The sequence below is a fragment of the Populus euphratica genome, unplaced genomic scaffold (assembly GCF_000495115.2).
Source record: "Populus euphratica unplaced genomic scaffold, PopEup_1.0 scaffold26.1, whole genome shotgun sequence".
Taxonomy (NCBI): Eukaryota; Viridiplantae; Streptophyta; class Magnoliopsida; order Malpighiales; family Salicaceae; genus Populus; species Populus euphratica.
Window position 1 is genome coordinate 1,184,663 of NW_011499896.1, and position 72,089 is coordinate 1,256,751.

At 32.3% G+C, this 72,089-nt stretch overlaps 6 protein-coding genes across 12 annotated transcripts; 3 read left to right on the forward strand and 3 right to left on the reverse strand.

Moving 5' to 3' along the window:
• Window positions 1-828: 828 nt before the first annotated feature.
• GAUT15 (galacturonosyltransferase 15) lies at window positions 829-9,951 on the reverse strand. Its single transcript, XM_011035431.1, has 6 exons — window positions 9,482-9,951; window positions 9,243-9,286; window positions 7,860-8,027; window positions 3,866-4,447; window positions 3,467-3,769; window positions 829-1,482 (listed from the first exon to the last, which is right to left on the reverse strand). The coding sequence occupies exons 1-6, from the start codon at window positions 9,690-9,692 to the stop codon at window positions 1,195-1,197; spliced, it is 1,596 nt and encodes a 531-aa protein (XP_011033733.1). The 5' UTR covers window positions 9,693-9,951; the 3' UTR covers window positions 829-1,194.
• A 5,686-nt stretch (window positions 9,952-15,637) lies between these two features.
• LOC105132121 (ATP synthase protein I-like protein) lies at window positions 15,638-20,665 on the forward strand. Its single transcript, XM_011035433.1, has 10 exons — window positions 15,638-16,125; window positions 16,236-16,285; window positions 16,364-16,442; window positions 16,529-16,624; window positions 17,285-17,365; window positions 17,512-17,603; window positions 18,464-18,556; window positions 19,332-19,400; window positions 20,080-20,274; window positions 20,379-20,665. The coding sequence occupies exons 1-9, from the start codon at window positions 15,787-15,789 to the stop codon at window positions 20,210-20,212; spliced, it is 1,032 nt and encodes a 343-aa protein (XP_011033735.1). The 5' UTR covers window positions 15,638-15,786; the 3' UTR covers window positions 20,213-20,274; window positions 20,379-20,665.
• Window positions 20,666-21,386: 721 nt separating this feature from the next.
• Window positions 21,387-25,187, reverse strand: PPC2 (phosphoenolpyruvate carboxylase 2). Its single transcript, XM_011035470.1, is given in 9 exon segments — window positions 21,387-22,002; window positions 22,004-22,106; window positions 22,513-22,718; window positions 23,028-23,083; window positions 23,086-23,124; window positions 23,127-23,371; window positions 23,373-23,721; window positions 23,724-23,817; window positions 25,116-25,187. Coding segments are annotated over 9 exon segments (1,386 nt in total). The 3' UTR covers window positions 21,387-21,780.
• An 8,043-nt stretch (window positions 25,188-33,230) lies between these two features.
• Window positions 33,231-38,090, forward strand: LSH10 (LIGHT-DEPENDENT SHORT HYPOCOTYLS-like protein (DUF640)). Of its 3 annotated transcripts, none has more exons than XM_011035435.1 (2): window positions 33,231-33,936; window positions 37,879-38,090. In XM_011035435.1, exon 1 carries the CDS (start codon window positions 33,388-33,390, stop codon window positions 33,898-33,900), a length of 513 nt encoding a protein of 170 aa, XP_011033737.1. In that variant the 5' UTR covers window positions 33,231-33,387; the 3' UTR covers window positions 33,901-33,936; window positions 37,879-38,090. The 3 variants fall into 3 exon arrangements, with proteins under 3 accessions (XP_011033737.1, XP_011033738.1, XP_011033736.1); XM_011035436.1 differs by lacking the exon at window positions 37,879-38,090 and adding an exon at window positions 36,932-37,160 and having other exon boundaries at window positions 33,231-33,931; XM_011035434.1 differs by lacking the exon at window positions 37,879-38,090 and adding an exon at window positions 36,946-37,160 and having other exon boundaries at window positions 33,233-33,936.
• Window positions 38,091-51,947: 13,857 nt separating this feature from the next.
• On the forward strand, window positions 51,948-54,419 carry MAX2 (RNI-like superfamily protein). The gene has a single exon (XM_011035437.1). The coding sequence runs from the start codon at window positions 52,240-52,242 to the stop codon at window positions 54,343-54,345; it is 2,106 nt and encodes a 701-aa protein (XP_011033739.1). The 5' UTR covers window positions 51,948-52,239; the 3' UTR covers window positions 54,346-54,419.
• Window positions 54,420-54,816: 397 nt separating this feature from the next.
• LOC105132124 (serine/threonine-protein kinase EDR1-like) lies at window positions 54,817-71,749 on the reverse strand. Of its 5 annotated transcripts, none has more exons than XM_011035439.1 (17): window positions 71,505-71,747; window positions 70,444-70,845; window positions 69,339-69,542; window positions 68,608-68,796; window positions 68,216-68,475; window positions 67,984-68,106; window positions 67,727-67,816; window positions 66,510-66,605; window positions 66,109-66,201; window positions 61,787-61,907; window positions 60,698-60,998; window positions 59,246-59,369; window positions 59,132-59,151; window positions 56,797-56,953; window positions 55,911-56,199; window positions 55,573-55,645; window positions 54,817-55,099 (listed from the first exon to the last, which is right to left on the reverse strand). In XM_011035439.1, exons 2-17 carry the CDS (start codon window positions 70,690-70,692, stop codon window positions 55,017-55,019), a joined length of 2,472 nt encoding a protein of 823 aa, XP_011033741.1. In that variant the 5' UTR covers window positions 70,693-70,845; window positions 71,505-71,747; the 3' UTR covers window positions 54,817-55,016. The 5 variants fall into 5 exon arrangements, with proteins under 5 accessions (XP_011033741.1, XP_011033742.1, XP_011033744.1 ...); XM_011035440.1 differs by having other exon boundaries at window positions 70,444-70,853; XM_011035442.1 differs by having other exon boundaries at window positions 66,109-66,195; window positions 70,444-70,871.
• Between the last annotated feature and the right edge of the window lie 340 nt (window positions 71,750-72,089).

A 72,089-nucleotide genomic window follows, 5' to 3' on the forward strand; every position in this document is an offset into this window, starting at 1 on the left:
ATAATATAAATTTCCATGCCGTCAACTCTTGGAACACTGATGGATGGTTTGGAAGAATCTTGAAAATTGACTTTTAAAACTACTGAAATTGACTCCAAGCTAGCAAACATAGATCCAGACAGAGGAGACCATAAAAGTCGTGTCGGGAACTTTTCTGTGAGCAAATCAAGCATCCCAAGTGGATCATTTTAAATTTTAAATTTATAATTAAGATTTTATTTGCGAATATAAATAGTATCAGTTATGCTCATATATTCTTCGTTCAAAAGGATTGTATATTTTTCGTTCAAAGAGATTGGTATAACCGACGGCGGAGTGGGGACCAGTAGCATTATTTGAGTACATATAAATTAAATATTTAAATAAAAATCAATAATATTTATTAAAAACATTTTTTTTAAAAAAAAAAACAGATATAACCATATTGAAAAGGAGCATATACCCAGCCCATCAAACCCCACAATAAAAATGGCTGCAAGCTAAAGTAAGATGAGTTCATACCTGCCTCTTGATCCGTAGAAAATGTCCCAAGATCAAGATTTTCTTTTTCGGTTGAATCACGTGTTCTAGATCGAGGAAGCAGTCACCCAAATTGCAAAGGCAGCATTTCTTTCACCACCAGGTGCCTCCAGCCACCTTCGTATCCTATTTCTGCTGTTGAGAGAAAAATATTCCTAAGAAAGTGTTCTAAACAATACCCGATTATTTTTCAAAATACTTTTCAAAACATGAGCTCAGCCATTCTACATAACTGCGATGCATGAAATGTCAATAGCAGCTGGTAAGCAAGGACATTAGACATTATTGAAAAGAGAGAAGAAAAGGAAATTCATGGGAACCATACTGGCATTAATAAAATAAAAAGGTGATAGTACAAAAATTATAATAACGACGTGAATACATTATATTAACAATTGAGATTACTAATTGTAATTTGTTGGCTAAAATAAATATACAATATTGATAAAGCTACTCCCACCAACCATTATGTCTCTCGCAGGTAAGAGATAGTACAGGGTACAGCGTGGTATCTTCAGCAAATTCGTGTAATGCGCAAGAAATAACCTGTATCATACTGTAGAGAGGCCAGTGTGAGCAGAGACTGAAGGCAAAACCTTCTTCCCTCTGGTCTCACACCGTGCCATAGGGTGTCTTCAAATGGAATATATGCGAGAACTTGAGCAATTTCCCTCTTCATCCCGGAATTCTGCATTTCCTAATAAACTTGTCTGAAAAATTTATATGTCTATTCCATAAACTTCGCAGCTCAGGGAACCCAATATCAAGCCATGGCTTTGCCGGGCCGCTAAAATGTAAAACCACGGCATCACCTAACATCTTTATATTGTGAGCTTGTGGGGGTCTATAACCTAGTCCACCGACATTCCATAAAGGATCAATTGGATGTACCTGACCCTCGAAAGCAAGCAAGGCTGGCGGATGCACTCCTGGTTGCCATAATTCCATCCCAAAATTGAGGTTCTGTAAACAAGATTGATAATATTAAGATGATAAGCAGAGGAAAGAGATCCTAAATACTTAAGTGAGGATGCAACGTTCTTTTATCGTATTCTGACAGAAAAACAAAATCTGGGAAAAAGCAGCATTGCATTAAAGTAATGGGAAGAAAGACTATGGGAGAGAACAGGTAGTACAATAAAGACATAATGGCAAAATTTGCGCTGTACTCTGATTATTTCTATTCCAAATAATTGTGTTCAAATTTTTCTATTTAGAGTGTCTGTTCTTTCAAAATCAATCAATGGCACAGGCCCTTTATTAAAGGCCTTTTCAATTTTTTCATCAAATTCTTATTTTGATCCTAGAAAGGGAAGATGAAAATTGAAAATTTTAAAAATATTGATGGCTATTGATAAAAATGAAAGTTCATTTTTGTTTATTCATCAGTTGTTTCTCTTAAGTAAGCGTGCGTGTGTTTGGGGGGGGCTTGATTTTAATTTTAATTAGAAGTTGAACCTCAGCCTACACCACCCAACTCCACCACCCACCATCACTACTGTTCTGTATAGCATGACAAAAGCAACCACCAAAACCCATCCACTTATCTCTACATTTAAACCTCCAATCCCTTGACTGGAAAAGTGAGAATGCCAAGTGGCTGGCTTATGGGGAATGAGGAGCTTTCAGTGGGTAGGTGCAGTTATAGGTGATAACTGCTTGGAATGTAAGGTGGCATAGTGGGTTGTGTATTAGATGGACATGGAGTAACAAATGTTGAGAAATAACTAACAAGTCTCTGGGTCAGATAAGCCAAATCTTCACCTAGGAATGAGGCAGTAGACAGTAGTTATCGTAAACAAGAGGTGGGTTCCATCAATTATCCCTACTCATCACCTGCATTGTAATAATAAGCAAAATGTAGGACAATAGTACTCGAGACTAAGACTAACATAATTATTTTACAAGTGTTTAAAAATATTACAGACATACATGTATTCTACAAGACAAACAGTCTACCCTAACACTATCACGTGTTTGAAAGAAATGTCTTGTATTATAAAAGCCTATATGCAACATGTATGAATTCTACGTCATGTATGAATTCTTCTTTTGTGTGATAGTGTTTTTCTCTAGTTAAACATTCAGTGCACCGATCACTCTCTATAATCAATGATAAACCTAGATTCATGTGGCTCATTCTCTAATATATTTCATTGGGAAAACTAGAAAGAAGGCCTTTCAATTTTTTTTACTTGAGTTGTGATACACTAATTTGGTACAATTGATTCTCTTGATCCTTCAATTCTTCTTGATGTTGTTTCACATTGGATGGTTAGAGTCACCAAACTAATGTGTCCAGTAACTAGTGAAATATGGCAATTGATATAGCAGACCACATGGTTAAAAATCAGAAGCTTAGTTCATGCCACTAGCTATTGACTGTTCTCTGTTATAGATCCCTAACACCCATAATTCTTTTCATTTTATCCTGGTTATTATCAAAATTTAAGGAGCCTAGAGGCTCAATTATGACAAATCAAGGTATTGGGATTCAAATAGAAGAGTTCTAAAAGATGGAATCAGTTTGTAGCTACCCCATGTTTCATCTAAAACTAGTTCGATGCAGCTAGAAATAAGATGACAATGGACAGTCTTGCCATATCCATCTTGTGAAGTAACACAATTTGCTATAAAATAAACCACAAAACTGATAAAACATAATTGCATGTTTCTGTTATAAATCCCTAACACAATTTTTTCATGTTTTCCCTATTACTATCAAAATTTAAGGAGCTGAGAAACTCAATCGTGCCATATTAAGGTAATAGGATTCAAACTGAAAAGTTCTAAGAGATGGAATCAATTGTAGCTACGTCATGTTTCATCTAAAACCAGTTTGATGCTGCTATAAATAAAATAACAAGGGACAGTCTTGCCATGTCCATCTTGTGAAATAACACAATTTGCTATATAAAATACACTGAATATGAGAAAGTGCACTTACATGTTTCAACCATTTATGATAATTTGTGGTGATTTTGACCCTCCTCCAAGCTTCAAGATCAAAGACATTCACACCATAGAGCCAAACACAACGATCGTGGTCAAAATTGGATGAAATTATTGGGTAAGAAAAGTTCAAGTAATCCTTGTATTTTTTTCCTGGGCAGCAGTTGTCTCCACACCATGAATCAACAACTGCGCCAACAACTTTCTTGTTGAGATCCAATTCCCATAAAGATGACATGTCATGTTGTACCACAACATCTTCGTCTAAGAATACTATCTTATTGAGATCTGGAAACAGCTGCGTGGTCCATGAAAATCATGGAATAATCATTATTAAATACTTTGTACATTAAAAATGTAGTTCATTCAACCAGAGAAGCATACCGAGTAATACCTCAGGGATATAAATTCTGAGATGATTCAAAAGGGAGAGGCAGCTAGGGGTTAAAGCCTCCAAACTTCTTATGTTTACTCCCTCATGTTGAAAGTTGGCATTTCTCAAATTGTCATTGTAATGGCTCCAAATTAAGCGATGAATCTCTAACATCTCTTTGACATGGACATTCACCTCATGAGACCAATCATATTGGTGCAACCCCTTAACTTCCACAGCTGCTGATTTAATAGGATTGATTGCAAACCATGCATTCATCGGAATGTAAGTTTTTTTGTCAGTGACTATATGGAAAACCAACTTTTCAGGGTTGGCTGAATGTTGGACTGTGGAAGAGATGACAACGGAGGCAGCAAGAACATTATCAGTTAGAAGAACAACATGGTGGAAGGATGGATCAGTGAGGCGAGAAACATATTCAGGGGGAGGCAAATGAGATCGGGCCATGGCATTTACAGCATATTCTTCAGCTAGTTTAAGGCAAAGGCAATGCAGGCTCTTTGGAACACCATGTGAAGCTAAATGCCAGTTTATTGATTCTTGCTCTCTGGCAGACTGAACCTTGAACTCCATCATTGATAGCTGCGTATTGAATAAAAATAAAATGATTTGAATTGTAACATAATTCACACTAGGTGTTACAATAATTGTTTTGATGAAAGCTAGATGGCTTTATAATGCCATGGAATACTACTCACTTAAAATTGTATGTGAGGAAGTGTAGCTTGGTTATAGATGATGTCATTGCTCCTAGTTTATTGGTTCTGATTAACTATCATTATGAAAAAATAGTGAAGCCTAATGGAGAGAGAGTCATAATAACAGCTCAAAATAGGAGTGAGGTGCATAGAAACTTTGATCATTATTTCATCAGAATGACAGTCCAAACAAAAATGACATGTACATCATGCATCACCACCCAATCACACATGCACGCAGGTGTAAAACAAACGATCCATACACAGACATTATGATTCAAGCCCCACAGATGTAATATAATTTCAGTCCCAGCCTTGTGCCATTTAGCTCTTCTACTAAATATTAGAAAATTAGTAAAAGGAAGCATGCCACAGAGAGTATGAACTAAATGTTAGAAAATGAGTAAAAGGATGCATGTCGACGTGGGCATTTCACACCTGCTAGGAGGCAGAAGCGTTTGTGGTCCCATTACATGCCCAGACTTGCCTCCGATAAATAGCAATTTCCTAGTGAAAGATCACTGTCACTCCGATAAATATGGTGTACACAAAAATCCACTGTAAATGAAAGGCCTAATCAAAATGAAAAAAAATAGGTGACTCGACATTGTTAAAGATAAATCTCTCTCTCTCTCTCTCTCTCTCTCTCTCTCTCTCTCTCTCTCTCTCTCTCTCTCTCTCTCTCTCTCTCTCTCTCTCTCTCTCTCTCTCTCTCCAAAGCTATTTGTGCATCAATGGTAGCTCATTGGTATATTGGTCAAGGATGTGAACAAGTTGGTGAAATTGTGCTAGTCTTGCAAAATTTGTAATGGTAACTCACAAATCACAGGACTTTACACTCTTTTATCTATAACAGGGCATCATGGACTCATTAGAGCATGAATTGTCTTGGGACTTTGAAGGGCAGTAAAGGGATAGTATGATTCCATCTTTGTCGTGGTCAATTGATACTCGAAGATGGCACACTCATGTTGCTAATTTTTTTTAAAGAAGTGGCAAGGCTATGTGGTGATCCTTATTCTATGCTTTCTCATAGGGATGTGAAATTTGTAGCACACATTTGGAGGACATCATGAAGGAAAGCAGGAACTCAATTGAAATACTCCAGAACTTGCCATTCATAAAAAAAATGTTATTCAAAGTTTAGGGAGAATGCTGATTTTTTGGAATCACGTGAAGAGTTGACTTGTTTTCACTTAAAACAATTCTGTGAATAGAACCTTTAAGATGATACCTTTTGAGGCTTCATTTAAACTCAAACCACAACAAGTGCTTGATTTTGTTCTTTTTCCACTTAGGACACAGGAGTGTGATGATGGAGAGGCTTTTGCAGATCGTATAAGGTGAGTTCATGAGAAGGTGATGGTGCCTTGAAGGCAAGCAACAAAAGTGATGCTAATGCAAGCAATCAACATCACCAAGTTGAGTTTGAAGAAAGAGACATAATTCGTAAATACTTGAAGCAAGAAAGGTTCCCTAAAGGCACTTACAATCTGAGATCAAACAAGCTTGGGCCATGTAAGGTGCTAAAGAAAATAAACTCTACCGTTCACGTGATTGAGATTGGATTCACAAATAAGCCTAGTCTTCAATAGTTCTGATTTGTATCCAATTGAGGGTTTTGATGGAGAAGTAGTTGAAACTAGAGCAATATACAACACGGTCAAAGGTTATTGAAGATGTGTTTGATGTGAAAGAGGCCGATTCACAAAGGTACTTGGATGGTTGAAGAAGAGCCTGACCCCTATAAATGTACAGTGAAATAGTGAAAATTTTCTCAAGTTTTCATAACTGGGGAGAATGACATAGGAGCTTCATTATACTTTATTTTCAGAAATTTTGTTTTATTGTATTAGTTAGTAATCACAACCTAGCAATATAACTTCTAAAACAACTGGATGGTTATTAAAAGTTTTGTTTAGTAGTTTAATCAAAAGGTGGGATTAAAATTTTAACTCTGACCCTAATATAGATACACTCTAAGTTACAGTATCATAATATTATTTTCATCAAATAGACTTCAAAAGCAAAAGGTTTTCTTAAACCCTATGTAATAACACCTAGTTTGAAGGTCATACTTGTTTCTAGCCTTGATTCCAGACATTGCTGTGTCACTCCCTCAACTATGCCAAAATTGCTTCACAGCCAGGACTGGAGTCCTTAGAAAATCTTGTTGGATCAAGCACTCGCCAGTTTAGAAACTGATAAATTAGAAAATCTTGTTGGATCAAGCACTCGTCAGTTTAGATAAATAAACATGCCTAACACCCCATAAAATGTCTCCCATATTCTCAAACTAGAAAGAATCTTATATTTTTTTCTTTGAACCTTGAGCTACAAACGCGTAGAAATTGCTTTGGTTTTACAAGCAGCTAAAATGTACATTTTAGACAAACATGGGAAAGTCTAAGACCATGAGCAATGATCCCAGCAAGGACCTAAGAAAAGGAGGCGTCAAATTAGGATTGTTAGAAGACATGCAAATTGGTTTACTTGCAACAGAACTGACAAAAGTAGCATACACTGTGATGGTATATGAAACTTCCAGTCATATCACCAAAATAAATCTCAAATGTTCATATAATCCATGAGTAAATAACTCTTTTCTTGAGTTCCAAATGTTAATCAAACAGCCCTGGATGAAGTGGCAACCAATCAAACTTAGATGTAAGAGCTTTTTGCATCACATGATAAGCTTTTTAATGGATGCCATACTTGAAAGTAAATACTCTCTCAAAGCAACAAAAGTCCTTTCACAAACACCACAAAATATTAACGATGACTTAAAAATTCACCACGTGCCACTTAATCACGTTTCTTTTTATCACAGAAATCCCTCTTCCACTCTCCTCCTAAGCAAGAACCAAGATGCATGTGAGTGCATGTGATGTGTGAAAGTGCAAATGTAACATCAGAGGGTCTTAATTCCTGAGTAATGAGCAGCTGATGGTATGAAATGGATGGTAATAGGAACTAAGAAAGAACCTAACTTCAATTTATTTAGTTTTAATATGGCTATACAGAAACAGATGGATTACTACTGTAGCAATATGGGTTGTTTTATTTTCTTGACTTGATAAAATAATGGCAGCAAAACAATGCATCAAACTAGGCTTTTCTAGTTGACTGGAAGACTTTTACCAATTCAAAACACCCATCAATACCAAGAACATGACAGTAAAAAATAGTGGCTGAAAGAAATCACAAGAAAAGTAAATGCCACTTGAAGTAGACAAAACTAAACAGAAAATTAGTTAATTTAATTACTACAGATACATTTTTGTGTGAAAGCATACCATGGCCTTGGTCCTGAAAGCAAAGGTCTTCATGTCTTGCTGGTTTGAAGTCATTTCGTTGACAAGCACATTGAATGATTCTGTTGAGCCCTCTCTTCTATAATCACCATCATTAGTGCCATGGCCCTCCTTTGCCTCCATTAAAGCTCTTGTCAGTTCTTCCCTTAGCTTTTTGAATTAGGTTGGTATACATGCAACACCACAAGAAGAATCATCACAAAAATGGAAATAGAGTAGAATTTGGAATAACATGGAGGAGAATTGCACCACAACTGATAAAGTGCACAAGAAACTAGAAAACAAGCAACTGGTGGAAGTAAAATACCAATAGTTCCTCAAAATGAATTTGTTCATGAACTGCAGTCTCTGCAACTTCCATAATGTTTATGGTTCTAACTCTCAAACACAAAATACTAAATTTATTTATTATAATAGGACCAAAATAGCATCACTGCATTTCTATTTTAACAAGAAAGTCATTCATTACTATATCATCTCAGGTGAATGAAAGGGAATTTCGAACAAAGCTGGGCCCATGGTGGATGATGTGTATTCACGGACTAGAACTAGGGATCCCTAACAAATTGATGATTGAAAAGCTGAAAGACATGAGTGAGGTGCTGTACCAGTTCCTCAGTAAAATGAAACAGCAAGAAGTAAAAATTGCTAGTGCTGAAAAATTCAGTGCACAATAAAAATGAAGAATAATGTTATTTCTTAAGAAAGTTTCACAAGAATAAGTTTCAAGAATACACTGAGTTATTAGATTAATCGGATTGCACTAGATCTCATATTAAGACCATGATTCGGTAACTCACAATCTTCTTGAAACTCATCTTCCTGTTAAATAGCATTTTTCATTTTTATCCACGATAATCATCCATTTTAGAGGGTTGGCTTGGGATGTGTAATGTCTAATTTTGCTTGAATTTCTTGAAGCTGTTTCTTATGTTCTCCCTTAACTGAAATCAGCTCGTCTTCTTTGGAACATGAACTACAACTTTAGTTCAATCATATACTTTAAAAGGAAAGGAAAATGCTATGAACACCCGCTAAACATTAACTTAATATGATTCTTGAAACTTGCTCTTGTGTAATTTTCTCATGAAATAGCATTATTTGATAAACATTGCGCCCGTTAATTCATACAAGAACAAAACAACGACAATCAGCACAGCATATGTTAACGTGTGCCCTATCCTTGTCGCATTTACTCTTTACACGTGTCTATAGTTAGAGGAACAAAATATTCTCGACTTGGATTTGGTTTAAAGAGTAGTTGAAAAGGAAAACTAAATGTTTGCTCCCTTCTTGTCTTGTTTCACCCTAAAAAAAAAAAGTACTGAGAAATTTAAAGAATAGTTTCATGAAAAAATGACATACCAGAGATGCTTCGCTCCCGCCGAGTAGCCCCCATCCTATGCAGTCTGCATAAACAAACAAAAAAATAATGAATAAAAAAAAAAAATCGATGAGCTGTACTGGAAGCTTTCACAGAAGGTAAGAAGATGAAGCATCGGGTACAACCACGAGCAGCACCAAAAATTAACTATGAAATAAATTAAACAGCAAAAGAAAGAGTAATTAATCACTACTAGTTTAATTTATTCTTATGTATTTACCGAGAGCAGAATTGCAGGCAGAGGCAGATTCAAGAACCAAAAACGCAATTCTAACAAAAAGAAAGGGCAAAACAATCGAAAGCAACAGCACCACCGGCAAAAACGTCCGGCGAGTAATCCGACGAGTTGCCACCGTGGATCCCTTGGCAGAAGAGTTGGTGGTGCTGATGGTGACTCTCTTGATCCCGGTGGTGGAAATGTAAAACTTCATCTCATTATTTCTGTCTCGTCTCGTGAAGTCGATCTGTTAACAGTAGCAGAGCGCGTTCTTTTCTGGTGGAGAGAGAGGGGGTACAAAAGGACAATGGGGAAGCCGCGGGAAAATGATAGATTGCAATAATTACACTGTCGAGGGGTGTGTTTCGATGGCTTTTGCCTATGGGTTTTGGGTGTAATTACGGATTTGTCTTTGTTTTTTTAAAGTTGTAGTTTTATCACCGACAGGTGGGAGAATATCCCATAAGCTCGCGCACGCACAATTTGCTAATTTACGGCAGAGGTTCAGGCGAAAGGTTTTGCTTTTCCTGAACTAGTGGGCTGCGAATTGTTTTCCCCCCCTTCAGTGCAGGGTTGTGGAATTAACTTAGCCCGTTTGTATGGCGCGTTATCATGCAGTTATGTTTTTTATAGAAAATGTAAATTTAATTTAATTTTTCCAATTATCATAAATGTTTAAATTGAGAGAACTATAAATCTGGTATCCATTGGTGGTTTAAGGTTTTGCTTTTCCTGAACTAGTGGGCAGCGAATTGGCGCCCCCCCCTCTCAGTGCAGCGTTGTGGAATTAACATGGCCCGTTTGTATGGCGCGTTATCATGCAGTTATGTTTTTTATATAAAATGTAAATTTAATTTAATTTAATTTTTTCAATTATCATAAATGTTTAAATTGAGAGAACTATAAATCTGGTATCCATTGGTGGTTTTTTTATCTGAATAACTGTGGTGAGTTTAGTTATTAAAGTGTTGATGCAATATTATTATTAACAAAAACCAAGAGGGGGTGGTGTTTCCAGCACAATGATAAAAAAAAATAAAATTATGGTGTTCGTATGGTATTTTAATAGTTAATCTTTAAATTTACTTTGAAAAAATAGACAAACACAAAGATAAAAAATAAAAATAATACTCATGACCTGTTAAAAATATAAGAATATCTCTACATATAATTTTTTTTCTAATTATATTTATTTTTTTCTTAAAGTGAGTTTAGTGAATAATTAATAAGATATCATTAGTTACTTTCTAAATACTATAAAATTCATCTAGCACCACGGTAACACCCTATATAAAATATTATAGGTTATGATTGTGATTTGTTTTTTTATTTTTGCTCTTGTATAACCACATTAATGGTCACTTAAAATGAATTTGTTAAGAAATGACAATATTTAAAAAATAGAGAACTTGAGTGAAAAAAACCTCAAACATTTTTATTTTTTTTGTTGCCCTGCATTTATATGTATTATTTCAAAACTTTTTTCATGTATTAAAATTTTAAATATAATTTTTATTTTATTTTATTAAGTTGACCCATGTAATCTAGGATCTGCTTTATGGTTGGACCAACCCTCAAACCAAACCAGATTTAATAAATATGCTTGTAGCAGCTGAAATATAAAAGGGTAAGCAACACATTGCTTTTTTAAAATGAAAGGGGAAATGACTGAATAAGAAAAGAAAAGAAAAAAGCATGCTCAGGGTTGCCCATGCCCATGTGCCCTGTACTTTTTTAAAAAAATATATTTTTTATAATTTTATTTTTTATAATTAAATTTTTATTGGTTTTTTCTTTTAATTTTGTCATTTGATATTTTATTAATTATTAATTAGACAATATAATTTATTTTTATTTGATATTTATAGGTTTATCATGAACTTAAATAAATTCCCAAATATTCTGTAGATTTTTAATTTTACAATAATTTATTTTTTTATTATATAATTAAATAAAAAATTATTGAATCTAGTTATATCAATGTCTTCAATCACGTGTTTTGTTATTTAATTTTAGTTGATTAGAAATTATACTTTATAATTTATTTTATATTAAGCTACTTAAGTCATAAATAAATATTCAAATATTAAGTTGATGCTTAATTTTATATGAAATTATTTTGCTATCACGTGATTAAATAAAAAAATAATTTAGATAATTTTTAAATATAGCTATGTTTATATTCAAGGTCGCAGATTTGATAGATTAGGTCATGAAATATGGATCGATCCAATAAATTACTCTCTTGATATTTTTAAAAAAATTATATCATTTTAAAAATTATATTTAAGCTCAAACTAGATTTTTGCAAGTCATTCAGCTTACTTTAAAAATTGTCAAATTTACTGTATTATATTAAGTAAACTTGTAAATAATTTAATTTTAAATACAAGTTAGGCAGAGAATAAGTTAGGATATTTGATACACTAACTGCTAAAAAAGGTTCCTTGCAGTCCGGATATTATTTTCTGAGTTAGAAAAAATTATTATCGTGTATAATATAATACGAGTCATTTATTTAGTCTTATTTACGATGTAAATTTCAAACAAAGTTTGAAAAGATATATATATGCATTTGAAATTTTTTTGTCATTTGATATTTTATTAATTATTAATTAGATAATATAATTTATTTTTATTTGATATTTATAGATTTATCATGAACTTAAATAAATGTCCAAATATTTTGTAGATTTTTAATTTTACAATAATTTATTTTTTTATCATGTAATTAAATAAAAAATTATTGAACCTAGTTATATCAATGTCTTCAATCGCATGTTTTATTATTTAATTGTAGTTGATTAGGAATCATATTTTATAATTTATTTTATATTAAGCTACTTAAGTCATAAATAAATATTCATTATTGAAATATGGATCGATCCAATAAATTACTCTCTTGATATTTCTAAAAAAATTATATCATTTTAAAAATTATATTTAAGCTCAAATTAGATTTTTGCAAGTCATTCAACTTACTTTAAAATCTGTCAAATTTACTGTATTATATTAAGTAAACTTGTAAATAATTTAATTTTAAATACAAGTTAGGCAGAGAATAAGTTAGGATACTTGATACACTAACCGCAAAAAAAGGTTCCTTGCAGTCCGGATATTATTTTCTGAGTTAGAAAAAATTATTATCGTGTATAATATAATACGAGTCATTTATTTAGTCTTATTTACGATGTAAATTTCAAACTAAGTTTGAAAAGATATATATATATGTATTTGAAAAAAAATTGTCATTTGATATTTTAATATATATATATATGTATTTGATAATTGATATTTTTATTTTTATCTAATTAGTTCAGCTTTAATTTTATCTGTATCAAGTTATTATTTTTTAAAAATTATATGTGATGAACGTTGAAAAATGTTGAGGTTGATATAATTTCATAGCACGTAGCGGAAAAAAAAATTCAAAGTGGAAAAAAAATGAAAGAACATTAAATAAAAAAAAATGAGTTGATATTTTTAAAAATAATACTTGACACACTAGATTATAGAGTACAACATTTGTAAAATATTAGTTGGCGAGCAGTTACTACTTGACACAATATAAAGCAAAACCTAACTCTATTTTAAGACCCCGATTCAAGATATAAGTTATAAATTGAGAAAGTCAACTCAAGATGAACCTAATATTTGACTAAAAAACCATGATGAGATTATTTGAATTAAGAAAAGTTAGGTTTTCGAAGTCAACAAATTTCCTAAAATGTCGAGGAAGTGTTTGAAATTTTAAATCCAGTTAAAAATTAAAAAAAAAATCCTAATTGTTAATAATCCCTTGTCTTCCAAGTCCAATGCACCTTGTCATCGTGGCCTTAAGATCGATGCCCAGCTGAGCGGATTGCAAATTTATTTTTGTTTTATCAACTTTTTAATTATTTTTTACGAGTTAATGTTAAATTTCTCTCCATTTAAATTAAATACACATTATATATATATATATATTATGATAAATAAATTTTCTTATCATATTCCTAGAAAATCAAATAATAAATCACAACATAAATAAAATATTTTTAGTTATAGTTATATGATATATATTGTATCCCGAATTGAATGATGTTTTGATTTAAAAATATAAATTAACTTGCGACAACCACTAGTACAAGATTGAAATAATTCTACATAAAACCCAAAGCTCCTCAGCTCAAATCTGATCTCTTGTTACCATGGATCTGTAACATTCTGTGAATGGTTTCATCAATGTTTCGTAGTCCATGGATATATATATATATATAAATATGATAATGTCGGAACATGCTAAAAAAAATCTGCATACTTGCATTCTGAAGCTGGGCAGACCAGTAGATCGCATGTTTAGCCGAGTGTATGATGAACAAGATGGTTAAGAGAGAATGGGATAGTTGTGCTTGAAGTGACATAAAATGAATCTAGGAGTTCACATTGGTGGAAATATGTAATTTTCAAGGTGATTTTAACAGTGAAAATGGAATAATTGCACTTGAAGTGACATAAAATGAGTTTAGGTTTGCACAAGGTGAAAATATATTGTTTTGAAGGTGATTTTAGCAGTGGTTTTATTAAAATTTAATTAAATCTCATGGTTATACCAAATGATTAAGGATAAAATTAAAATAAAATATAAAATAAATAACAATGTAAAAATAAAACAAAATCAAATGTTATAAATGAAATTAAAAATAAAATTTATTTAGTAAAAGGATAAAAAAATAAAATAAATAAGAACTAGATTTAATATAAAAATCATATTATACCAAATGATTAAGGATAAAATTAAAATAAAATATAAAATAAATAACAATAAAAATCAAATTTAAAAATAGAAAATAAATAACAGTACAACATTATACTTTGACAATGAAAAGAATGAGAGAAAAATAAAAAATAAACTTATTAGAATCCAATCATGGCCTTGTTGTTCACACGTGACATATCACTGGAGAAGGAGGGATGCTGGTATGTTTTCAAAACCACCATGGAAGGAGGAGTTTCACAGCAAGACCTTGCTGCATACAACGTTAGAAGGGCATGGGTGGTGTCTTTATTTATACGTGGCATGTGTAAATAATTTTTTTTTATAATATTTACATATGTAAAATGATTAAAATATTCTTTATGCAACATCAATTTAACTAAAACACCAAAACTAAAAGATAAGAAAACCCTCACAAGGAAGCTCATTTAAATAATTTTGCTATACATAAAAAAATATAAAAAACTGCATTACCCCGTACATCATTAGTATTACAAAGAAACATATTAAAAGTAAAAAGAACAAAAAGCCTCCACAAGGAAACTCTAAAACTTTTGATCCTAATTGCACGAAATTAATTCCAGTGTGCATAAACAAAGGAAATGTCTACAAAGCCCCCACAAGTAGATTCCCCTTTTTTTTTTTTTTTTTTTTTTTTCTTGAAGTTATTTGAGTCATAACGAGTATAGTTGTGATATTTTTAAAATATTTTTTATTTTAAAAAATATTAAAATAATATTTTTTTTATTTTTTTTAAAATTATTTTTGATATTGATATATTAAAATGTTCAAAAAATATTAATTTAAAGTAAATAAAAAATAAAAAAAATATTATTTTTTTAAATTACTTTTAAAATGTAAAAATAAAGGAGACCTCCATCCCTCCCGAACAACATAAAAAGAATATTGAATCAGAAAATGACTACTGTATCCCTAAAAAAAACCATTCTACTCCTGTACAGTGAGTTAATTTGATGATTTCTCCGAGGTTAAATTAAAATTTTCACTTTACATCACCACAAACTATTTACATTTTGTTAATAATTCTCACAGTACTCACAAGCTAAACTATAACTATGTTTTCAGTTTAATTAGAAATATATTAAAATATTTTTTAATTTTTTTTATATTAACACATTAAAATAATAAAAAAACAACTAAAAAATATTAATTTAATAATTATTAAAATAAAAATAATTTTAAAAACATTTTTAAAAATAGCCGAACCGTAATAACAACACACCCCACCGGCCCAACCCATGAAAGGCATGCTGGTTCCAAAATGAAACGAATAAAAAAAGAAAAAAGAAAAAAAAAAAAAAAAAAAAAAGGGCAAAAAAAAATAAAAAATAGACGCTGCTCTCAAACCACAGTCCACCAGCTACATCAAAAGCCGACGCTGCTCTCAAACCACAGTCCACCAGTTACATCAAAAGCCAGGAACAAAAAGGGCAAAAAAAAATAAAACAAAAAATCATCTGAGCGTCCAAATCCATCCATAAATAAGAAGACCTAAGCAAACCCCTGTAAGAGAAACCACAGGGAAAAAAGTATGGCAATGGCAATGACAATTGTAAGCTACGTATCAGCAAACTCAACGACAACGCCCCTCTCTCAAGACTCCTCGTCCTCTTCGTCGTCAACTCCTCCACCAAGACAAACCAAAGTGATACTTCCCAAAAAGAAGCCATTAAAATGGTCGACAGGGATTGCTCCTGGGGAGTATGGTGGTCCACCTACTACCACAAAGCTCCGCAAGTACTGGGGAGGCGAAGATGAAGACCCTTTAACCTCTGATGATTTTATTTGGAACAAAGACTTCATGCCTCGCATGAAAAGACTTCTTCATAACGATCCTGTCGACCCTTTTCTCCAGACCTCTCCTGCTAAGGTCTCCTTTTTAACTTTTCCTCTCATGTTATTTTTGTAAAATTATTTTCTATGTTTTTAGACTTGTTAATTAGTTCGATTTCCAATTGGGAATTTAAATTGTTGAAACAGGAAGAGTCTTCTGGATTTCTGAGTATAAATAGAGTCATGACTCTGGATAGGTAAGTCTTCCGTTACTCATAAAGCTAATGATTTCAATTTTGGAGATGCTAAACTTTGAATTGTGTGCATATCTTCAGTGTGGACGTCGATTTGAGTAAAGAGCTCGCACATCGTCCAAAGCCCGTGATAGAACAACCAGTCGAGGCTACAACTAAAGTAAGATGATGATTGGTTCTGTTCTTGGGGAAGTTCTGAATTTACCTCCTTTCTCACTTCTTGTTCTGGAATGTAATGATTCCCAGGTCCGCAGTTATTCGTCACCAAAATGGAGGATGGCACCGACACGCCGTGAGCAGGACAAGTGGGATAAAGCGACTAAGGCTGCAACCAGCGGAAGTGTATGTTATGTACATAACCTCAGTTAACTTATTTTGGTGGTTTTGTTGCTTTAGTATCCTCTTTCGGAGGTTTCTGCTACTACTTTCTCGGTAACTGTTTTTCCTAACTTATTTTGGTGGTTTTGTTGCTTTAGGATCCTCTGTCGGAGGTTTCTGCTATTACTTTCTCGGTAACTGTTTGTGATCAATTTGACTTCTTTAAAAAAGAAATTAGAATATAAATTCTTCCTTGATGTATATGTTACCGGGAAAACACCCTTTTAAGAAAAGAGTTTCTTAGAATCAAATCCCTGGAGAGGTGCGCAACAAGAAGTTGCACACTGAGCTTGTGGTAAGCTAGCCTTAGACCACTAAAATCAAAATAGGATTTCGGAAAAAAAACTAGAAAAACAAAACAACGTGAGAGAAATAATCTGAATGTGATGTGCAGATAAATCAAGAGAAATTTGCATTATATGGGTGTGAACAAACAATACAATGAGGGAAGGGGCTCTTTTTACAGGCATCAATGCATAAGGGCCTTGAATACAAATCATTCTAGAACTCTTATCTCTTATTTGACTGAATTGGTTTGAAATCTTTTGAGTGTAAACAATATTCAATTTATTTAATATCATTTTGAAGGATACCTTTGTGGTTTTATCTACCTATGGATGGCAGGATGTGATGTTTCGGGAATTGAGGCGGCCTCAAGGGGATCCGGAAGTGTTGGCTGCTCAATCAAGGGAACAGTATTTTAAGGTACCCTTTTGGAGCATCTGGGTCCATGGAAATTTTGTCTTAAATGATGCTTACAGTTACATTTTAAATTCAAATTACGATCATTTTCTTTGGTGCTTCTGATGATGGAAATTCTTTCTTTTTTTTTGTCCCTTTTTTTTGAGCAGTTGAAGAAGAAGTTACAGGTTCTGACATTGGGTATAGGCAGTGTTGGTTTAATCTCAACTTATGTCTCTTATTCACCTGAAATCGCTGCTAGGTACGCTAATGTGGGCAACAGTATGACCTTATCTATGAAAATCTGGTTCTATGTCTGATTGATTGTTTGTTGACCATTGCAAGTGAAATTGATCTGTTTCTTTTTGCTTGCTCTTTATTTGTGTCCTTCCTCATTTAATCATATATTAATATTCATGTGTTGCTTCTAGAAATTTACTACTCTTTTGCATACACATGATAAGGTATGAAGGAGGACAGCTTTAGATTTGTGTCTGGCAAAATAATCCTTGTGAGCTAGGGCTTGGTGTATGTGAAACCTGGGTAGATTAGGAACTTGTTTAAAGGAAAACGGAATGTCACTACAGCTATAAATAATTCCCAGTGTACTGCGGCAAAGTGAAAAGCTAAGATAACTAAATACCATTAATACTCCTATATAAGTTGAATTCCTAAATAAACCAGGTTTACAAGAAATCTCAAAATCTAAAATCATATTAAAATAATTTATAATTTTCTCCTTTGTTGGCCGCATCAGTATATATTTGTATGCATTTGAGATTGTGCATTTAATTGCAGTTGCCTACATACCAGAACATTGAGACTTGTAATTTAAATTGAATTGTTCTTTTAGTAGATGAATCATGACAGTCTGCATTCTTGCATGGATTTTTGAAATGTTCCATTTGTGTTGCATTCCTGGGTTTAAATAGTTAATGCATTGCTGTACTAATAGAGATCCTTAACTGTAGTTTCTTGTTTCACCAACGGGTAACACTTGACAGTGCACTCTTTTAATTTTTGACAAGCTTGCCTTGCAGTAACATTTTGTTTTGCTAATTAAAAATATTTATTCACTCTTTGGATGATAGTTTAAAATTCATAGTTTTCTTATACTTCCAGCTTTGGTGCTGGGTTTATTGGATCTTTGGTGTATATTCGTATGCTTGGGAATAGTGTGGATTCCATGGCTGATGGAGCAAAGGGACTTGTCAAGTATGTAAACTATCCTCTGAACATATATGTTAGTTGTCTTTAACTAATGACTACATTTTAAGGACATTGCATTATACTAGCTTGATTGATACTACACTTGCTGACCCCCACTTGTTTCCTTACTACTTTACTATATTTAATTGTATGGTTACAAGTGTAACATTGTGTGTTGTTACCAGCACTAAATTAACATGTTAAAGGGCTAACAGTTTGGCTTGCTTTGCAATTGTTGTTCTTAGCATGTTATGGTGAGGGTTCAAAACTAGAAAGTGTTTGTTTGGTTGAAATTCAATAAGGGAAAGAAGATTATCTAAGTGCTTGTTTGGCACCGTGATAGCCTCTGCTTTTGAAATTATTTTTCATCTGCTGCTGCTTCTGATCACCAAATTCTTTTTCTGTGACTTAAACTCATTTGAAGCTTCTTTTTTTCAACTACCTAACTACTACTGCAGACTATCTAAGTGCCTGTTTGACACCACGATTGCTTCTGCTTTTCCAATTATTTTCGTTTGAAAAATCATTAAATTGATGCTTTTTAGGTGCTTTTCGATGATTTTGATGTGTTAATGTCAAAAATATTTTTTTGAATAAACATTATTTTGATGCATTTTCAATTGAAAAACGCACTGCACCACATTACAAATATATACTTAATCCCCAACCTTTTATGAACATCAGGAGATTGTCTGCCACCTGCTCTACATTATGTTTTTGATTACATTTTGGTTAACAAGAGGGCTCAGAACCATATGAAAGCGTTGTTTTCTTTTGGCAGGGGAGCAGCTGCACAGCCAAGGTTGCTCGTTCCTGTTTTATTGGTCATGATCTATAATCGGTGGAATGGGTAAGTACTTGTGGCCTGCTGTGCTGGTACACTGCTCATCTGCTACCTTGAAGGGTTCTTTTGCTGAAACCAATCTCATTTTACACATTTTTTCTTCGAATAAGCTGCAGCATCTTACTTTTCTTTTTGGTTTGTTTTTATTCTAATTGTTGTATAAAAGTAAATCTGTATCCCTTTCAGATGCGGGACTTGGCTGTTATCTCTGATATATGGCTACAAATTTCATATCTTGAAATTGCCAAAGCAAAAAAATATCTACCCCTTAAAGTAGTTTAAAGACCCTTGATCAGAGATGTGATATCTGTACAGGAATCGACAGGAAAAAGGAAATCAGTTATATCTGAGGATCCAAATCATTCCATCTCTTCAATTTTTTTCTTCTTCTAACCCACTGGTGAATGGAAGGATCCTCTAGTCAAAAACTTGATTGAAAATTGTTTTTTGATATGATGTTATTTACTGTTCTGTCTCATTATGTGTTGGCAGACATCTATAACCTTCTTAAGATACTATATGATTTTCCATATCATTACTTCAACTGACATCAGTCCTTTTCTAGTACACCTCTTATAACAATTTTGTTCACCTATTAAGGAAATAATGGAAATTAGATTTGCATGAATTTCGTTAGTATATTCTTGGTGAATTTACCTATTGACAGTGCTCTATTTGAACACAGGATTCTTGTTCCAGATTATGGATTTATGCACTTAGAATTGATACCGATGTTGGTGGGATTTTTCTCCTATAAGATTGCTACTTTCGTTCAAGCTATTGATGAAGCACTTGCTCCACTAGTGAAAAAGACATGAGTTTAGGATGAATGCTGAATATGCCAAGGGGATGCACTGTTAACACTTAAGAAATCGGAGAGGTATTTTAATTAATTTTTACAGCTTACACATGCATTTTTGGCCTTTGATCATTTGCTAACCTTTCTGTTCGTTGATGATAATATATTTTTGTTCATGTTTACAGGTGATGATTTCATAAATTGGCCGGGGGGCGCCAAAGGGAGAGACTTTTTCCTTAATTTTTTACTTATTCAGAGAAATGTAAGGAAACTTAAGCTGGTAGTGTAAGTATGGGAATCAGTTACTCATATTGGTTCCCCTTTCAATGCAAAAATGGTTGGCGAGAGCTTTTTTTCATCTCAATCAGTATCTAGAATAAGCTGTACTTTTTACATTTTGTCTGAAGAAAAATGTAATCACGAATTAGTGAATCGAACCAGGGAATATATTATTCGAAAATTTTATTTCGTTGTCTTAAAGTAGAGGCTTAGCGAACATTAAGGGTTGTGATGCATCGGGAAGACGAAGTCTCTGCTTCAAGTACGGGTCTCCTTCGAGAAGGTCCTTATGCTCGGCAATCTGCAAGCACAGAAAACATAATGGAATTTATTCACAGATGGAGCGAAGCCGTGTCTTAAACTTTTTTAAGCAAAGAAATGTGGCAATAGGCACTCTAAAAACAGAACAGGTTTGGGTTTAGAAATGTTCTGAAGGGGGACGAAAGCAATGGATTTTGACCTATCTATATGATTTGTTCTCTCAGCAGCGGCTTATCCCCATAACCGTAGGAGGAGCTTGGTTTCTTCGTAATTTGCTACAAGCAGTCTCCAAAAGGCCGCAGTTATTCTGACACCAGGGGCTTGTCATACAAAGCAGCAAACCCTGGATCTCCCTTGGCAAATGCCAACTCCACAGGTAAATTGTCAATCTGTAGAAAAGCTACTCCTTGTATATCTCCTGGAGCGTGTGGAGATTTTTTTATGTCTTTCTGAATCGCATGCTTAAATGCTGCTCCAAAGCCAAGCCAAACTGGTAGATGGAACCGTGTCTGGGTCCAACCAAAAGATCCATGGGATTGCTCGGAGTGACTCGATGCCGCCACTTGTTGTTTTTTTTTGGAAAGTGAATTCCGAAGAAAGTGAATTCCAGAGAAAATGAATTCCTAGAAAGTAAAGTATTTTTCGATGAATATATTATTCGAAAATTTTATTTCGTTGTCTTAAAGTAGAGGCTTAGCGAACATTAAGGGTTGTGATGCATCGGGAAGACGAAGTCTCTGCTTCAAGTACGGGTCTCCTTCGAGAAGGTCCTTATGCTCGGCAATCTGCAAGCACAGAAAACATAATGGAATTTATTCACAGATGGAGCGAAGCCGTGTCTTAAACTTTTTTAAGCAAAGAAATGTGGCAATAGGCACTCTAAAAACAGAACAGGTTTGGGTTTAGAAATGTTCTGAAGGGGGACGAAAGCAATGGATTTTGACCTATCTATATGATTTGTTCTCTCAGCAGCGGCTTATCCCCATAACCGTAGGAGGAGCTTGGTTTCTTCGTAATTTGCTACAAGCAGTCTCCAAAAGGCCGCAGTTATTCTGACACCAGGGGCTTGTCATACAAAGCAGCAAACCCTGGATCTCCCTTGGCAAATGCCAACTCCACAGGTAAATTGTCAATCTGTAGAAAAGCTACTCCTTGTATATCTCCTGGAGCGTGTGGAGATTTTTTTATGTCTTTCTGAATCGCATGCTTAAATGCTGCTCCAAAGCCAAGCCAAACTGGTAGATGGAACCGTGTCTGGGTCCAACCAAAAGATCCATGGGATTGCTCGGAGTGACTCGATGCCGCCACTTGGCTTCCGTGTTGATGGTCGCCTCCCAATTTTCATCCGACCATACTCCATCTCTGGTGTTGCCCGCATCATGGAAATCCCAAACACCAGAAAAATGAAGCGTTTCCATCAGTGTACTAATTACTATACTAAGAGTGAAAATGAAGGATCCACAAACCATTTCAAACCTCGAACACTTCACGACTTCGAAATTTGTAGGAGGGTTAATGAAAGAGAGCACAAAAGGTGAGACGTTAAATGCTCGGTAAGAGCAAAAAGAGAAGGAACATATATCCTGTTTGGTAATCACATTAATAATTCAAGACATGGTCATTTGATTTTTACTTGTTTCAAATAAGAATGACATAGAAATAAAGAATAGTTGTTTTAGTCTTTCTTGGTGAATTGTCAGGGCTATTAGAATTTTGTTGTCATGATCATGTCAAACAACCTTGAAGGATCAATGACAGTGGCTGAGTTAAATGCTTACAAAGCGGAGGTATTCAACATAACGAGGTTCTTGGAAAACTATGGATCGGTGCTCTTTCGTCGCTACAATTTCCATCTCATCCATGAGAGCACGCCATTCTGACTCAGGTGAGATTGGGGGATGCATTCCATGCTCAAGCGCGGTAGCTGTAAGACTCTAGAGTGTTCTGAAACACAAGTGCTCCTCCCCAGAAGACTTTTCAAGCGCCTTTAACAGCCAAACAATCTCAGACACCCTAACATGGATAAACAAAGCTAATGGGCAATTTTCTACGAAGTCCGCCTATGAAAATCATTAAGAAAGAGGACATTCGACATTCATAGTTACTCGCACGTAAAAGTGACTTTCGTTTATTTAAAGGAAAGTCTTCTTTGATTGAACGGGGCCGTCACCTATTCTTTTCAGTGGGGCGACCACTCCTATGATCTTGCTCTTATCAAGCTTCCCGATAATTCACATCCGATGAGCTTCTTGTGCTAGATTGGATTTTTTCTCTTTCTTGCCTGGGAATGGCGCTGTGCCCGGGATCACGAAGAGACGAAGTGATGCACAAATGGTGTCAGGTGGTTGAGTAATATAGCAAGATGGGTAGGCCCTCTTCGTCTGCCAAAATCCCTCCTTGATCATGGAACATGGTTAGCTTAACCCCATATTCCTTTGCCACCTTCACAAGCTCTTCTTGAGGCTCATACAGCTGCCAAGCAGCAGAGAGACGCCCGGCATCCTTTCCAGAATCTGAGTATCCTATCATGACTTCTTGCTTCCCCTTAATCTGTTTTCTATACCAATTTATTGAGAAGAGACGAGCCACAGCAGCAGGAGCAGCTTCAAGATCAGCGAGCTTTTCAAACAACGAAAAACCTCAGTGGTTGTTAGACACGACACTCACACTATAACAGCCCAACAGCAAGTACATCGGAAGGGCTTGTGGCCATTGGGATTATATAAGCACCAGCATTGTCTGGAGGAAGTTCTGCAATGACATGAAAGGTGTCAAGTACGCCAGCAATGTCTTCAGTTTTGGGAAGATCAGGTCCGAAAAGAGGGCGTTTGCCACTGAGCACAGTTAAGAGCCATTCCTGCCTATGTTCTTCTGACCATTCTCGATAGGATCCAATGCCTAGGTGCTTTGTGATGGCATCTAGAACATCAGTGTGCCTGTCAGATTCCTGCTAGATATCAAGTCTGACAAGTAAGAGCTCGAAGGTAGAACTTGCCATAAGAAATCAAGAAGGCTTCCGTCGGCAATTGGTCAATCACCACAGGCACAGAGTGATCTGTAACAGAGTACAAGAGGCTCGAGAAACTACAGGAATAGAAAACCAATGAGTAAAACGGGATTGTCTTGCTTTTGCAGAATTACAAGGCTTCCAGCTAATAATTGGAAATTTGAGGACTCAGAACAGCTATTCCATGCAAAATACCTTAAGATCTAGGTATTTCAACGACTCCCTTGAAAACACTATTCAATAGATCATAGCTCTTGAAAAAGGGAGAGGTTGGTGGTACATCATGACGCATAGAAAACCATGAATTTGAGTATAATACAAGTCTAAATCCTAAAACTAAATTAAAAAAACATAACCAAAATTGCAAAAATCTACTGTTTATTTAGCAAAAATCCCATAAAATCTGAAAATATAGGTTTAAATACCCTATACATCCATAAATAACCAAGAAAACAACCACCTAGAAAAAATAATAAAGCTAGAATCCAAAATTAACAAGGAAAATATAAAATATGGTCCTAAACTGTGAAGATAATTTTAAAGGGCATTCAGAGTGGGATTTGACGAATCTGAGCAGCGAACGAGTTTTTAGCGCAAGTAGAAGCTCAGCTCAAGTTCAATTTTCTATCAGGAATTCACTTGTAATATTTGAGCTATCTGTTTGGACACCTTCTTGAACTGTTTTTATTTGTCAATCTGATCCATAAAATCCTGGACTAATTGTTTCAAGTCACACCATATCTAAAGTAAACACATGAAAGGATAATTTCATGTCATATCTGAAACTACTGCTCTTAAGTAAACAAATCCGTAGAGCAGATCGAATCCTTTGAATTTATGCTTAAATAATTGGAAAGAAAGTGAAGAATTCCGTGTCGATACTCCTGATTTCTGAAATCTAAAATAATATATCAGATCCTTCTCTATCACATGTTTATGAAAAGATTGACAGGCATGTATCATCTAAATGATCCCTTATGGCAAGACTGGTACCCATAGCAGATATATTTCCATCTTAAAGCTTCTTTGCCTAAATTTAAGAATATTTTAGGAATAATCTACTAATTTGAATCGGTAAAGGAGGGAACTGCTCAATATCAGTGAAAGCTGAAATGGCTAATAACTGACGAGAGCTTTATACAGCCTGTCCCTTGCACTGCCAAGAAGAACACAGTACGGCTCATCTGGAGGGATTTGTTTCCATATTTCTGTTTTCGTAATCCATTTAGAAAAAAATAAAGAAATCTGATGAAGCAAATTTAAAACACATCGAATCAAATTTCCTTTAGCATCAAGCAGGAAACTTGAGGTATTTTATGAAATTGTTATCACATTATCATGCTAAGACTATATAAATTGGGAGTTAATGAAATACCCATGTAGCAGTGTTTTGCACATCTCCTTGAATAGGGATGAAGTTGGTCTGGACGAACACGGAGTACTTCATTGCAGCGTCACATGGACATCTGTAAATGAAATCAGACACGCTCATATGATAGCTTTTTAGGCCTGTTTGGGTATGCATGCAAATCTCATTCTTTTAAATTTTGATTTTTTTAAAAATAATTTTAAAAATAATTTTAGATTATTTATATTTGTTTATATTAAAAATAATTTTTTTATTTTAATATATTTTTAAGTAAAAAACACTTTAAATCATCACTATTATCATAATCCTAAATACATCATAAGAACCATCCTAAAAAATTCTTATCCTAAAAAATATTAGAAGAGTGTTTTTCCCTTTTTTTTGTTTAAATAAATTGCTTTTTAATTTAGATTATTATGATGAAATTTTAAAAAATGAAACAATTATGTCTTTTTTTTTTAAATAAGATTTATTTTTTTATATACATCTAATATGTTTTTTTGTAAATTACTCATAAATATTTAATGAAAATATTTTTTATGGTAAATTTTTTTTATATATTTTTCAAAAATTATTTATTATTTTTCTTTATTATGGTTTCACAATTATCACGGCATGATTTTGTTTTTGTTTTATTATAAAAATTCGCTTTTCATACAACGCTAAGTTCTTATATAAAAAATCATTATTTCAATAAAAAAACATTTTTGCTAGAAAAGAGACATGAATAATGAAGGAGGATTTTGGCTAAAAAAGATGTAGTTTTCTTTTCTCTCATTCATTCTAAATCATTTAAAATTTTATGAATATTTTATTCTGATTGTGTTAGGTTTTCATTCAAAAAATCATGCTACTTATAAAAAACACATATTTTTTTAAAATAAAAAATACTTCAATAAAAAAATGAAAATTTAAATAAAAGAATATAATTTTTTCAGCTATAATCTATTTTTTTTAGTTCTTAAAAATATTTATTCTAACCAATGTATATTTATATAAAATAGATTTTGAAAATCACCTCAGGATAATATGACATGACTAGTTGGATACAATCTTTTCAAAATTCAACAACTCTTTTTTTCTCTTATAATCATCACATCCATTTGATTATTATTATTATTATTATTATTGATAATAATATTCTCGAACCAGTTACGTATCAATCAAAATTAAGTTTCTATTGGACCAATTTTAAATATGCATCCTTAAACATCAATATAGAGCATTCTTAAGAATTTAATATATTCAACTATCTAGTAAATCCAGTAGGTAGACAATGATAAAAGCTTTAAATCAAAGAATTTTTTTTTTTTATAATTTCAGATTTAAATTTTATGATTGTTAATATAATAATGACTAAAAATTTATATAATTGTTAATTTCAAAACTTGTAAAATTAATTAAAATATATACAAATTAATCTCAGCATCTATATTTATAAAAACATAATTAATATATTTTTCATGCTAATTAAACTCAGGTAATAAAAAAATATAGTAAACTTTCTTAATTAGGCCAACCCAATTTTGAATATTATTTCAAATGTCTAAATTACCAAAATTTAGTTGTTATATGGTAATTTTATAATTATCAACTTTTTCTAATAAACTCAAATTAATCTAAAAAAAACATTACTACAAAATTGACAAATAACAATAGAATTACCGATGTAAAATATTCTATCGGTAATGTTCATTAAAACAGCTGTCTATCTCCCTCAGACGGTTGATCAGCCACCAATAACAGCCCCTCACAACAACGCCACCTCCTCCATACAACAACGGCATCCTTAAAAACAAAACCACCATCACCCAACGCTGCCAGCCGATATTCTTCTTCTATCTTTATCCTTACTGACGACCAGTCAACCCGACACCTTCAGCCACTTCCTCTTCCACTTGTGGTAGCAATATCAGTAACCGTATGTGAAGAAAAAGAGAAGATCGATGCAGATCTGTGAAGAAAAAAATATAAAATTAATTGTGTTTGTATGATTTTGTATTCTTTTGCAGGTGACGATGACACTCACCACTGACATAGAAATAAAAAGAAGAAGCCACTTCAGATCCAAAAATTTTTTCTCTTCAAATAGTGACAACGCGCGAACCCACGCGCCAACAATGATGATGACGAATGGGTCCATGCTTTGTTGCCCCCAGCAGCTTCATTGGCCATTGAGATCTTGTCCAGGAGGTGTTCTACAAATTTTGAATGATTTTGTGTTATGATCATTGTGGAATTGTGATAATTGTAAATGTGTAATTGCAGGGGGTGTGTAAATCAGTGAAGGAGATTCGTGTGTGTTTGTAGCATTTAGCATATTTTAAATAAATGACTAAAACAAAAGGATAAAAAAATAATTAAATATTTTAATTTGCGTATGATTAAGTATAAAAAAAGAAGCATAAGAAATGTATCTTTTGCATATTTTATTTTATTTTGTTAAATATTATATTTAGCATAAAAATCATCATTTATGTATGTGTTTAAGCATTGTAAATAAAATATTTGTGTCAGGTATGCATAAAAAATATTTATTTTTATTTGCATATTTTTTTTTAAAGCTTGATAACAAAGTTAACAAAGCCCATTAAAATCTTGGACCAAATAAATTGACCTATTAGATCTATATACCTAAAAATAATAATAAAAAACTCATATTTTTTTTTTAAAATAAAATTTTAATTTACAATTGTTTTTTTTACAAAAATACTAGAGCTTATTTTAGCTACTCTTGGAGTCCAAAACTCAATTCTTATTATTCATATTGCTATAATAATTATTTTTTTAACCATTTTTATAAAATCTATTTTTAGATATAAACATTATTTTTTATATATATCTTTATTTTTTAAAAAAGATTGATATCTAGATTTTAAAATCAAATACTGGTTACATCTATTTTTAATAATTTTAATAAAAAATTTAATATTAACATATTTTATAAGTTTTTTATTTTTAAGAATTTATTTTATTTTTTGACATGTTTAAATACCGCATCAAAATTTTTATAAAATATCTAGAGATTAAAAAAATAAAAAAATAATTAAAATAATTAAGGACAATAAAAAAGATAAATTAAAAAAATAAATAATAAAAAAATATTTCATAAAAAAAATATAGTAAAGATCACATCATCTTTAATCTTTATCTGAATCTCGATCTCTAGTTTTTTGTAATTATTAATGGTGCCTCCTAATTTTCCATGATATATACTTTCTTCTTCAATTTTATAGAGTCGTGGCTGATGTCCACCAAGTTACGACACATGCCTCTACTGTTATGTTCTATTCACATTAGATATAATTAAAATAACTCTTTGAAATGAAGGGACTCATTCTAATACTATATTATTGTATTAAAATTAGCAGTTACTTGAATAAAATTTTTGTTCACATGCATGATACACATTACACATTCATACAATATAAATATATTTTATTTAAATAAATGAATCCTCTCGAAAAAATTAATTTAAAAACATTATAGTAACCTTAGTAGTTAGTCATGGTAGAAAAATATGAAAAAAATCTTATAATATTAAAGCTTAAATATTAACATCGGACACCTGATAATTATGAAAACTTCTTAGATTGTTAATTTGTAAGTTTTTTAAACCGTAAATATTTATTAAAATATTAGATTATATTTTTCCATCATATTTGTGTCATGTAAGAGATCCCAACATATTAAATATCTGGATAGTTTCACCATTAATTCTTATTTTCATCATACAATTTAAACTAACTTAAATTGAATGAAATGAAAAAAAAATTATTTTTTTAATTGAAACATCTATCCATATACATTATAATAAACAAAGAAACTCTTATTCTATTTTTGTTTATTAATTTTATTTTTACAAGAAATCATGGAATTTTTTTTTTATAACAACGTACTATAAGAAAATTATATTTCCAAGTTCTAATTATGCTGATAAATAAATTGGTACAAAATCTTGTGTGATTATTGTTTTAAAGAGATCTAATTATAAACATTCACAAATATGCATGCAAGCATGGTTCTTAAAATCATGTTTTGACTCGTAAAATCATACGATTTTACAAGTCAAAACATGCTTTATTTGCCGAATCGTTTGAAAAAATTAAAAATAGGTGAAATCGTTAAAATTGTAAAAAATCACATGTTTAGGACCAATTAAACAATTTCACTAAAATAAAAGTAAATATTTCCCTCTATGCTCTAGCTGTCTGGTGCTTATTGGTTGGGTAAATGCACAGTCACTTATGTGTGCCCATGCCTATAATGCTGATGAGAATGAGGTGGCTTACTGCCAAACAATAGATGCACACAAGACCACAAATCTATTTCAGGTGGAATCAATTATCGGTCACCACATAGAAATGGATATTCACTTAATTTGCTTTCGTGTCTTCTCTGTTATGTCCTTATTTGTTTTCTTCTACACCGAGAGAAGAAAGTCAAAGAGGTCTCAATGAAGTGAACAGGACAAGAGATATCATATCAGACAATAAGCCTATATAGCATTTTCAAGCAGTGGATGCGTCATGTTTTATTTTCTTAAATTTATGTTGAGCTTTTTATATTATCTTGAACTCGTAGGAAATGAAGCTAGTTTTAGTTTATATGATATATCAATAGATTATTTATTTTAACTTTGTTTATTATTAATTAATAAAAAGTTACTTAAATTATATATGAATTTTTATTTGAACTATGTATTTTAAGATACTCGAATTATTTATAAATTTTATTTCAAGCATGTATTTTAAGGTGCTTGAAATTATATATGAATTTTTATTTCAAGTATGAACTTTTTATGTATTTTAATTTTTTTTATAATTTTATGATTTATTTTTACAATCTAAGTTTATTATCTCTTTTCCATGCCGAGTTACTTGCATGCAACATGTACATTCACCCTCACACGCTAACTTCTAACTATTTTAGACCAATAAAATTAAAGTTCATTTATATGTTTTAAAAAGCAAGAAAAGTTAAATTAATTATAAATTATCAAGCTTTATATAAAACTATTTGGATTTTAAAGAAGACCATTTTAATTTAATGAATGCTAAAAATATTAATTACAAAAAAACTCAAAAAACACTCCATTAGAGATTATTAAAAAAATATAATTCAATAACTCGAAAAAATGATTCCATATTAATTCAATAACATCCATCAAGTAGTATCTAAAAATTCCACGAGCTATTAAGTAAGATTAGACGGCAAGAAATAAAGGGTTTCCGCATGGCAAGTCTAGCTAGGGTATCTTTTAAGCGGGACCCAATAATATATTGGCCAGATGTCGTCGTCGGCATCAAAGTGACGCCCACCTCGGGTTTCTTCACTCTCGAATCATGGCAAGTAAGAAATTGATTGCTAGATGTTCAAATCAACCGCATTAGGTCCAGTGGGTGTTTGAAAATACAGTAAAATGAAATAAAAAAATATATAAAAAAATAATTTAAAATACAAAAATTACTTATTTTTAAAACACAAAAAATCCCTCGATGCCAAAATACAATCAATCACATGCCAGCCTAATCTTCGTTTCCATTGAAGTCCCAAGCGATGAGGAATATTCACCGCCTGTTTCAAGAAATCCCAAAACAAAATCAATCAAGCAAAGCTTCAATGGCTCCTTCAGCTAGCTTGCGTGGTTTGATCCACGTCTACATGCATGCACCGAGAAGAAAAGTGGAGAAGAGAATGATTAGGAGGGTCCATAAGTTAAGTTGGGAGGCATGTTATTATGCTTCCAAAAACCAGACATAAAGAGAGTGATTGCTACTTCTAGACCTGACCTTCTAAGGTATTTCAGTACATGTACAGGCATCTCTCGTAATCTTCTAGGGTTTACATGCATACAGTTTTGTCGATGTACAGGGACGAACAAGACAGCAGCAGGAAATCTGTCTGGCAGAGCCCATTCACGTCTGTTCTTCCACTTGTTGATCAGTGAGTGTCGCTAACAAGCTCTCAGCAGCAGCAGAGAGCAGCTCTCAAAGGATTCTTGCTAATTTAGCTATACTGAATACATATATATATGGAAATCCTACTACAAAGAACTGCGCCTACAGTAGCACCGAAGGAAGTAAAGCTAGCTCGTAACATTTTCATCAAACTAACTTTAATATTAACGTAAATTATATATAAATTACAAACAAGTGAGATGGAGATTCGAATTATTAGAAATCTCAGGGATAATGTATCCATTCCAATTATTAGGAACCGTTGATTTTTTAAACCTTTAATTTTATTCCTATCTTTTCTTTTATAATCATACAAGTATTAATTTAATGATTAAAACACTACTATATCCCTATAAAAATAAAAATATAAGTTTGATTATCAAAAAATATATTTATTTAGAAGGATAGCCACGAAATCCGAGCAGAACTAATCTTAATTTTTTTAAAAAAAAATATAAGGATACCCAAACAAAAACAAAAAAATAAACTATGTGTATGATTTTGTCATTTTCTATTTCTACTCAAATAAGCCACTTCAAACAACACCAAGAAATAGTATTTCAAACCATATAAAAAATTAACTTCGAAGAACTTAACAAAATTTTGAAAGCATCAAAAACTAAAAAAAAAAAAAAAAAAACTTGGAACATACCAAAAATACGAGATATATAAACTAACATAGGAAACTAATGAAAAAAATTAGAGAATATATAAATGTATATATGTTCTGCAATGCTTATTCCTTTATGATAGGCATATTTCTTTGTTACAAGCCTTCACGGACGGAGATGGTTTTTGTTTTTCATTTTTTAGATCTTCCAAGTAAATTTTTTTTTCTAGGATTTTAAATGTTTTTATGCTTTGTAGTTTTTTTTCGAGGCTTTCAAGTTTCTCTAAGCATTGAAAAACTATTTTATGAAAGAAAATATGAATATGTAAGAAGACATGGTAGATTATCTGATCATCCCTTGTTAGTTTTATAATAGTACTGATCAATATATTTGAAATAGAGGTTCTAAAAAATTATTATTATTATTTTTTAATCTAAAATCAAATTATATCTCAATGTATTTCAGTAAGAAATTAATATTTCCAAATTAGTTTATACATGTTCATTGAGAATAAATCTTATTTTTGATTGATCTTAAAGATATTGTAATTTCGATATTAATTTGATACGTTCAAGAAAATATATATTTTTTAAATATTATCTCTAAAATTAATTCTAATTCATAGAATAAGGAGATTAAGCAAATATCTTTATCCACGATGCTTTTGAGGTTACGATTATCACAATTTGAGAAGATTAAATAAATATTTCCTGTGCATTAAAACCTCCTTCTCTGCTCAAAATTTACAGCTATAGATAGCTTCCATTTCAATGTAAAAAGGAATGAGTTCGCATCAACTCGTATATGAGTCTCAAATTGAGTAAAAGTTAAAGAGATATGATCCTTTCTTTGATTTTCTAGCTTCCAATTTCAACATTATAATAAAATTTATTAAATATTTTTTAATGTATTTGGTTGATATAATTAAAATGTACGTTCTTAATATTATCCGAGAAAAAAATTATTAATCTCGGTTGATGCTAAGGTAATCTAAAGATACTCTTTATTGTCAAATAGAAAACAGAAGAGGGCAAAAAGGGCAATTGTGTCGATCAAATGATAGAGGCTTAATTATTTGCAAATGTATGTACAATTATTTTGTGATTTATTTTCAGCAACTTTCTGAATTGAATTTAATATTTAAATATTTTAATGAAATCTTAAATTTAAAATTAAATTTTAAATGGATTTCAATCTCTAAAAACAGTACTACATAAATAAATAAGAGATCAACCTTCTAATTTACAGTTTCAAAAAATAAAAATTTAATATTAAAAATAATTTTTTAAAAATACCTTTCTAATATTTTTTAAGATGAAATAAAATGAAAATAATAAGAATAATATAAAAAATAAACTGAATTTTATTTTTAAATATATATAAATTTAATTTATTTTGTTAATTAAATTCAAATAAAAAAATTTAAGGTAAAACGCAGAGTTTAATGGTAATGGGCGCTAATAAAAAAAAAAAGACAAAAAGAGAGAAAACATATATATATATATATTTTTTAAGAAAAAGAAAGAGAAAACAAAAGCAACGACGTTGGCCCATGGTATGTCTACTCACCAGCATCTATGATGTTAACTTCATCTTCCTCCCCACTCCCATCCTCTATTATTTTACCCCTCCGGGCCTGTGCTCTTTTTTTCTTACCGTATTTAGTAAATTAGAGATCATTCCCATTAATCTTCATCCGTAACAACGATGTCCAGAGAAAGAGGAAAGGACGTGGCTGAAGGATCTAGCGAGAATCAACAGCCAGCAACTCCTAGTCGTTATGAGTCACAGAAGAGAAGGGACTGGAACACTTTTGGGCAGTACTTGAAGAACCAGAGGCCTCCAGTGCCTCTTTCTCAGTGCAATAGCAACCATGTCCTAGATTTTCTTCGATATCTTGATCAGTTTGGCAAGACTAAGGTTCATCTACAAGGTTGCATGTTTTATGGACAGCCTGAGCCCCCTGCTCCTTGTACCTGCCCTCTTAGACAAGCTTGGGGCAGCCTTGATGCTCTTATTGGGAGGCTTCGAGCAGCCTATGAAGAGAACGGAGGCACACCAGAGACGAACCCTTTTGCTAATGCTTCTATTCGGGTTTACCTTAGAGAAGTAAGGGACTATCAAGCTAAGGCAAGAGGGATCCCACACAAGAAGAAAAAGAAGCAGCAGATTTCAAGCAAAGGGAATGATGAATCCGGCTCTGCGATGCAGTTTTCTTAAAATTCCATTTGGCTTTCCAGGATCTGAGCACTCATGGTAATTAATCAAACCCTTGCCGCATTTGTTTTTTTGACATTTTGTGTATGATGTATTGCTTGTTTTAATCGTACTAATCTATCTAGCTTGATTTACCCCTTGACAAACTCAATTTTTTGAACCCATATTTCACAACTAAGAAGATGATTGATTTAGCAATATTGAAATTCTTAATGATTGAACAACTACAGTACTATAAAGGAATGCACATAGTTCTTCTTTTTCTCTCTTTTTTCTTCGCTGATCCCTCTAAAACAGATAGATTTAAAGAGAGATCTCACTTCTTTCAACAGAAATTGAAGAACCCTTATTCGCATACTCACAAAAAGTGTGTGATTAATGAAGTTTCAGATATGAAACTATCTTTTTAGTTGTTGTTTTTTCTTCTTTTTTTTGGTGAATTAGTTAATCTGTTTTCCTTACTCTAAAAGATAGCATTTACACCGGCAAGAATTCGTAAAACAAAACACCAATAACATTGGTGAGATTAGTGTAGTTTGCCTAGCTGCATCTCATAAGAAGAACACTCTCTCTCTCTCTCTTACACCCGCACTCAAAACGAACATCATGCAAAAGAACTCAATTTGTGGATTCTAAATTTAATATCATTTACTTGCATGTCACTTTTCCGTAGTTTTGCTCTTTTAAGATTCTGAAGATTTTCTGTCCCCATGAATAAACAAGTGAGATATGATACGATTTTCGATTTTACTAATAATTAATCAAAGTTTAAGGTTTCATGCAAATCTCACTAAACAATAAATTAGTGTTCCATGCATGCTTTCTGTCGGACTTTTCTTGTTCATATTTCTTAAAAACAATGTCGTGGTTGTTACCATGGTTAATCTCCATGATGTAAGAGAGATAATAGTGATAGATAGGCTAATATATTTTATCATGGTTTTGTTAATTTAACAACACAGCTTCAAGCCGTGCCCCACAAATTAACTTTTCTATACAGCAGCAGATCTTTGCATGGGCAATCTTGAACAATGGTATCCTCCCCTCTGTACCTTCATAGATTTGCATGTTGTCCCATTTCAGATTTTGTGGGACATTATTTTATTCCATCTTGCATGCCAATATATGCTTTTTATTATGCATTTGTTCATTTGCGAGGAAGTGAACCTTTTTTTTGATGATTGGAGGTGAGCTTGTGCTCTTAAAAAGCACCTCATACCTTTGCGTTTTACTATCGCATTCGTAAGGCTAATTATATTTTAAGTAATATTTAGATAATATAAAATGATCGAAGTTTGAGAAAGTCTAAACAATTTTACTTGAAGGAGCGTGTAAACGAGTTGATATAAGATCATTTCTTAATTCCCATGCATCTTATAAATTCCTAGTTCTTGATATGTAGTGGCATTCCTTTATATTCAGGAAATTCAAATGACAGTACTGTTTCAAAGCTAGGTTTATAGAATCATCATGTTCTTCTATCTAAATATCTGCCCGATTTTACATATCATCATATATAAAAATTCAATTTTTTTAATGTAATATATGTATAATCTAGCCTTTACCACACGCGGTTTTTAGAAAATTAAAGGAAAATCTTAGGCATCGTTGTAAGTAACTGACAATACAGAAAATTGAAAGCAATATTAGCAAATACGTACAGTAAATTAGAGGGATGAGTACATATATAAGCCTGCATCAAAGTAAACAGACTTCAAGAATCTTCATCTTGGATCTGCTACGCAACATTGGGTCATTCACCCTTCTAATTATAGAGTTAGCACTAGAATCTAGGATCCACTTGTTCAATTTGTCAGGTGTTTTTTGGGGTATTTGAATACAAACTTTGCTAGTAGTTTGAGAGGGGAGCAGCCTGTCACACTCCATTATAGCGTGTATTTTGTTCTCCAAGATCTTGAGGTGCCCTACTTTCTCTGGGTAATTGTTTGGTTGCATAGCCTTCTCTATGATCTTGAGGTGCCCTACTTTCTCTGGATAATTGTTTGGTTGCATAGCCTTCTCTATGGTAGCTTCTTTTGCAAGACCTTTATACTTCTTAATAAAATCACTGGTCACATTCACCATGAACAACAGCAACGACAACAACCTGCTGCTATCCCAAAAATGTTAGCATATTGATTGACAGTTAGGTTTTTGAACCCAATCCAATGTGGACATTGTGCATGCTTGTGCTAGCTAGAACTGAAATTTAGGTGTATAAAGATAGTATTCTGGTACTTAATTAGATGAACTTGGTCTACTGGTTCAACCGATAGTACTGTCATAATTTACGGCACTAAGTTGCTAGACCAGTAGACCAATTACAGACACCGGAATCCATTGCACCTCCTAATTAAAACTTGTTTGATCCAATAGACAAGGTCCAAGCATGTAAATCTTTTGCATATATACAGCCCTAGGTATGCATATGCGCGCGCGCGCGCGTATGGTAAACTGAACAGAAGGACACTTTATTATTGCCGTGTGAGAAAAGACAAAAGAAGTGACTCATACAAACACATATATCACCCTGAGGGCTCAAGAAACAATCACAGAAGCTAGCAAACCGTATGTTGAACAATCACAGATTTGAAACATGACCAGCTATATATGTTCTCATAGGAACATGACAGGGTCCACATCCGAGTAATTAACTTTTGTTGAATTCTTACTTGTTTTCATTAACTGCTTAAGACACTTAAGTTGTATCATGTTTGAAAACCTAGTATATGTTACAAAGAGATAACTTATATGCACTTCACTAACAGCCCCCTTCAAATTAACTGAATTTGTGTGAAATGTAAGGAACAAGGCATTAGGCCTTGAGCAACTTGTCCCTTACAAAGTGGTAGTTCACCTCCATATGCTCGGTTCTTGCTTTAAACACTGAATTGCAAGACAAGTACGTGGTACAAAGTGGTAGTTCACCTTTATACTGAATTGCTTTAAACAAGGATTGATGTTAACAACTGAACTCTCTTCATGGCTTTCTCCTCTTTCTTTTTTGTCCTTGCAACTTAAACTGGAGTGTATATTATATCTTTGCAGTATCGTCTTCAAGAAGGACACTAGTAGGAAGGGATTGTTAGAGGACAGAATCTCTCGGGATACTGAGTCTCCTAGTCGTTGCTCTTTGGAGTTTGTATTCTCTAAGTTCCCAGTACTTCGTAAAGTACTAGTTTTGTTTCAGTCATGATCCTTCAAGTGTGTGCATAATTTTGGACCATTGACAACAGCAATATAATTGCTCTTGCTTTCATCAATTTACTTACGTCATAACACATTAACGTCTTGAATAAATCATCATATAACATATCCAGCATCCATTATAAAATCTAATAAATAACACAAAAAAGGTGAACCATATATATATATATATATCTGTATATATATATGTATGAAGATTTCGTTTGTTAAAGAAAACTAATAAACATTTCGTTGCTCTCTCTATGTAGATACTCTCATTATAAAGACAAGAGGAGCTTCATGAGTTAACCTTGTGAGATCTCTCCACTTGTTTTCACTTTGAAAAAGCTTCAACCCGTTCTCTCTTGAAGACTATTACTTCAATACCTTCTAACACAAAAGATTTGTTTGGATGAATCTATATGAAAGGGTGAAAAATATGAAAAGAGTCAAGTCTTGTAAACTTAAAATCCTCAAAAAGGAAAGTAATGGTTCTTTGTGTTGAAAAGATTGCTAGAAATTACCCCCCCCCACCCCAGTAGAGTCAGGAGAATGGAGGAAGAAGGCTTGCTATGAAACTCACCATATATATAACGTATGATTTGCCTTCTTAAATATCATGGTTGATTTTGGATTGCTTTCTAAAGATTTAAGTCTTAAGATGAATGGTTTATTTTTAATCTAACATATTATTTTACTTTCTTAATTTATACTCATCAAGAATATATATCTGAGATATATATACATATTCTTTAACACTTTCTCATTTGCAACTTGTTATTTTATACTGTCAAGGTGATTTGGGTTTCAGGATCTTTGTTGAGTTATTGAACCTCTCACATTAAACTTTATAGCTGGGTTTAGATTCATTCAAAAGACTCGAATTTTATGATGAGTGATCTATTTTTAATCTTATTTTGTTGTATTTATTAAATAGATGTGGTGCATTGCACGCGATCCATGCACGATTATTTTGTTTTATTATATAATGTAGTTTTTGACACATCCTATATACGATTAATTCAAGTTTCTAAAGTCTAGCTAAATATAGAACTTGAAATAAAAATAATTCAAAGTCAATATCATACATGTAATTAAAGAATTGAAAAGAATAAACATTTTATTCATGATGAAATATAATAGTATTTTAAATATAATAGTTTTTTCCTACTAATTTCAATTAATTTGCTTATAATCCTACGTACCTTTTGTATTCCTACTAATTTCAATTAATAAATATAGTTAAGTGGCTTGGGTTTCAAGATTCTTGATGGGTTGTCGGCCCCTTTTGAGACTTTGTTATCATATAAATTAATTTATAGTTGAGTTTAGATTTATTTAAAAGAATCAAGTCATATAATGAGAGGTATATTCCAATTTTATATGTTACTTTTATTATTTATTAGATGTATATTTCATTTATTGTTTTTTTATTTATTATAAGATGTAGTTTTTGACATATATGCATGTGTATATATAGGACTCAAGTTTTTAAAGTCTAACTAAATATAGTACTTGGATAAAAAAATATTCAAAGTCAATATTATCATGCATATAAAAAATTTCAATAGTTAAATATCTTTTTGTGCATGATGAATCATACTTTTGTATTGCTAAAAACTAATTAATGTACGTAGTTAATCATGTTCCTTCTTAATTTTTTTGCTTGGTAAATCATCTTTATTGTTACCACTTTCACCTCCTATCATTTTTATCACTCCATTACTATCACTACCTTTCTATAAATATCAATATAAAATAATTTTCTTAACACAGACACAAAATAACATTTTTTAAGGAAATTTTTTTAGATATGTTTCTCTAACTTTCCTCATTTATAACCCTTTTTTTTTATTGTCAAGTAGCTTGAACTTCAGGATCTTTGTTGAGTTATTAGACCTTTTTGAGACTTTGATACCATTTTAAGTTTATAATTGAGTTTTAATTTTATCAAAAAAAAAATTGAAGTCTTATGGGTGGTCTATCCTCAATCTTATATGTTACTTTGTTTTTTTAATATTTATTAGATACGGTGCAATGCACATGATCCATACACTATCATCTTATTTTTATTTTTATTTTTTATCATATGATGTGGTTTTTGATTTATCTCATATATATATATAATCTAATATAATTCAGATAATTAAATATATTTTATGCATGATGAGTTATAATAGTTTTCTCTTACTAATTTCAATTTATATTTTATGAATCCTACATTTTATATTGCTAAAAACTAATGTGGTTAATCTATTTCCATCTTTATTATTTCTTTGGCTGAGTAGTTTATGAATGGTAAATTATCATGGCCTTTTATCTTTAGTGCTATCACCGCCTTAGCCTCTTATTCTGATCATGCTTTAATATCACTACCTTTCTATAACTATCAGTAGAAAATAATTTTCTTAACACAAACACAAAATTATGTTTTTTAAGATAAATAAAAATCAAATGAAATATAAATTCATATGAAAGTCTTTTTCTAAGATAAACTTTGTATTTTATCTTTACCCATCTCAGTTGTAGATTAATTTTAAATTGGAGTTTAATTTAACTTCATTATTAATTTATTTTTTATGTGAAGTAATTATATAAAAAACATTATTTAAAAGAAAGCATATATTAGTTTTATATTTTATATAGTATTAGCAAATAACTTCTCCCAATGACTTTTATATTCTTAAAATTTATACTTTATTCTGGTTAAGCTGATTAGTTTTATATTTTATATAGTGTTAGCAAATAACTTCTCCCAATGATTTTTATATTTTTAAAATTTAAAATTTATACTTTATTCTGGTTAAGCTAAGTAGGTTTTGTACATACACCACGTAAAAAAATATACTTTAGCCCTCCAATGCAATGCGATACTTAGTCCCATTCTGAAGGAAATTTTTATTAATTCATCAATATTAGGAATTCTCGTGTATGATATGAATTTTGGTATAGTTATTAAAAATATCATTCTACTAGGATATTAGGAAGATAATTTGTTATATAATCATTCACCTATTTTCTTAATTCACTTTATTATTTTTATTAGATGATATTTCATCATTTACCTCAAATACACAACTTTTGATAAATTCTTTAATTAATTAGTAAGTTAAATAATATTTATATACAAATCATATATAAAATGTATCATCATAATCAATGGGGTGTTTAATTAATTTATTTAACGTTATGAGTTTATCACGTATCATATGCACATAATATTTTACAGTGTTATTCGATTAGACTAGTATAATGTGTTATGTATTTTAACTTTCTTGTAGTAAAAAAATTAAATCGTTCATTGATTTTCTATCATATTATTAGCCATTATTTTAAATATCAATTTCAAAAAAATATTATAACTTGATAACACAAGTGTATATTTAGCAAAATAACTAAAAACCTTAATGCAATTTAAATTTACTTAGAAATATGTTGCAACAATTAGGACAGTGATTACCTATAAATAAAGAAGTTTTCCGTCCCTCGATCTGAGCTGAGGGTCAACATAATACAATATTAATATAAATAATTTTATTAATTAATTTTTAATTAATTCAATATTAAAAAATAAATTTTTTTCATAATAATTCAATTATTTAATTGTGATTTAGAAATATAGAAAGATCAAGTTGTCCTTAATCAATATGATAATGATTAATAAACTCTATAAAAAAACTGTATTATCCTTAATTATTGGTTCATTAATTTTTTAGAAAGAATAAAATGATAATTACATTGCTCTAATTAACAGTGAATTCTTCCGCAATAAATAATATTTTTTATTTTTTAATTTTTTATAATAAAATGATAAAATTAAAAAAAAAAAAAATTAAAATAATTTCAATAAAATATAAAAGACATCCCTATCTTTTAGGAATTAAATAAATAACTAACAAGTAGCTCTTTAGTGCTAGTACTAGATCAATGACATGTGCCACGTTGCAAGACGTTGCAAGTCAATTGAATTGTTTTTAACGTATAAAAAATATCTAAATATTATTAACATATTTTATAATAAAAAAATATAAATTGTATGGAAGTTAACTCCATATAACTTTGTTGAGTAGGAAGGTCCAATTACAACTCAAATAACCTATAAAAACATACTTTAAATAAAAAATTTAAGATGACGTGTTTTTTTAAATAATGATATGGTAAAATATTAGATTGACTCGGATTGTCCTACTAAATCCGTGATCTAAATTATAAGATATTGATAACCCTAAAAATATAAATTGAAACTAATTATAAAATTTAATTTTTAATTAACCTAATATTAAATGATGAAATTAAAAAAAATTATTAAAAAAACAACTCATGTCAATATGGGTTAATCTGTCAAACTCGCGACTCAAGTTATAAAACTATGATAACCCCATAAAAAAACAAGTTAAAATAAGTTTTGAGTCTTAATTATTAATCAATATAATATTAAAAGATGAAATTAAAAAAAAACATTAATAAAATACTATAATTAACTCAGGTTAATCCACCAAACCTATAATTTAGGTTATAAGATCAGGATAATTTTATAAAAATTAAATTAAAATAAATTAGAAATCTCAATGCATAATAAATCTAATATTAAAAAATAAATTTTTTTTAAAAAATATTATACCAATAGACAATATTTATGAGAATGGGAGCACAGTAAATTCACAATCTCTTTCAACTTCTGTTAATTAGAAAAGATGTAGGATTTAGGACACAGAATAATAAAACTAAACAAACAGGAAAATGAATCTAAGCTAAAGGAAAGTTAAAAAAAATAGAACCAAAAACAATAATAACGAGTCTATTCACTCATTAAACTTCGATATAAAATTATCAAACTTATCTTTATATATATATATAATTAAAGGAGTGTTTCTTTTCCAAACAAATTATATATAAATTACGATTCAAATAAATTAATGTTTTTTTTTCCTTTTCAAAACAAGAACCAAAGATGCTGAGAAGTAAATAGAAGGGGACAACATGGTCTAGTCAGAAGTTTACTCGCCTAACTGTACCTTTTATTATATATAAGATTAAATGTGGATATGTTCTAGCTATTTGAGCAGACATATCACTAACTTGTGCAATATAAATTTTTTTTTATCTCATTTTACAAGTTTAATTTGTTAAATAATTCTTAATTTGTGATTTTCTATTACTCTCTTGCATAAATTCACTTCGACAGTGGCCTATGCAAACCCCGCATGAGCGCATGTCAAAGGTCGCAACTAGTCTAGCACAGGCTACACAAGCCGATATCTTGCTTTTAATATATTTCTTTTCTACTTAATAGTATTTATTTGCTTTGAAATAGGAAAAATAAATAAATTCTCCTTTACTTTCCACATTTTTTCTGACTCTTCATTTATTTATTGGATCTTTTCGCTTCATTTAATAAACACTATTTTTAGTGGTGATCAAAATCAATTGTTGAGATACCCATAGTTTTAATTAATCGAGCTTGAATTGTTTTGAGCTGGACAATTTATAATATCTGGAAGTTTGTTCATATTGATGCCACATGAAATGTATGTGTTGGTTTTATTTTTTTATTTGTTATAGTAGGTAATAAAATTTTGGGTAATTTCTTGTATAGGAAGGACTAGCTAATTTTTTAAAAAAACATAAAAATATTATTTTTTTATGCTTTAATTTGTTCATATACAAAAAAAAATATTAATAAGTAATACAAATAAGAACATTGTTAGTTTTTTTAGTAGTTTTTTTGATAATTATGAGTTACTAAATGCTAACCATGACCAGATACTAGAGTCACAAACACTTTTTTTTAATAATTCAGAAAAAAATAGTTTGTAAGTTCACTAAAATTATATTTTTTCCTTTCCTAGCTAATTTTAAGAGGACATCCTTTATTATTAATCTAGGAATTCAGATAAATTTAATAATGGATGTTAGCCACAATAGTCCAACTAAGAATCTTCTGTATGTTACTAGTTGTTGATTAAGATTAAAGTAGATGGTTGGAAAGTAAAATCTCTAATTCGATTAAAAGATTTCTTGCCAAAATGAAAAGAAATACATATCTATTGTCAATATCATTTAGTGCTTGTTTGCTGTTTTAATAATAATAACTTTTCAAAATGCTTTTTGTTTAGAAATATATTTAAATAATTTTTTTTAAAAAATATTTTTGACATTAATATATCAAAACAAAAAATCCAAAAATATAAAGGGAAAAAATCTTTAAAAGATCAGCTCTATCTATTAACTTAAAAAATATTTAAATTTTCATGTTGTTAAGAATATTTTTATTGATATTGATGTTGAGAAGTTAAATAATGTATTGAGAACCAGTAGACATACAAAAATTAATGAAAATGATGATATCAACGAGCATCAATTCAATGAAGAAGATTATGATGGATATAGCGATGAAGAAAAAAAAGAAGAAAAAGATAATTCTAATTATATAATAACATATTAATGTTTAATAAAATTGAGTTTAATGTAATCTTTCTACTTATTTCTTTACAATGAGCTGTTGTTAACATTGATGGAATAATTATTGTTGTAATTTTATTATTATGATTAAACATGATGTTATTTCTATGTTGGATAGATAGGGAAAACAATAATACATAGAAAAAAAATGTTTTATATCGATAGACTAAGTTCCTTGAAAAGTTCCAGAGAGTGGAAAAAAATTACATAACTTTATCACTAACCATTACAAACAGAATTATTAACAGATTAAATCCATCAAAAAGTTCTACAAAATTAAAAAAAAAATTATATAAAATATCACTAACTATTACAGACAGAATTACTGATAAACTAAGTCCATCAAAAAGTTTCAATAAATTGGAAAAAAACTTATATAAATCTGTCATTGACCATTACAGATGGAGTTAAAATTCATCCAAGAATTATGAGAAATTTTCAATAAATTTTAGGTTTAATTAAAAATTGTAAGTTTTAGTTACTAATAAATGTTTAAAAATTTATAAATATTTAATTGTTTATCAATAATTCTATAGGTAAATTTTTTTTTTCTTCTCTTTCTTTTCCCCTCAACTTCTTCATCCTCCATGCCTCTGCGCCTCCATGACTTTTGTTAGGTAAATATCTTGCCACTTTTGTGTTTTCAAAGCTTATTGTTTTGTTTTATGATGATGTGCTCCTCACTTATGTTTGTTTTCTTTTGATCTCTTCAAACAACTCTGCGAGCCTCACTAAGTTAGATTATCCAAGTCAAAACCAAAAACAAAAACAATCATAGTAAAGGTTTTCATTTTCTATTTTCTTTTTGGTTTTATTTGTTTGTGATGATCCATCAATGCATGATTTTATTATGTATTCATGGAATTTGTTTTGATTGATTGATTTGTGTTATTTTTTAATGTTTTTGAATGTTTTGATTTTGGATTCTTTATATAGGGTTTAATTCACTAGTAAAAATAACCCATGAAAAATATTATTTAAATGCATACAAGTAAATATTATTTAAATGGTGATATAGAACCCAGAGGACACAATAAATTATACATAGGATTTGCATACTTACTAGGAAATTCCATGCCGACATAAGTTCATAATTAGCAGTCATGAATTTCATCTCTGGTTTCACATTCAATACCTCAAAACTCACGGATTGGTCATGCGTATTGACTACAGAATTCATGACGACAAATTAAGGACTTATGATCAAGAGAGGGAAAGATGACATCAACCCACGCGGCATCTTTTTCTGAAGGGGTCCATTTTTGCAAAGACTTTCTTAAATTGCAGGTCCATTTTCCTAGAAGACAACAAAAATCATGTTCCCATTTGACACTTGATTTTGAGGTTTTTTTTTTTAATTTTATTTTTAATAGCACGGTTTATAAAAGTAATTTATAAACTAGTTAGAGAAATAGTACATCTTGAAAAGTTGAGCTACACCATCAACACAACCTTCACAATTTTTTTTATTTTTTTTTAGGGTTGTGTTGCTCCTAGCGGTATCTGTAGCCTATTGAGTTGCGCTATTTATATCATATATGCATGATGACAAATCATGGTTTTTCACTGCATCATTCAACACATCTCACAAATAAATAAATAAATAAATAAAGATTTGCTTGCTCCTGGAGCCAGAACTCTTGCAGCATTCATGCCTTCTACCAGAGTAATTGGGTTCAACTATCCTTGTCAAACAAGATAAAAAAAAAAAAAAGTTTGCTTCGTTGATTGGATATAATAGAGAATTCCTAATTCAATATACAACTACTATTGTTTGACTCAAGAATCTGACAAGGAAGCTGAAATTAATGCATTTAAGAATATCTTGTATTCTTGATTTTGAATGTTATATTTCCTTTTCAATTCACTGATTTGTTTATCCTTGTCTTATTTATTTTATAAAATAATTAATTTATAAAAATATTTTAGTTATAAATAAAATCTGATTTGTGGTTTTATTTATTAATGTGTATTCGTAGGTAATAAGAATTTTGGGCAATCTCTCGTATAAGGAAGGAGTCGCTGAATTTTTTTAAAAAAATAGAAATGTTATTATTTTTTTTACTACTTTAATTTGTTCAAATGTAAAAACAAAAAAGGAAATGCAAAAACAAAAAAGGATTATTAGTGAGTAATACGAATGAGAGCATTGTTAGCTTTTTTAGTAGCACTTCTAATGATCATGAGTTACTGGATGCCAACCATGACTAGACACCTGAGGCACAAGCATTGTTTTTCAATGCAGGCTTGTTAAGTGCAATGTTATCTCATAGAGAAAGTGTTTGTTCTTAAAGGGATGTATGTTATGGGAAGTACATTGTTTAATGGAAACCAACCACTAAGAGTTTATTTTTTTTATTTATATCATGGGTTGCCTAATTTTTTGTTTGAGGCATTAAAAAACATGTAAAAAAAAAGGTCCACCAAGCTAACAAAACATCATTATTTTGAGGGATTTCAAACCTCCGCATGTCTCGAAGGCTATTTAAAAATCTTATATTCAGCATGTGATGTCTAAGTGTTTTGTGTAGCGGTCATAATTCAGTGTGGAGAACTAGAACCATTAGGTTTATGGTTCAATTACCACACAAATTGGCAAATTCATTTTGTTTGTTTCGCATGCAAAGCAGATGATAAGATTTTTTTTATTACATCTATTTTTTTAAATTGTTTTTATATGAAAATATTTAACTAATAATAGCTTCCTTTTGTATGATATGATTCTTTAATATGAACCAAAACCAATAGAGCTTTTTATAGAAACTCACATGCGAAACAAAGAATTTTTCTTTAATTTGTAATTTAGCCTTAATTTATAAGAATTTTTTACATATTATTTATTTTGCTAGAAAAACAGCTTAGACGCGGACAAACTCTAATGGAGTTATATGAAGAAACTCATATAAGGAAGGGAGATAAGGGAAAGGGGTTAAAAAGTACAAGTTTTTTTTTGCAATTTTTTTAATTAAAAATTATATTTATTTGCGTCATTAATGTCGCACGTGTGCAGCATCACGACGATCGTCCACCATCCAGGAAAAAGATGGAAATGTGGATGTGGTGTATTTCTGGCAAAATATAAAAAGACAATGAATATGTCTCTTATTAGTGAAAAATTGAATGGGAGTCGCCATCTAGTATTCTGGTTAATAGAAACCCTAACTGGTCTTAGAGATCAGGTATAAAGACTGGTTGCGTAAATAGAAGGTATTAGCACCCCAAATACGTTCTACTTAAGGTAGGCTGCATTGTTTTGTCTGATCAAATCTAATGTCTTGTTTTGTAGTTTTTTATTGTTGGTTTGTCTAAGGTTCAATACAAGCTCTCCTCAATAAGGAGTTCTTATTTTAAAATACGATTAAACCTAACCAATCTATTGTCCAAAAAATAAATTAAATATCCAAAATATGCATTACGTGTAATGTCATACCCCGGATACTAAGCGACAAACAAAATAAATTTTTTGTTGTTTTTGAAATTTTAGCCAATGTTCTCTTGACTTTAATAAACCGGTTATTAAAATCAAAATGCATACTAAAATATTTTTTTTGGTGTATAAAAAATACAATATGATTTTGTTTTAACTTTGAGACACTTGGCCGTATGCACAAAAATATTTTATTTTTATTTTTTTGTATTTTTGGGAGTTTTGACAAAAACCAGTTATTTTAATACTAGATTTGTATTTTTAGGATGTATTTATTTGGAATAGACCAGCACGACTAGCATAAAAAATGATGGGTCAACACTAGCCTAGCATACAACAAAATAGGCCAGCACCGACCCAACATGAAACAGGTCTGCTCCAACCCGACATAAAATGAAACGGACTGGCACCTGCCCAAAACCAAAATATTTTTATTATTATTATTATTATTTTACAGAAGGCCCAAAAAATAGATTATGACAATTAATATGAATTTTAGATTTTGGCTTTTTTTTTTTGTTTTGTAGGATCTATATAATGCCGACATGGTTGCAAAAAATGAAGAATACCTTTTCACTTATCCTCCTCAAGATTCTTAATTGTAGTTGGAAACTAGAGTAATTGATGAACCTGATAGAAACCGGTTTTTTGGTATTCTATGGCATTGGCCTGAAATATAAGGGTGGGTCATATTGTTTCAATGCTTGGCACACAACATTTAAGCCCAAGCTGGGCATTACCTATCATTAATAAGATGGTTTGAAATAAGGTCCAAGAACAAATGACTGAAATGAGAGCACAAATAAAAGAATAAATAAAAGTAGCAGTCGAACAAGAAAATAGTAGGAAATACATGCATGTTTGACCTTACATTTTCCTTTCGCTCCTAGTGTTTTTGGTTCAGGATCTTTTTCTCCCCTCCATGTTTTTTAGGGATTTTAATTTGTTTTAAAAAAATTATATGGAATTCATTTTAATATAATTTTTTTATGGAATAAGTTTTAATATAATTATTATCAAACAAGATTTTTTTTTTGTTATTGTTGTTGTTGTTACGAGTTTCTAGGATTATAATCCCAAATGCATTTGGGATTATAACAAGCAAAAAACCCTAAAAAAAGTGTGACATTCCAACAGAAACGTTGATGGAATTCATTAACTTGTTAGTGCTTTTGTTGGCAATGTTAGCTCACATTTTGTTAAAAAGTTACAAAAGATTTTGGAATTTGTAACGAAAATGCCTAGGTCATTTTCCATTGGCTTTTTTATTGGAAATGGTCTCTCAACGTCTAATGGAATGGGTGATGAATTGTTTTTGATGAATCCATGATAGAATATTCTGTCATCGCTTAAATGACATGTTTATGCCGTGATTATTTCGTTGGCTTTTTCCAATTTTCCAATGGTGTGTGAAGCTACTTTCCAATTAAAAAAATCTCTTACGATAATTTTCAATCTTGGATGAGAACATACATGCATATTAGTAGCAAGAATTGTCCACACAATTTTCCTATAGCCTGCTCTCCAATTCAATTATATTTACTTGAGCGTTGCGGTCTTCCTAAAAATTCCACATCAAGCCCTCAATCGTTCTTTACTTTAAAGACCACAGTAGGAGAGAACCAGCTGTTAAAAAATAATATAAATCATATCCAGGGATCTCACCTAATAGTTTAAGCTATTGGGTTGAGATAGTTAAGCTTTTTGGTGAAATGGTTTTTTGACATGGTATCAGAGCCTTGATGACCAAATGGTCTCAAGTTCAAATCTCATCATCCCAATTTATTTGATAAAAATTAAACACAAGGTAATGTGGATCTGTGCAAGTTCAAAGCCCAAAGGGCTTTCATTTGAGGGGGTGTGTTAGAGAATAATATAAATCATATCTTGGGACCTCACCTAATAGCTTAAGCTTTTAGGTGAGATGGTTCTTTGACACCCACCACCAAACTAAACTACTTCAGTTACTAACCTTTTTATTCTAGCCAACCAGCATCAAGTCCAAAACTTTCGTGCGTCCTTTGAGAAATTCGACCATTGTCCACCAAAATCAAGTGAAAGATATAAACCCATTTGCAAGCTTAGATGTTACAATTCCACTGTTTGCACCTTATCCACAAGGTTGTAGCTTAGGAGTAAGAAGGTTAAGATCGTACGAGAAGATTGCAAAGTCGAAAAAGATTAGTATTGCTACCTTTTATTTGTTCCAAGTAAAAAATTAAAAAATTAAAATGTCCCTTTTTATATGATTTTTGTGATGGAATGATCTAACCATAACTAACTAATTTTTATCTCAACTGGTTTTTGTAAAACCACTCGAAATTGTGTTTCCTTGAGTTCTTAAGTGAGAATCTTAAATATGCAGTTGAAACACTTAAATATAGAGCACTATATTAAGTATATGTTTAGGCAAATTTTTCAGAATGATTATTAATTATTGCCTATACTAATGCTCATGGCTATACCTTATCAAATAAGCTTATATTACAAAAAATATTTTTATAAAACACGTTAACAATCTGTTATTTTTTTAACAAACTAGAAAGCTTAAAGATCCGTTTTATCAAAGGTTCGTATTCTTATCATATGGACGGGTTAAAAAAGGACAATCAGAAGTACTTAAAGAGTGGCACTGCTAATGAAGCAAAGGTGTCCAACTAGCTAAGGTGTACATGGAGTTTCGCAGTATATACTTTGGACACATGAATGGAGTACGAAAAAGATTCTCAAAGAGAATTATTAGTGGAAGAGTTAAAGAGCCTATAGACTCTTATAGGAAGTTCTTGTATTAATTGTTAGTAAATGGATGTTATAGTTAAAACAAAAACAGTTTGAAGATCGTCATGTGTTCTAATAAGCTATTGCGGTAGAAAACAAAGTGGAGTGTTTGTCCTAACAAGTAAGACAGTGTAAATATAAAGGATTTTTAGTAAAGGAAACTCCTTCTATAATCTTCTAACTAGTAAAATTTGTCTATCTTGATTTTAGTTGTCTCGGAAGGATTTTTATCTTTTAAAAAGTTCTTTAAAAAAAATTATAACCAAATGACTTGTTCATTTAATTTTTCTATATTTATATTTATTTGGTTACTAATCAGTTTTTACAAAGTATTAACAGATTGCTTTTTGACATGTAAGGAACAAAAACAAGACTATTAAGTTGCATCACAAGAGTAAAATAAAAGGAGTAATAAAGTCTTAAGGATAAAAAATAGTAACAAAAGCTATATTATTTAAAATACTTCAACAAGTATCTTTTTTATTTTAATTTAAACATAGAAATATTATTTAATTAGTATGCATGTTGAGAATTTTTTTTATATCAATTACAAGCTGATTTATGCTTAGCATGCATGCTAGAATCTTTATATGTGTTTTTTTTGTTTATGTTAATGTTTGTCATAAAATACACACACACACAAAATCTAATCTATACTTATTTTTTGCCTACAATTTAATTTTTTATTCACTCATAATTTTATTTAAATCATGTTAATATTTTATGTTAAAGAGAATATATTGAAAATTAAATTTTAAAAAAGTTTTAACCCTAAAAAAGAATGAACTTTTCTTTTAATTTGGTTTCAAATATACATGATAACCATATTTCTTTAAAAAAATTTAATATTAATGAATTGCTAAAATAAAGCAAGTATAAGAAATTTAGAACATTGTGTATTTAGTGTTTTTACTTTGGATTTTGAAAAAGAAAGAAAGACAATAGAAGGTAGTTGTTAAGGATTCAATCATTTATTTTTAACTTAGGTTTTGATGATTTTTTAAAATTAATTTTTTATATATTTATGATTAATTTTAATTTTTCATATTAAAATAATTATATTAAAAAATAATTTTCAACTTAGTTTCAATCCAAAATATAAATAGAACTTGTATTGAATTTTATTTTAAGTATGCTAATTAATCATATTTTTAAATAAATTTCCAATGAATGTAATAATCGTGCATGTGATACACCTGATGAATGGAATAATAATATAAAAAAAAAATAACAGTCGTAAATTAAGTTGGATTTTAATCAAAAGCTGATGATCAATTAAGAAAAAAAGGGTTGTGTGTAAGTGACGTGGTTAAAAAGAAAGGGAAGTCGTGGCAGCACAGGAGAGAAGCGCAAAATGGAAATGGTCTATCCATATACCAGACGCAGCCTAGTCACCCACAACGGACAAGTTTTGATTTCTGCACGTGCATCACACGCGTACACAAACAGCAGGTGGTTGATTTACGCGCCGTCCAAATAAGGCAACCCAGGCCCAGAATGAATTATTGTTTTCTAACGAGTGCCCCATGATCACATGGCTTTTCTTCTTTAGAAGCCAACACTATCCCACTCTTTATTTTTATTTTTTTTATGGTAAAAAAATATATATTTTAAAGTGTTTTTATCCTTTTCACGTTACTATGAATACAAAATTAATGGAAAAATTGAATTTAATTATCAACTATTCCTATAAAAAATAAGATGAAATACGGATTCCAACCATAGCATATAGTTTCAAAATCACATATGATTTTCCTAATCTAAATAAAATAAATTTTATATTAAATAAAATAGATTTTACATTAAAAACATGATATATATAGAAAAAGATACCAACTTAATAATCTTTAAAAAATAAAAAAAAAATTAAAACTAAATCAAAATGATATGGGTCAACCTCTTCTATTTGCGTCTTTCTTGCGTCAAGGATCTAAATATTTTTAAATTTTATTTTTGATATTAATATATAAAAATTAATTTAAAATTAAAAAATTAAAAAATAACAAAACAACATTTCAAATCCATCTCTAAACACAAATATAATAAGGTAAAGTTGAAATTATATTTTATTTTAATTACAATTTTAAGGATGTATGAACATACATTATAAATTTACATGTTGCTAACTAATTTTTTTATAAAAATAAAATTCAAATTAAAAAAAATAAAATTTATTAAAAATAAAATTATCTTCTTTTTTTTTTTCAAATAGAAAAAATATGTCCGTTATCACTCTTCGTGTTCTCTCATCCATTCCCCAAATAAAGAAAAGAACTAGGACCACGATGACTATACTACAGTACTTGCCCCGTGTGGGTGCTCTCTCTCAGTCTCTGTCTCTCTTTATTTTCTTCTGTCTTCATCCTTTCCAAGGACCCATCTTTTTTCTGTCTTCTCTCTATCAAACCAATCCTGAAACTTGGAAGATGTAACAAAAAGCCACCACCAGATAAAAAGCAAAAGAAAAAAAAAAAAGTTGAATAGTTAGGATGGCCAGTTCCAGTATGGCTATGGCTGCTACCATGAACGATCTGCCGGATGTGATTTTGTCAATCATTTTTTCAGCAGTCTCTGACACACGAACCCGAAACTCACTCTCCCTGGTTAACAGGAAATTTCTAGCTCTAGAGAGATCCACCCGCACCTCCCTCACTCTCCGTGGCAAAGCGCGTGATATCTACATGATCCCTACCTGTTTCAGATCGGTGACTCACCTCGACCTCTCTTTGCTCTCTCCTTGGGGCCGTTCTGATCTCCTATCCACCGCCTCCTCCGACCCTTTTCTCCTCGCCTACCGCCTCCGTCTGGCCTTCCCTCTAGTCACCTCCCTCACCGTTTATGCTCGATCTCCCTCCACTCTTCACATCCTCCTCCCTCAGTGGCCTAATCTGAGCCATGTCAAGCTCATCCGTTGGCATCAACGCTCCTCGTCCCCTCACCTTGGAAATGATGTAGCCCCTCTGTTTGAGCACTGCCAGGCTCTTAGGAGCATCGACCTTTCCAGTTTTTATTACTGGACTGAGGATATCCCTCCTGTTTTGCAAGCCTTTCCCGCTGTGTCCAAGGCCTTGACATGCTTGGATCTCTTAACTTTTTCTTTGACTGATGGTTTTAAGTCTGAGGAGATTCAGGCAATCACGGCAGCTTGTCCTAGTCTAACCAGGCTCCTTCTTGTTTGTATTTTCGATCCAAGTTACTTTGGATGTGTTGGTGACGAGACCTTGCTAGCGATTGCTGCTAACTGTCCAAGATTAAGGGTTTTGCATCTTGTTGACATGGCTTCCTTGGGGAGCACCAGAGGGGACCCTGAAGATGATGGGTACACAAGGGAGGATGCAAGGATTACTAAAGTGGGGCTGGTGGACTTCTTTACTGGCCTTCCTCTTTTACAAGAGTTGGTTCTAGATTTTTACCACAATGTAAGGGATAGTGCTTTGGCTTTGGAAGCGCTTCATTCGAAGTGTCCTGAGTTGAAGCTGCTTAAATTGGGGCAGTTTCATGGGATCTGTATGGCCATTGAGTCCCAGCTTGATGGGGTTGCCTTGTGTTCTGGCCTGGTTTCCTTGACCATAAAGAATTCTGCAGATTTGACGAACATGGGGTTGATTGAGATTGGTAGAGGATGCTGTAATTTGGCGAGGTTTGAAGTCGAGGGTTGCAAGAAGATTACAATGAAGGGAATGAGGACATTGGCTTCATTGCTCCATAAGACTCTGATTGAGGTCAAGATATCTTGTTGCAAGAACCTTGACGCGGTAGCGTCTCTGCGATCTCTTGAGCCTATTCAGGGTCGAATTGAAAGGCTACACTTTGATTGTGTCTGGAAAGGCTTGGAAGAGGATGGCGGTATCCTCTGTTTTGATCTCAACGAAGGCCTTTGTCAAAGTGGCGAGCACGAGTATGGCAGCAAAAGGAAGAAGAGCAAGTATTCTTCGGATCCTGATTCTTCATCCTCCTGTATGCAAAGCAATGGAAATGGAATGTTTAGCAAGTCTTGGGACAGGCTCAAGTACCTTTCTCTATGGATTGGTGCCGGTGTGCTTTTGACTCCATTGCCAACGGCTGGCCTGTATGATTGTCCTAATTTGGAGGAAATCAGGATAAAGGTCGAGGGAGACTGCAGAACTGGGCACAAACCATCAAAGAGTGAATTTGGATTAAGCTGCCTTGTTTATTATCCTCGACTGTCAAAGATGCAGTTGGATTGTAGTGATACAATAGGTTTTGCATTAACTGCGCCATCTGGGCAAATGGATTTGAGCCTGTGGGAGAGGTTTTTCTTGAATGGGATCGGGAATTTAAGCCTATATGAGCTTGATTATTGGCCACCACAAGATCGGGACGTAAATCAAAGGAGCCTGTCACTCCCAGGAGCAGGGTTGCTTGCAGAATGTCTTGCAATGAGGAAGCTTTTCATACATGGAACAGCTCATGAGCATTTCATCATGTTCCTCCTGAGAATCCCCAATCTGAGAGATGTGCAGCTGAGGGAAGACTATTATCCAGCACCAGAGAATGACACGTGCACTGAGATGAGAGTTGGTTCATGCAGTCGTTTTGAAGATGCATTGAACGGGCGTCAGATCCTCGACTGAAACCAGATGGTTACCGCTACTTGTTCATTAGAAGCATGATAATAAAAGACCTCTGCGGTTTTTTCTTTTTCTTTGTTTCTTTTCATGGCAATTCATGAATCAGCTGTTCTGATTTTTTTTTTTTTTTTGTGGCCAATCATTAATCAGCTGGTCTGGGGTTTTTTTTTTTTTCTTTTTCATGGAAATTCATGAATCAGCTGATCTGAGTTTTTTTTTTTTCCCCGTTTCTTCTATAACCGAGGAAGAAATCCGAACTTAAATTGCCTTTGATGGGCACACCTGATATAAAATCTCATCGGCAAGCATGGAACCCAAAACATCATGGATATAAAATCCCACCCTTTTTTGTTTTTTTTGGTAAATCTATCCCAGATACGGTCTCCATCTTTTAAATCATTTCTTTTTCTAGAGTCATTGAAAGGAGCAGCATGTCACAGGCAATTTCCACAAACTTAAAATTGAATCTCTTCATTCTTGTCAACCGCAATTGAAACTTTTTTTTTCTTTTCCATTTCTCTCCCAGTTTGATTACACGAAATGATTGGAGTTTGTCCCAGTGAAAATTGAAGAATTTCATGTTTTCACAATGATTGGAAAAATTATGAGGCTGCCACTAAGCCGAGAACATTGCAACGTCTCTACCATTGTCTGTATACAAGAAAGGGACTGTATCAGCAAGGTGTGTACTCGCAATCGAGCAAGCGAGTGAGAATCTCTCCGCAGCTTGGCCGTAAATCCGGTTCTGCCCAACAATCTGCAATCAGAGAGAATTAAGGCGTTAGTTTTGTACACTTCCAGACCCCAGCACAGTATCCCAAGAAAAAGGATTAATAGAACGAATTCACGGCCAATGATCGCATGTAGAGAAAAAGACGAGGTGAAAGTAATCTTCAAAGCCAATTATCGCATGCAAAAAAGCATGCTATGGGCAGGGACGAATCTCATGGGAGGCCAAAGTTTAAGATTCAAAATCCCCAAGAACATGCTATGGGCAGGGACGAATCTAACGGGGGGACCAAGGCCAGAGTTTCAAGAAGATTCAAAATCCCCCTTATTCTTAGAAACGTTTCAAAAAGTCGTAATGAAATGGCCACCAAAGAATAGAGATTTTACATTCTGGTCCTCCCAAGCACCCAAGTCTGGGATCGTCCCTGATTATGGGGCTAATGCAAAAAAGTGACATTAATTTTTAACAATCTTTATTTGCCTGTCACAACAGATGGTTACCCGATATTAGCCTGCCCAGTGGACCTTCTGGAATCTCCAAACGGGATCCCTCATTAGCAACAGCATCAACTACCTAGACAACATAAAGCAAAAGAGCCACAACGGTCAAATTGCACAAGTACAGAAAACAAAATGTCTTCGAGCTAAAAAAAAAAGAATGTTGTGATTGAAAGAGCAGGGCGTAAACGATAAATCTAGAGAATAATTTAAAAAAAAAAACATAACTCAAACAAGTCATTGAGTAAAGGTCCCTGATGGAACAATATTGTACAACCATGCAAACGCCTCAGAGAGAAAAACATGAGATTCAAAAGTGAAATAAAAGCGCGTAAGCATACCCTCTTTGGGGGTACACCTTCCCATGGCCTACTTAGTGTGCAGAGCTCCCACATTATCACCCCAAGGCTGAAAATATCACATTTTTCAGTGACAGGTTCATTACGGATAAGTTCCGGTGCCATCCATTCAGGAGTTCCAGCAGATGAGGAGTCCCTAATTGGTATGTCTGTCATTACTCTGGAGAGTCCAAAATCACAGATCTTGATTGTCATATGCTTATTCACGAGGCAATTTGCACTTTTAAGATCCCGATGAACTATCTTCATTCGATGTATGCACATCAACCCCCTTAGTGACAAACAGAAGAATAAAAGATTACGATCAGATCAGAACAGAGCTGAATGCCAACTTGTAATTTAAATTGCCTGTGTAGCTACGTCAAATGCTACTGGAACTAGTAGCTAAAGCACTCGCCATTTTTTTAATCAACTATTAAGTTGCCCAGCACACACAAGCTTCAATGATGATAATAAGTACCAGCCAAATCATGGCCAGATAGGAGTTTCAAAAATAATTAGCAATAACATATATGTGCTCTCATTATCAGATAACTACATATAGAATCATTTAAAAGCATCTCTTGGTTTAAGTAGCCTATTTGTATCCTTTGGGGCGTTTCAACAATCAACCTTTCACAATCATGTCAAGTTTCTCATCTGTAAAGAAAGCAGCGTGTTCTCTACCTCTACTCATTACACTCCAGGAGAGATGTTAGGCATATATTATATCTTAAAAATGTGCCATGAAAAATAGAGAACTTAGCCTTAAAGAAAATGGTTTAGTTAATAGCACCACTAGTTTCAAAGTTAGTCCCTCAAAAATGTAAATTTTGTAAAAATGCCCATCCACAAATGAATTTCATATATTAGGACAAGACAAACACACCTGCATATATCCCGCAACATTTTTAGCCTCCTCCGCCAGCTAAGCTTCTTCTTCTGACCACTCGAGTGGATCAAATAATACAAGGACCCCATCTCCATGTATTCAGTAACCATCGATAAGTGTGGAGGCTTTGTGCAAGCACCCAAAAATAAGATAACTGCAATAACGAACATCAGTTGATTCAGAATTCGTCAAGAAACAAAACAAAATATAAGAAAGAGAGTAAAGGAACTAATAAAGAAAGGAGGGAAGAAATGGCAGAGGAAATAGAGAAAGAGAGAGATAAAAGCGAAGAAGAAAGCAAAAGGGAGACGACAGAAGTTTCAGCTCTCAATAACCTTCAACAACCTCAAAATAGTAGATTAGTGCCTTTACACAGCACCTAAACCTAGTTAAACCCTAAAACAATAAAGAAAATACAATAAAGTCCAAACAAAATAAAATGTATAATGAATACTAAATATCATAATGACCTTTTTTTATATAAAACAAATATCATAATAACCTGAATAAGATGATCCACCTAATAGCATGCGAACAAAATGGAACAAAATTTTGTTTGGGAATTTACCATACACCATACAACAAAAAAGAACAAGTCTCCTACTTTCCTAGAGTAAATATTCTTATAAATCTTCCATTCATTATCCAACATTCTCCTCTTTACAGAAAAAACTTAAGCACGAGTTTTGAAGCATTTCAATTCTGCACTCCAAAACTTTAAGTTTGAGTCTTTATTCCATTAAAATTGTTGGGTCTCAAACCCAACCTAAAAGTTCAATTGTATTATGAAATTAACTTCTTGAATAATGAAGTCAAGTTCCTGAACCTGTTTATGAGTTTCCAAATGATTTGATGATTAAAAAATTCAAGTTATGAGTTTGGACAAGGCTGGGCTCTAATACCAAAGTTACATCTCTTTTTTCATCATACATCAATCTACCACTTATTTTACTAATAGATTTCCACAGATATTTCTGTTCTTTTCACATAAACAAAGTCAAACTAAACGCAAGCTACTGAACATACTGAATTTCAAATCACCAGCTTCATTCAGAGCAAAAACCATACTCAACATTCAATCATCAGTGCTATAGAGATCAAGTTGGAAAATTCAAAAAGGGCAAAACCAGCAGCTATGAGATCACAAAAAGCCCAGGCAGGTGTAGATCAATGAACAGAAATGAGGTTAAGAAGGCGTGAAGATGCGGTCAGTACAAATATCCTAAAAGCAAAACTTGATGACCAAATGAGAAACTGAATTGCAGCCAGCAGAATAACAGCGAGCAACAGAGATGTTGTTCCCAATATATTTTTTCTTTTTTTAGTGAACAGAAGGAAACCTGAGTACCAAAAATGAGTTGGGCACAGGCAGACACAGTACAGTTTCTGTGACCTGCCCTTCTTTTAGTGGCTTTTATTAGTAGTATTATTAGATGTGTTTGAATTGAGGGAGTAATTTTAAGGATTTGGACAGAATTTTTGCTCTGATATCATAATGATGTAGAATTTGAATAAGAGAAAGGGGCTGCAAAGTAGAGGAAGGGGAGATGGGAAGAGAGAGAGAGAATGATAGCAATAGAAAGAAAACAGAATACAACTCTCAATAATCATGCAGCTACTGTTAAACATGATTGTCAAATCTCTCTTAAAAATAGTTAACAGAGTCATCAAATAACTCATGCAATGCAAATTCACCCTAATATCAAACTGTAACTCATGCAATGCAAATTCACCCTAATATCAAACTGTTAGATGCGTGAGTTTTGGAATATTAGGGTGAATTTGGGGACTTTGGACATTTTCCCCCTCCATTTTTTGCTAAATGAAATGCATGCAAGGCATGGAAGTTATTTGACAGTTCTGTTAATTGTTTTTAGGCAAGACTAGATGGAAGGTTGACATTGTTAAAAGTAATGTTAAGAGCAAAATTGATTGCCCAAATTGGTCAAGGGTATCATTGTGAAAAAGGTAATAGGTACAGAGTAATTTTGTAGCTTACCCTAGTAAAATCCTCAAATAATTTAAAAAATTATGATAGCCTAAAATAACTAGATTTTTCAATTAAGAAATGCTAAAAAATGAAATATAATCTCCAATTTTCCTATGACAAGAATCATGAAAATCTGTCTCATTCTCCATCAGAAAAGCAGGTAAAACACTTGCCATCAACTAAACAACAACAGCAACACGATCTCTCCTGTTTTTTCTTTGATGAGCTAGCTCTTGTTAAATTCATGGTTACAAGTTACACAAGCAGGCCATCACATACAGCAATCTTAGACAAGCGAAATATAAAAGATGCAACTTGGAAATTAGAAGGTAAGGAGAATACCATTAGGATGTCGAAGACGGCTGGAAGAAATTGCATGCACAAAATCAGAGAGGACAAAGTCAGAAATATGAGTGGGATAAAATTAAAGCAATACACATATCAATAAGAAGAGACCTAAGAATTGATATCTCATTGCAGAAGTCTTCCATGTTTTCAGCAGTTAGATCTTGCTCGAGAAAAACCTTGACTGCAACTTCTGTACCGTTCCATATGCCACGGAATACTTCACCGAAAAACCCTATATATAATCAAGATAGCTAAAATCACTAAACCATTTTACATATAATGAGTATGCATCAAACAAACTATTTATTTTATTTTCCTTATTGCATGATGTTGCTTAAATTATCAATTTAGAATACAACATTTTGATGGTTGCAAGATGAGAGGAGAGGATGAGAGGGAGATGGGAAGGATAAGGCTCTAATTTTGTATGTAAAATGGTTGCAAGATAAGTTTGCATGATTCCTCCCATCAGATATGTTCTAATTTTAAGGTAGGCAACAGTAAAACTTTCTTCACCACAGTATATTCAGCTGAGCTACAGCTCTTATCTTTAGTTCAAGCTAAATATACAGTTTGGATAACCCTTTTTTTATTTTAACTCTGTTTTCTACATCCTCCTAGGGAGTTTGCAGAGTGAGGGGGCATCAGACTCTTCATGTGAGCATGCATCTGTACATTAAATTCTGAAAGACAAAAAATGAGAAACGAATTCGAAGATGAACCATGAATTCAAGGGTACACTAGTAGATAGCAGGAGCAATCACCCATTACTAGTAAAATGAACAAAATGCCCGCTGCCAACAGCTTGAGCAAACACTGGTTATGATTTCCTTGCAATAAAACACCACCCAAAGAAATAGAAAACAGAAGATGCAATGGTTTCAGGAATGGTACTTGGATTGATGTCAAATCTTTAAATCAGATTGGCAGTTTATGAGGATATCCAGTGAAACTTCAACCAAGGTCATTTTCCAGCAGTGTATGGAAGTTTAAAGGAGAGATAACAATCACATAACTCGTACATCATTGAAAACATCAATGAATCTAACCATTCCATTTCAATTTATCAAAGAAAAAATAAAACAAGAACAGAAGAGAAGATTCTCAAGTCATTAGCATAGGTAGCAAAACAAAACTCAACCACAGAGAAATTTATCCTAAGGAAACAATAAATCAAAAGGTAGGAATTCATGATAAAACTACATGGCAACAATCCAAAGATTAGGACACTATCACAATACTTGAGAGTTTTTTTTAGTAAATTAATATTTCAAATTCATGCAATGTGTGTCGCCTGTTCCTTTCTTTCTATACAAAAATATTTTTTAAGATTTTAGACAGCCAACAGTACATTGGATCCTTCAATCCAAGCAAATTGTGTGCTATCACTGCAATTACAAAAAGAGACAGCACCGTTTCACCAAGTACTTTTGGAGGATTACAAAATTGTAACTCGTTTTTGAAAGATATAAAACTGGAATAGGTAAATGTGTACTGCAGCACTGACAAACAAAATTCAAGGCAACAACAGGGCTGAAAATTATAGGTAGTGATGCTTACCAATCCCAACACGAGTTCCAACAGTTAGTTCTGAGAAATCAATATGCCATTCCTGGAAAGGTAGTGGGGGGTTATTATGGAACAAGGGAGATTCAAGAACTTTATTCCATGTTGAAACCAATTGATCATCTGCTACAAAGCCTGAAGGTCCACTCCTCTCGGAAGTTTGACTTCTATACTCATGGGGAGATGATGGTAATGAGATTGCCTTCTGGGAATTTAAGCAGTTCCTTTCAAGGGTATATAAAGCAGAACTTCCACCAGATATTTCATCATGACCATCAAGACTGAAATTTGATACCTATCCCATGCGCAAATTGATTAATTAGCACTGAGAATGCTAGGAGGATGATTACAAATGTGGTTCAATGACACAGGCCAAATTATGCATGTGGAAGAGACTAATTTTCAACCTAACCTCCTCTTATAACCAAACTAACACATGGAACTTACCATGAAGAAAAAACAGTAAGGGAAAAGGTATAACAATGGATCTTCCTAGGCATGCACAGAACCCTAGTTAGGATGAAATTTATGATATGACTAGAATCCAGCAACTTAGAATGTTAGTGGTGGAAAAGCCCAAGTTCAATCCATGGTATCACATCTATATGACGCATAATATTTTAGCAAATCTAAACGCTGTTCCATATGCCAGATTTTTTTAGATGACAATGTAGACTTGGGCATGGTATCATGGCAATATTGATATGTCAACGGACTAACACAAGAGCTGCTATGTGCTCTGACTGAAAGGATAATGATCCATCAAAGTGGGACAGACAAGGCCATAAGATCTACTTGGTTTGATGAAGCTATTTGTCCAGGCTACAATGCTTGGCCATTGAAGTGCCCGAATTCAAACTCCATGCTCATGAATAGTCCCAGAGAAGAATAAATGACAATTAAACCCCAAAAACATTCGTGCACATGTGAACACAAGCAATAATTGACAAACAAACCTCAGAACAGTTAAATTCATGTACAAAAGCAGAGAACAAAGAACAAATTGTCCTTGTCAAGGAAAAGTTTTTATGTCAAAGAGAAAAACATAAGTATATGGATCCATTTCACCAAATCGATACTTACATTTTTCTGAAGATCTGAACCCCTGTCCTTGTCGCCTAAATTATTTGTAAATAACCTATCATCACCATGTTCCATCAAAAGACGATTTTGTTTCAAACTTTCATTCATAGCACGTACAGCCCTGAAATTGTTAATGATGGATTGATTAATTTGCAATGTAAGAACAAGACATTTTCTCCAAAATTAATCAAATCCAAGCAGCTTGGGCAATTCTGTCAAGAAATATGAAAGGCTAATTGAACAACAGCACTTATCATTGAACTTGATAACCAAATAACCAATGTACACAGAGGGATAAAGCAAAGAATGGAGAAACCCAACCAAAGAAGAACCAAATTCTGCTAAAGTTTATCTCATCAATCAATATCAACCCAACTTCCAATGTCCAAGGTGCCAGTACAAATTAGGAGAATTTAAACCTGATAAAATTAAAATCCCTGGGAGCAGTTTGAGAAATAAATATTAGGAAAACCAACTAAATATGAAATAGAAGTAGATTCCTAGTAAAGGCTGCTTATCCACTAGATGGGAAATAGATCCACTAGATGGGAAATAGTTGGAACTCCGAAAAACTATTAAAAATCTTGAATTGTAGAAAAAATTAAATCGAGCAAATACTAATCCTAGAAGCCATGCTGACAGCTCCAAGGTTGAGGCTTTCGGTAGTCACCTGGTGATTTTGTTGAGGAAATGATGTGGGGAACTTTCTTTAATATTCTTGGCACAATAATGTTTGTTGCATTATTTCATTAATGGTTAAGATTTTTAGATTTTGAGAAGTTTAAGAACAGTAGTCACCTGGTGGTTTTGTTGAGAAAATGATGTGGGGAACTTTCTTTAATATTCTTGGCATAATAATGTTTGTTGCATTATTTCATTAAGATTTTTAGGTTTCGAGGAGATTAAGAAGAGTTTAAGATGTAGTTTGCTAAATCAAACATAACTTTTTAATCTAATTGTTGGATCGAGATGAAATCTTAATAGAAAATTATGAAGGCCTATTTCCTATACAGTTAAAATCCCATGATAATCGAAGATCAGAAAGGCCTTCAAATAAGATTCAGAAGTTACTAAGCGAGATTATCTTTATTTACCTTGTTGTATTTAGATTATTTTTTCTGATTAGCTTAAGATATTTAGTTTAATTAGTATTTTACTAGTTAGAAATCCTAATGCTAGATGGATTCTATTATTTAGACAAGATTTAATTATGAATCATTTCCTATAAAGGATTCATGTCTAGAACTAATATAAATAGGGATGTTTATATTGTTTTATAAACATTCAAATTCATATTATTATTCAGACTTCATAAAATACCATAGATTTCTCTCTAAATTTCTCTACAACTTAGATATGTAACTTAGAGATTGAGAACCCTAGTTTTATCCACATTATTCACTGCATCAATTGGTATTATAGCAAATTGGCATGTTTGACGGATGGAGATGATAGCAACCCATTCCACAATACAGGAGTGGAGGTTGTGCAAAGTTCAGGAGCATAAACTAGGTCATTGGGGATAGGTGTTTGATCGCTTGTATCAAGCCACAATAGATCTAAATTGTCTAATGGATGACACAAGCAAGAATCACAAAAAGGAGAGGAATGTGCTTAGAGACTTACCTCAGGCCGACCTTACCTTCAACCTATTCCTAAAATTCCACCAAGACAACCACTTGTCCATGTGGAGGAGTTTGGTAAACGCAAAATTTCATAGTTATTTAATCATAAGATAACATTACCAAAGAGGGTGCTGACAAACAATTTCAGTCTTTTGACCTGAAGTTGGGGAAGAATTTGGCAAACGATGATCTTTAAGTCATGGATGAAGATATTACAAATAAGATCATGGAGAACATGGTAATTTTTTGCAATTCTCATTCAGATATTATGGAAAATTATCTTGTGTTCCTTTACATACAATGGCAAATGATGATGAACTCGAGTTTAAAGCAAAAAAAAATATAGGAAGAAACTACAAGTGGACTTAGAAAGTATAACATTAAATATGGATTTTTCTTTAGCATGCACACACTATAAATTAAATTTTGAAGTTCACATGTCGAAGACATGCTACATCACGATTAAGCTAGCTATAATGCTATATCTGAAGTATCTATTCCTTTGGAGTGTTCAAGACAATTTATGCTGATTAACTTGAGGGCGAGTTTTTTATAAGTAGAGGGGATTGACGTGGGGAACTTTCTTTAATATTCTTGGTCTAAAAATGTTTATTGTATTATTTCATTAATGGTTAAGAATTTTATGTTCTAAGGAGTTTAAAAGGAGGTTAAAATCAAGCATAACTTTCAATCTGATTGTTGGATCAAGCACGAATTTCGACAAGAGATTTTGAACCTATTTCCTATTAGGTTAAAATCCCATGATGATCGAGGAATGGGAAGACCTTCAAATAAAACCCGGAAGTTGCTACATGGAAGTGTCTTTATTTACATTGTTGTATTTGGATTCTTTTTCCTACTCAGCTTAGGAATTTAATTTAATTAAAATTTTACTAGTTAAGAATTCTCATGCTAGATAGATTATGTTAGTTAAGTAAGTTTTAATTAGGAATCCTTTCCAATAAAGATTTTAGGTCTAGAACTAATACAAATAGTGATGTCTAGTTTATTTTCTAAATAAAAATTCAGACTTTATAAAATACAATGAGTGTTCTCTAAATTTTTTCATAGCTTAGATCTATAACCTTAGGGCTCAAGAAACTTAGTTTTATCCATGTTGTTTGTCACATCCGGATAAATCCTAGAATTACTTTTTATCAAGACAATAGTTATGGAATAGGATATTGTTGCTAGACCTTTGTGTTATGGGTGCTTTTAGGATATTTCTCTAACCAATATTCAATGACCAAGGTTTGAAAGGCTAGATGGATGGCTCCCAAACTTGCTCAAAAGCAACTAACTCTCAAGGGTTTTTATTCCCTTGATAGAAGTATGCACTAATTTCATCCTTCCCCTAAAGGTTAAGTTTTGATATGTTATTCTTGGTTTTTACAAGGGGCAAAAAAGAAACAATTTGGAATTCAACTCGACACTTGTCACCATGGTGATAGTATAGTTTGATATGAAAGTTTACAAGAACGAAAAATAAATGGAAGGGTAAGGAATCACTTCAACTCATATACCAAACTGAAATAAAGTAGCTTGGGATAAGATAACAAAAAAAAAAGAATAAGAAGACTGGAATAAGGTTTTTACTGTTGTAGCTTGATTGTGTTGTAGTTGTAAGTGTAGCTATAGCCTATAGTGATGGTTAGAAAGGGAGAAAAGGTGTTTGATTAAAAATAGTCTTAAGATAGCAATTACAAATAATAAAGCGCTAGAAAAGCTCCAAAATGAAAGAGCTCTGGAAAAACTAGCTTCTGGGTTTTCTAGCATGGGGCATGCACGAGCCCCATGGCCAGCTTTCTGTGACCTGTGAATTGGGTTGGGTTTTCTACCCAAAAATCCATAGAAGGCAACCTCCCCCAAGGAGCCAAAAGGGCAATAAGAAGAATGGGAGAGAGGAACTAAAAAGTTACTTGCCAAACACAAGACACACCTTTTCAATAAGATTTAGAGTGTGTTTAGATTGTGGTAGCGGCTATAGTTAAAAGTGTTTTTTTTCCTATAAATGCATCAAATAAATTTTTTTTATTTTTAAAAAATTATTTTTGATATCAGCACATCAAAACAATCTGAAAACATAAAAAAAAAAAAATTAGCCAAAAAAATTCAGAATTTGAGGGGACGTGGTTTGCAGTTCCCAAACAGACCCTCAATTATCAATCCTGATTAGAACATAGAATCATTGCTCTTTTATAGACACCAAAACCATAACAGTCCTAAATTAAGTAGAAAATGAAAATCTAAATAAGAATAATTCTTTTTTGGGAAAAGCTCTTGATATCCTCATTTTCTAGATAAACTAATTCAAGAATTACATAGATATAATTGAAGAGAAATCATAATATCTTAATTTGTATTTTCTACAACAACAATCATAGTAGCATAGCATAAGATCAAAGCTTCCATAGATATATTAGAAGAGAAAGCATAATATCTTAATTTGTATTTTCTACAACAACAATCATGGTAGCATAGCATAAGATCGAAGCTTACCACAACCACATCATAGCTTACTTCAATCAAGGTATATACAACATTGTAATTTGTTTATCTACAACCACATCGTAAATTACTCCAATTGTAACAAAACAAAAATCAAAGTCGAAACAACTAGAAAATGATAAACACAATAATAGCATAGTTGCATCAAATCATAAAGTCAACACAGGTCATAATGCAATAAACATCAACCTTACGATATCATCACCAATTTCCGGGGTCATGCTAATACTTCTTCTTCTCATTCTACGAGCTTCTGACATTGATGCACCCTCTGACCTGTGGCTACAAATGAACATCCAATATGAGCATAGTTCATTATTACCAAATGCATAAACAAAGAAAAGGGTGGATAAAGCATGCACAAGCTACTAGGAGAATAAAGCATAACACTTGTTGAGATTAATGGTGTGTTTTAAGACTAAAGAGATTGCTAAAAGCAATGGCATAACGCAGCCTCCACCCTTCCTCGTATCATCCATTTTCTTTGCTTTGCCTATATTCCTTTTTCCACTCCTCATATACAATCCATAAGTCATAAAATTATAAAGCTCCTTAGGTGTTCAAAACAATAGGAACGAAAAGGTACAAACCTTGATATAGCAACATCATCTGCGTAATGTCTAATTGAATGTCTATCACCACTTAACATGGACCGTCCACGCCCTCGAAATGAAGGATGCTCTGGACTGCAAAACAAAGCTGGATGAGGACACCAACTAAAACTTCACCAATAGAATTTAAAGTTTAACTTTGACAACACCACAAACAACCACGTTTAGAACTATTGAAAATGAATAAACAACACAACTTCAATCATATCAATTGAAACAAAGTGAAGAGAAATCAATGTGTATATTTGAATGCATGTGAACGAAACCCCTAAACCTGTGTATTCCTAATAGAATCAACAGAAAAGAAAGACAACCAGGCAACTCAAATAAAAATTAAGAATCTACACGTGGAGGTACAACCAACCAATCTCTGATGTTGTGTTAGAGCAGCCAACCTCTAATCTTTGCCACTGAAAAACACCTGAGGATGCCCTCCTATTCACTATTTGGAAAACAGCATTTTCGGCCGACATGCTTTCTAATTTTCAAAGGAAAAAAACAAAACTAGATCTAGAAATCAAGCCGTAGGATATGTTCCCTCCAAATAAGCAGCCAAGAGCACAGGCTTTTCAATAAAGCAAGAAAAGGCATCAAAGCATGCTAGCTGAAAGACACGCACCCCAACATTAATCATGTGGTCTAGAAACACCTAACCCTGTACTAAACTAGTTAATCATTCCTCATACAATAAATCCATTTGGGGTAAATGTTAGAAAAACTAAGCACAATTTTCAAAAAAAAAAAAAAAAAACTACTCGAGATAAGAATAACAAGTATTGTATCAAATGCCATAATAAATTCCAAGCCTTTTGAAAAAGTCAGATGTGAGGAAACTTGCAATCAGGCCTATATGAAGATTATGGATTATATTCCAATATCTTTTAATAAGTTCATAATCCCCGTAACGCCTTAGCCCAAATATGGGGGAATTCTTTTAACCCGTGGCTGTTAATTGATAAGAGATCATTCCCTCGAAGGGAGGGGGCAAAAACAAGAAGAGCCAAGAGAGTGCATGATATAAGGACTCACAAACACCATCCTACAGCAAAACTATTTAAAGGCTTGAAAATTGCTACATAAGAGAGTAGTACTCTTTTTCCATGAACAAAAGCAAAAATTAGACTTCCAAACACATGTTCCTCCCCTATAAATGAGAAACCAACTGACAAAGTATTTGAAGGAAACCATGCTAACACCTTGAACTAGCAGTCCGCTGTTCAGCGATGACCTTTTTCCGGCTACGTCTCCAAAAGGTTGTTGCAATATTGGGTTCACTATGTGATAAACTGAAGGAGAAAGGAAAAGAATAAGTTCAAGGACAACATTCTGCACTATAGTATTCTCTCAAGTCAGAAAAGAAACTAAAATTTGAAAAATAAAAGACAAACAAGAAGTGTTGTACAAAAGTCACATTGCAATAAGGATCTTCACAGGACAAGATACATATTATTACCTCAATTTTCTGTCAACAGAGGTAGCAGATCGCAACATCATATTTCGCAATGAAGGACCTAACACATTTGGAGATGCCTCTAATTTCCTATGGACTTGAAGGCTTCCTTCATCTTTTTCAGCACTATGGCACAGAAAATATGACACAGCAACTTAAGGATTTCAGAACTCCAATTAACAGATTATACAGATTCGTTGTTTGTGAAAAGTCATGTGATGGGCTGTTTGCTAACCTGTCAGGATCCACTCTTTCTGCAAAACCATACAGTGGACTGTTTGGTTCAAGTGGAGAATCACAGGAATCATTTTCTGCAGAGTCACTCTCCCCGGCTGCTGAAATATGAGTCATAAAACTAGCCCTGGTTGACCGCGGTATCAACTTACCAGGAAACCGCATAAGATCAACCAGTAGTTCCACAGAATTCAACACAACAATCACAGACATGTGTTTATATGAGTCCACACACTCAACAATCCCATCATTTGGTAAACCCTGAGGAAAAAAGCATTATGAAATTTTCAGATATTATGTTAATTAGCAATAAATTGCATCTTTGACTATTTTTTGGCATTAAATAAGAATGAAGCAGAGCAGTTGAACTCACTGGATGAAGTTAAAACTTACCACCACGAGTCTACTTTCAAGACCTACAGAATCTGCTAAAACTTTAAACAAGATTGCCCTAGGACAGCATGAACCTTGCTTTATTTGCCCCAGCAACTGAACACCTCGATTTTCTAACACGTGGGAGGCTTCTTCTAGTGCAGCTTTTGCTGGACTTTCCACATTTGGCCTTTTATAAAAATCAGCAACCTGTTCAGAGATGAAAAATGAAAATGATATGAGCAATTTTTTGACTAAAAATGGAATAAAAAAATTAAGAAGATCAGCAAAAATGCCATAGAAGAATTTGATCCCTGAATTAGCTTGAAAACAAAGAATATAACCTTAAAATTTTATGATTTAATTACAAGTCAAATGGTGAAAATTAAAGTAAATTATGAAAAAAAATTCATTGCAGCGCAAATAGTTAATGACATGTGTGGTTTGAGAAGCCTGTACCACCATGCATGAGAAACATCCTACATAGCTGCATAGGCCAAGAAAAAACAGTTTTTGCCAAGATGTAAAGGGATCGGTAACATGTCTTGACAATAGGTTATGGATATGTATCGATTTCCTCGGCATAACCAAGACATAAAATCACAGTTAAAAAAAATGAAAAAAAAATGAAAGTTGGAAAGGACAATGAAAAAAGAAAAAAAGGGTCAAAGATAATTGAGGGACAGAAAAGAGCAACTGAAAACTTCAAATGAGATATCCATATAGAACAAAGGTTACTTAAGAGTTCTTACCAATCCGGCAATCTTTTTTATCATTGCAGCTGGATTTGAGTTCAACCCTTTTACTAGTGGCACAATCAATTGCTTCAGCATGGATAGCTTTTTATCTTTCTTAGCATCTACAAGAATTATATCGGCCTTGCAACCCTCAGCTCCCAGAGAATGAAGCTCATCTAAAGTTGGAATATTAACAAAGAGCTCCTTTAGCCTTTTATCCTGTAACAATCCATGTTATTAAATTAACTAAAGATGAAGTGAAAAAAAAATGCTCTAAGTGGATACCAAACAAAGAGTGCAAGCTGGAAAGTCAATTCTAAGTTAGGGCACAATCCATCAAAGTAATTTTGTCCTCCTTGAAAATACCAACAATTTAAATAATCCAGGAAGAAATGCATTTAGCATTGTTTGAACCAATAATACCTGGAAAGTGGTGCATTATAGTATGTGGTACTGGTACTGGTTCACTACCGTCCTTAGAAAGTGGTACGAGGGGGGGCCTAGTATGGTCACTATTTCGGGTAGTGGTTTATTTTTATGCTGGTTTTCCATATGTGTGTGAGAGTGTATAATTAAAAGATATAAGTATCATATGAGTAAATTATCATATGAGTGCATGCAGACTAAAACTTCAAAACAAGATATTGTCCATCCTTGTCTTTAGAAGATAGCATGTAAATGAGAAATTTTGGAGTACTACCATCAGACGGGGATAGGCATAAGGTGGAGAGGGAAATAAAAGATCCTTTAGTTAAGAAGTACTATATGGAACCACAGAAGAACTAGTAGTACCGTTTAACATGCAACTTCTAACTCTTTAGTTAAGAGGAGAGGAGGATATTTGCAATAGAACATAAGAAGTTGAATGTTAAACAGAACAGATAGTTAAATCATAACCAACATAGCAGAACATAAGAAGATAATGATCACAAATTAAAAGCAATGATTATTAAACACCAGTATAAAGAAAGGAAAAAAATCATAAATAAACTTTTTTTCCAACCACATCACTTATTGATCTCTCAAAAAGATGAAGTTCCAGAACAGATCGGACTCCTCAACCAAAAGAACTTGCAACAAATAAATAGGAACAAGAATTAAAAAGTAAATCAATTCTCACCGGTATGACAGAGTAGAAACCATTTGGTATTTGTTCAGAAAGCATCCCAGTGCTCCAGAGAACTTGTGATGCAGTCTGGGAAGATAAACCATCTTCCTCATAATTTTTATGTGATTCTTTATTTCTCAAAGTATCTTCTTGAGAAAGCAGAGAGACAGATTTAAATTTCTCGATAAAGTCTGAACCCCACCACACAGAATTTGAAGGTCCTTGCTCTGCTGGCCCCGAATCATCTCGTGTCTCCTCCATGTCCTTAAATATTTGGGATGTAAAACCATTTCTGTCCCTCACTCCTCTTACCCCATAAAAGACCTCGCCAGTCACAATATAATTCTTACACAACTGAACTCTGTATCAAAAATCTCTTCTGTTCTGACTTTGTTACGCTGGAGCCCATTTGTCCTGCAAAGCTAAAACCCTATGTGAAACTAGAAAGATCATAATGTCAGTTCAAATTTTTCTTTAATCTAAAAAAAAAGTTAAGAGAGATCACAATGCAAACGCACAACATCCTATCATCAACACAGAAGTGCAGAAACCACGACATTTTAAATTGATCAATAAGCACGACATATAGAGAAGTAGACTCCTCTAGCAAGCTTAAAGGACTCAAAAAATTTGCAATTGAAAAAAGAAAAAAAAAAAAAACAGCGCCACAATCTACCCTTAAACCTAAGCAGTAAACTGAATTTCACCATTTTCCTTGCACTTTTTCCACCTTCAATGATCAACAAATAACTAAATTAAAAAAAAATATTTCAGTATAATGTAAATAACCTAATTGATAAGGACGGTAAATAATTATATGAATCCGCAATGAATTAAACCTGAGTAAAGTAGTGATTAATCAACAGAAACAGCCACAATCTAGGCTTAAAACCTAAGCATTGCAAAATGGAATTGGTAACCTACCAGGCCTAATCAAATCAATAAAAATCAGATCCAATTCTAAATCTAGAATGATAATAAAAAAGCCAACTAAATCAAATTCTGCAAAAAAATAGCGGTGGGAAATCAAATCTAAAGCGAGAATGAGAAAGAAAAGGACAGAAGTGTAATACCAGCAGATCGAAGCATTGAAAGAAGCAGTTGCCACTCCAGCCAATACCATTTGAATCTCAACTCTTCGTTTTAAAACAAATAATACTCATCACTCTCTCTCTTCTTCTTCTTTTTCTTTTTTCTAGAAGGATATAAATAATAAATATTATTTTTGTATATAAATAGAAACAGAAAGCAAGAGAGAGGCTCTTATAGACCAGAGTGAAATAGAATAGGTCAGAGAGAAAGAAATGGAAATATACAACAAACAGACACTTATATTTATTTATTTCATATTTTTTAAATAAAAAAAAATTATAGTAAGTATTGAAGATACACAGGAGGACTACGTTTTTGGTTATTCATTATAGTTTTTTAAAAATATATATTAAAATAATATTTTTTTATTTATTAAAATTTAATTTAAAAAATAAAAAATATTAAAATAAATTTTAAATAAATAATAATAATTTTAAAAAAATATATCATTTCAAACATGTTTTTAAATAGCTTTTTAAAGGTGGGGGGGTGTATGATAGAGAGAGAAAGCGAGGGAGAGAAGAAGAGATAAATAATAAGAGGAATTCGCTCGATGCATGTGAGCA

Coding starts and splice junctions, on each gene's coding strand:
- LOC105132121 (XM_011035433.1), top strand. CDS start 15,787: ATGGCAATGGCAATGACAATTGTAAGCTACGTATCAGCAAACTCAACG. Junction 16,126..16,235: donor TCCAGACCTCTCCTGCTAAG/GTCTCCTTTTTA, acceptor TTGTTGAAACAG/GAAGAGTCTTCTGGATTTCT. Junction 17,604..18,463: donor TCACCTGAAATCGCTGCTAG/GTACGCTAATGT, acceptor TTATACTTCCAG/CTTTGGTGCTGGGTTTATTG.
- GAUT15 (XM_011035431.1), bottom strand. CDS start 9,692: ATGAAGTTTTACATTTCCACCACCGGGATCAAGAGAGTCACCATCAGC. Junction 9,287..9,481: donor TGCCTGCAATTCTGCTCTCG/GTAAATACATAA, acceptor TTGTTTATGCAG/ACTGCATAGGATGGGGGCTA. Junction 1,483..3,466: donor ATCATAAATGGTTGAAACAT/GTAAGTGCACTT, acceptor TCTTGTTTACAG/AACCTCAATTTTGGGATGGA.
- LOC105132124 (XM_011035439.1), bottom strand. CDS start 70,692: ATGGAGGAGACACGAGATGATTCGGGGCCAGCAGAGCAAGGACCTTCA. Junction 69,543..70,443: donor GTTTCTACTCTGTCATACCG/GTGAGAATTGAT, acceptor GGATTGTTACAG/GATAAAAGGCTAAAGGAGCT. Junction 56,954..59,131: donor CCGTCTTCGACATCCTAATG/GTATTCTCCTTA, acceptor TCGTTATTGCAG/TTATCTTATTTTTGGGTGCT.
- MAX2 (XM_011035437.1), top strand. CDS start 52,240: ATGGCCAGTTCCAGTATGGCTATGGCTGCTACCATGAACGATCTGCCG.
- LSH10 (XM_011035435.1), top strand. CDS start 33,388: ATGTCCAGAGAAAGAGGAAAGGACGTGGCTGAAGGATCTAGCGAGAAT.